Source organism: Anser anser (genome assembly GCF_964211835.1).
Source record: "Anser anser genome assembly, chromosome: 2".
NCBI lineage: Eukaryota > Metazoa > Chordata > Aves > Anseriformes > Anatidae > Anser > Anser anser.
The window spans coordinates 77171459-77243547 of record NC_139721.1 but is presented as its reverse complement, the minus strand read 5'-3'; the positions used below and the strand labels follow the sequence as shown (position 1 = coordinate 77243547).

Genomic DNA, 72089 nt, shown 5'->3' with positions numbered 1-72089 from the left:
TTTCTTTTTGTTGTTGTTGTTGTTGCTTTCCTCTTTGAAAGTGTTGCACCATGCTAAGAATAATTAACTATGTATTAAGAAATGATTTGAAAAAATGCCTGCCATAACATTAGCAATGGATAATACCATGAAATGCTAGAACTAAATGTGTGTCTAGAGAAGCCCTTGGTGTCAATAAAATAGAGAACTAAGAAATACACTGATGGAATTATTGTTCATATATCGCTTTTTGTGTGAATCCAAAAAGTTGCAAAATGTATATATAAAGAAAAGCAATATCCTGTGAGGAATTTGTTGTTCTTACATCATTCACACAGGGGCAACAGTGCTAGGTACAGAATAAAGGAAAATGAGACTTTATACCCTTTTTTAGCATAGGATTAACATTTGCATTTATTGCTTTGCACCAGAAAGTGCTGGTTCCTTTTGGTTTCCAACATGAAAGCCAGACATTAATATTCTAGCAAAGTTGACAGCAAGTTATATAATATTACATCCCTGATGATGGAAATCTGGGATGATGCAACATCACACAGATCTCTGGTCAGAACATGACAGTGCGCAAATTCATGATGAAGTTCACTGCTATTGTGGTCTTTTCTTCAAGAGAATCTATTTATAGAAATATGTTCCTTCATATCAAGACATGCCAGTGATGTTTTCAGTTATGCCAGCTGGGAACTAGCTGTAGTCTCTTCTGGATCAATTTATTCTATACCAAAACAAACATATGTATAGCACAACACAGTACACAAGGTCCTGATTTTGGCTGGGATAGAGTTATGTTTCTTCTTAGTAGTTGGGATGGTGCTGTGTTTTGAATTTAGGATGAGAATAATGCTGATAGTTCACTGATGTTTTAGTTGTTGCAGAGCTAAGGACTTTTCAACATCTCGTGCTGTCCTTCCAACGAGGAGGCTGGGAATGCATCAGAAGCTGGGAGGGGACAGAACCAGGACAGCTGACCCAGACTGGCCAAATGGTTATTCCATACCATATGGCGTCATGCTGAACAATACAACTGGGTAGAGTTGGCTGGGGTGGGGCAGGCACCCTCTGCTTGAGGATGGGATGGACATCGGTCAACAGGTGATGAGTTATTACATTGTGCATCAGTTGTTTTGTGTATTTTTTTATGATGATGATGATGGTAAATATTTTCACTTTCTTCTCTGTCCTATTAATCTGTCTTTATATAAATCCATGAGTTTTGCTTTTTCTCTGATTCTCTCCCTCACCCCACTGGAGGGGAATGAGTCTGTGTGGTACTTCGCTGCCTGAGGGGTTAAACCACAACACAAGGCCAAGTAATATGAGCACAGCACAGGTCTGCACCTACTCAGGTCAATTGTTAGGTGTACCACTAACTTTCTGATGTGCAATAGTCATCTGATTAAGACTGCCACATTCATTACAAATGCTTAGGGAACACTTGGTAGCTGTTTTGCCTTTCCCTTACCTAACCTCAGGATAGGCAGTCATCTAACAGGCTGGGGACTCCAAAAGTACCACTGAAACTGTAAATTTCCTTTTGGAACTGAAATTTCCTTTTGGAAGATTTTTAAAGAAAATGTGTGTCAAAATTAGAATAATGAAACAGTTTATTCCTAAGTGTTGCAAGAAAGAGCTCTTAAGACATTCACTTGGATTAGCACTTTTTTATGAATTGAAATTTTAAGAAGATTGGCAGTTTCCAAAGCATTTTAATTTTGGTCTTGCTGTTTCAATGGAAAATTAGTTTCTTTTGTTTTTGATATCCAAGCCCAACTTCCATCTTTGCTACATGCAACTAGCTTTTCACCTCTATAATTTCAATTCAGCCCTTAAAAACTCACTTAGGTTTAGTGACCTTTTCATTGTATTTTAGTACCTATGTCAACTATGTCAGGTCAAAGCTTTTTGTATGAATGAATTTTTTGATCCATTCACTAATATAACTGAGAAAAAAATATTCTTAAAATAAGGAAGGCAAGAGAAATGCAGAGATCGGGACTTTTTATTACTGTAAATTGTTACCAAAGTAGAAATTTCATTGCTTTAACTAATGAAAGTTAAATATTTTCATTTGATTTACTGCTAGTGGTTTTGTTTCTTTGTTTTGTTCTGTTTTGTTTTATTTATAGCTTTAGTATATTAGCTCATTAAAAACATTCATCCACAGTAGCTAGTAGTAGTACGTTCATTAAAATGGGATACAGACAACACTTTTTACCTTTTCTTCTTTGCTTAAGTAGGATTTTGAAATGTTGATGGTGTTTACCTTCCTTTGAGGACTGTGGTGACCATTGGGTCTCCAAACTCTGAGAACTTTACAAAGCAGTAGTATTTTTAATTTCATTGAACTTCTGTCACAACCTGTTGAAGATTAAATGTAATTACTGTATTTCAGGGGAATTACACAAATGAGAATCTACTTCATTCATTCTACTATTTTCTTGCATCTGAGTGCTGAAGTGAATCCAGCTGTATCAAAGCTAGAGTGAAGAAATTGGATTTCTGGAAGACAGAGCTGCGGAGACATAAATAAGTGGCAACTTTTTACTTTAAGAACATGAAACAAATGCAAAATATTTGATTGGGAACTTTAACAGTTCCAGATTACCAAACGATATTTCCAATAAACATGAATAATTCAGTGACTGAAGTCAGGGCAAGAAGAAAAATACTGAATTGCTTCTGTAGTATTTATTTTAAGATATTTTTTTACATAGCCTTGCAACAGCTTCTTCCTTGTTTCATTGTGAGAATAACCGTGAAAAATACGTTTGAATCAACTGGAGCCGTACTGTCTTTAAACTTTAGACTCGATTACTCTGGTAATGTGACTCTACAGTGGAATGGCATGATAGGGAAATTAGTGAAGTAAAACTCAGTTTATTTATTTATGTATTTATTTACGATGTCTTTAAGAAAGTGGATTTTATGTATTTATAAACATGCTCCCATTTCTATAAAACTTTGGCTAATTTTATGTCTATTGTATGTTTTTCCTCACTTTGTGAATTTATGATTGAATTATATTTCCATAGTCTGCTTTTCTGATAAGCAAACAGAAAAAAAAAAAATCCCATCTCTATTGTGTGAGTGTAGAGGTTTTCATCTGGGAAGATATCTGTGCCTAAGGAAAGTGTAGACCTTTTCATCTTGCTATAAGCAATACATTCCTCAGTGCTACCTTTAAGAACAGTTCCTGGGGAAGGCTGCCCTTTCCTTCTCAGTACACGCCACCTTTTTAAACCTTTTTCTGCTGTTCTTTCTGATTGCTTACACATGTACCTTTCATTCATTGTACATACATACAAACATCACTATTTCCGTTATAAATCTATGCAGCATGAATGTTCAAGTATTTACAGTATCTGAGAATTTGGTACTACAACATTTCAGAAGAAAATAGAAGTTTATGTCTGCAGTTTCCAACATTGTTACTGGATGGTATCTATTAGTCCATTAAGAGCTCATCAAAGTTTGAATAATGGCAAACAGGAAGAGCACTGCTATAAATCACCAATTTTGTGAACAAAAGGTTTCTTCAGCTTGAGGCTGCATGGTAGAACTTTGAGTTTTTGCTATGAATTCGGCTCCTCTGTTCCAATGAATTGGATTATTGCTACTCTACGGAAAGGTTACCATGAGATTCCTAGTACGAAAAGTATAGTATCAAGTATAATGCTTGACAAAAACTAAGACCACAACACTCTGCATGGTGCCAAAGGTCAATCTGTATATGACTTTTGTCTAGACGTTTAGCTATAATTTTTTAGTTTGAAGGAACATAATACAGGTTCTGGATACTATTATGTAATATAAGCATTCTGATTATTCATTCTGATTGTCTTATTAATGTCTTATATGTATTTCACACTGATAAAATCATAATTATAATCTTTAGGACCTGGAAAATATGATCTTTCCCTTTAATCTGTCAAAACGTTCAATTTTTTTGATCATACACATTTTATTTCTTTCAGCAGTTCACAGGAGACTGGTCATAGCAAGCCACAGGGCATCTTAAAAGGAAGGTTTATTTTTAATTTCTTCTATATATTTACATATATGAATGTATTACAAATCTTGGCAATTCAACACCATTCAGCAAAGACAGCAACAGTTACCTTACAGAAAAATAATGTGATCTCTGTAATGCAATGTATTGCAACTTCATATATATATGAATGTGTATATATATACATATACACATACATTGGATTAATTATAAGTATCACAGTAGAGATCAGTATTGCTGTACCAATCTTCTAATTGACAGCTAAAGTTAACTATTCAAATAGTACTGAAATCTAAGAGTCATAGTTATTGGCAGCCTATTGAAAAAATGTGGGGGATGGTCTATTAATGTTGTTTTTAGCTGTTTTTTACAGGGAAGATTCAACTATATAGTGGCTGCTAAGTATCTTTCTCACTGTCAATGAAACTATATAATCAGATTATCTGCATAGTCAAATAACACATCTGAAATGTGAAAAGAGGAAGAAAATTGTTACATGAAGATAAAGGCTTAGGGTTCCTTTAAGCCCATGTTTGGGCCATGGATTAAGCTCTTTCACTGAATTTAACCAATTTAACTATTATATTTGGAGAATATCTGGGAATTGATAGGTATTAAAACTCCTTCACTTTTCCCCCAAAGCAATATATCAAGCCCTCAGAAAACATCTTCGGGCAGCAACTTATGTGTGAATATCAGTATTGAAACCTGAATGTCACTTGGCTGCGGGGAAATTAAATGAAACAAAATGAAGTTTTTTACCAGGTACCACAGCAAAAAAACTTTTCTTTGTATTCTAGATTTAATAGAGTGTAGTAGAATGCATGACAAAAACAAAATTCATGGCTAACAAATTGTTCATGGTGTTCGAACTGACTCAGACAACCTAGAGTATTTACTTGAGATTTTACATAAAATGAAACAAGGCAGAGCTCCTTGTGTCTGTAAATTTTGAACAAAACCGTACTCTCTTCAATAAACCATGTTTACATAGGCCTCAAGAAGCCTTTCAAAACTCTGTGTTTGTGTGATCTAACACCTGGATGTGGCGATTCACTGCTTTATTCTATTGATGGAAATTTAGCATTTAAACTTTGCTGGCAGTATATTGCTACTATTATTGGTGTTTCTCTGCAGAGCAGGAAACTGATGTGCTGTTGGCTTCCAGACAGATTCTCAGTGATAACCAAGTCTCTGGCTTTGATATAGAAAACATTCTGTAATTTGGGTCTGATATATGTTAGAAATTGAACGTGTTTGGCTGAGATCAGAAGAAATGTTTGAGACCATAATTAAAAGCACTGCAGTATGGAGAAAGGCTCTTGTAAGTAAAGAGACGCTGTTCTGCAGCTAGCAATTAAGCACAGAACTAGAATGATTTTAGTTAGACTCAGGACAGTAGCAAAGACTTTGGGCAGACTGTCAATGGGTATAACTTAGCAGGAAGTGTCTTGGCAAGGAGTTAGGAGCTAACAACACTGAATGTCAAACCCAGTATTGCAGGACAAATTTTTCAGGGGACCTAGCTTCAAGGAGGACATGAGAAGTATTAGAGTAAGCTGCCTTCTGAAAACTGAATTACCTGACAGTAAAATCATTAAGCTATGCTGGTCCAGGGAAGAATCAGCAGTAAATCAAGAGCTTACTAGACTTGTAATTAACACATCAGAGAGAAATAAGGTGAAGAACTTGGTACACGCATGCAATTTCTTTTTGCTATTACTTACCAGAAGGTTTAAATTAGGTGCCTTCAGTGTGGGAACTTGCTGAGGGAGGGTGAGATTGACAGATTTGTGATAGTGCCTGCATGACATACGGTTTCCCATCCCATCTTCTTCCAGCATTGTCATTCTTTGTACTCACATGCAATACTGCTCTATAGGGGTGGGATCTGAGTACCTTCCCTTCAATTGGCTCTCCCTTTCAAAGAGCAGATGAATAAACAGTAGCATCATTCTATCATTCTGGTAGAGTAGATGGAACAACAGATCTGACTGGATCATTTTGGAAAAATCTGCCTACAATACTACTACTAATAAACAGAGCATTTTTTTTTTCTCTATCTTTTCATGGTGAATTTTTTGGTACTGTTATACATATGAAGTAAACATCAGTAAGTGGATTTTAACCCAACATTTTGATAAGCTAAATGGCAGCATTATCCAATTTGAAATGTGATTAAATCTGGAAATCTCTTTTTAAAATATCAACCAGGATGTTATGAGTGTGTGCTGAGCTACAAATAAATAGGATATAAATTTACCCTGAGGTGATTAATATTGTTCTCTCTAATAAAGCTACTACAGAACTACTCTAAGATTTGGAATGTGCAGCCTTTCATCAACCATCTTTCTGAAGCTTCTTTTTTTTTTTTTTTTTTCTTCACCATGGGCACAATTCATTATTGACATAATCTTAAAATAAATAAATAAATACAGGCTGTATTTGCTTAGCCAGTTAAATCTGATTTGAAATTTGTCTTATCTAACGTATTTGGGTCATAAATACAAGAAAAAAATATTGAGTATTTACACCATTCAATCATTCATTTAAAAGATTTCAAATAATTTATACCAAAGACGTACCGTTGAATTCTACTACTCAGGAGTTCCTAAACTGGATACCCTTAAAGTCAAATGAGATGTGATTTGCTTATTTTCATGGTCTAATGCTAAAAGGCTTTTATTTTTTACCTTCATTGTCGTTTACAGTAGCTCCAAATCTTCCTTAAAACTGCTAAGCAGCACTTTACAAATACAACTCTTAACATTTTAAAATATTTAAACCTTTGTTACCATTACATAGAGTAGATTTCTGTGATCTGGAACTAACCTTGTTAGATATTATTTTCTATGCTTTGTAATCATACACTCATGTAGAATGATCATTCAAAACATTATCTTTTAAATTGCTAGACTGGAATGACTTGAACATGTTGTAGCATTTCTTTATGAATAGGTCCCTGTCAACTAGGTCATCTGTGTATAACTGAAGTCTGCCTCACTGACATAAAATGCATGATCTTTTTCCACTTTCATTAAATTTCATCATGATTTCATAACTTCCTGAGAAGGGTATGCTAATATAACAGACATGGACATTTACCAAGAGTACATCATGGGTGACATCCTCTACTTTGTAGCACTACCTTTTATTGAAATGTGAATAGCTGAAATTTGTGGCTGCTCAAAGTACATTTCTTTGGCTTCATCAGAAATAAGGGTAATGTAAATTATTTCTCAGTTGAGGCCAATTCAAAAATATTGAATCATAGAACGGTTTGGGTTGGAAGGGACCTTAAAGATCATCTAGTTCCAACCCCTTTCTATGGGCAGAGACAAATTCCACTAGACCAGGTTTCTCAAAACCCCACCAAACCTGGCCTTGAACAAGGATGAGTTATGCACAGCTCCTCTGGGCAACCTGTTCCAGTGCTTCATCAGCCATATCCTAGCTTTGATTTCAAATGAGAACTTATTAAAAAAAAATATATATATATAATTTTTCAGTAATATTAATACAGTTTTTTGTTACTTTGTTTGTTTGTTTGTTTGTTTTTGTAGGAAAGATCAAATTTGATGAAACAGGAAGACCAACTGGCACATTTTGAAAGATTAACAAAGACATGAATAATCATAAGTTCCTTAATGGCTAAAAAAATGAAAAGTCCATTATTAGCAGCCTGTATCTTTATGGACTTACTGAAAATTCAAATCCAAGATGATTTTGCATTATTTAAACACCTTATTTATATAAATATATTTATACAAATTGTATATATTTAAAATTTATTTCATTTTTATATATTTTATATACAGTATATATAGTATGTATATGTTCACAAATTTGTGGTATGCTGACACTATTTCATTCCAATTTTGAGTGAGCAACTTCTAATATTTTCTCTATTTGGCAAATGACTGTTCTACTTTTGGTGGAGATAGAGTTAATTTTCTTCACAGCAGCTCATGTGGTGCTGTGTTTTGAATTTTTTGCCTAAACAATGTTGCTAACACATGGATGTTTAAACTATTATTCAACAAAGCTTACACAGAGTCAAGGACTTTTCTTCTCGTACTGCCCTGCCAGGGAGTAGGCTGAGTGCACAAGAAGCTAAGAGGGAACAGAACTAGTACAGATAACCCCAACTGACCAAAGGGATTTCCATACCATATGATGTCATGCTGAGCAATAAAAGTTGGGCTAAAGAAGGATGAAGGGGGACGTTTGGAGTTACAGTGTTTGTCATACATTCTTGTGTGTACTTCTCAAATAACCATTACACATACTGACTGAGGCACTGCTTTCTAGGAAATGGCTGAATATCTGCCTGCCCAATGAGAAAGAGTGAATGAATTCCTTATTTTGCTTTGCTTTCATGTGCAACTTTTCTTTACTTATTATACTGTCTTTTTCTCAACATACTTCTTTTTCTCATTTTTGCATTTCTGATCCTTTCCCCTAACCCATCACAGGAGAGTGAGTGAGTACCTATCTGGGGCTTAGCTGCATATTGAGGTTAAGCCACAACAGTAGCCCAGTTTTATTCCATAAAATAAAAGAAATGTATAGTACTTCAATTTGTTACAAAAGATTTTGGCAGACATAGTCACACTACAGTTCTAACTATTCCTGATTCTTGCAGAGTTGACCATCTCTCACTTTATTATCAGATATCCTTGAAATTGGAGATACATGGATTTGATGGATGGACTATTCAGTGGATGAGGAATTGGCAGCATCTAGAAAGTTGCTGTCAATGGCTCAAAGTCTAAATGGAGATCAGTGATGAGCAGTGTTCTGGGGGATCCGTATTGAGACTGTCCAACAAGTTTTCAGACCACACCAGACTCAGTGGTGCAGTTGATATGATAGATAGAAGGGATGGCATCCAGAGGGATCTGGACAGGCTTTAGAAGTGGCTGCACATGAACCTCATGAAGTTCAACAAAGACAAGTGCAAGGTGCTGCACAGGAGTAGGGACAATCACTCGTACCAGTACAGACTTTGGTAAGAATGGACAGAGAACAGCCATGAGAAGGACCTAGGTGAATGAAAATTTGGACAGCCTAGAAAGCCAATAATATCCTGGTCTGCTTAAAAAGAAGTGTGGCCAGCAGGTTAAAGGAAGTGATTTGCCACCTCTACTCTACTCTTGTGATACCCCACCTAGAACACTGCATTCAGGTCTGGGGTCCTCAACACAAGAAAGACATAAAGCTGTTGGAGCAGGTCCAGAAGAGGGCCACAAAAATGATCAGAGTCCTGGAACACCTCATCTGTAAAGAAAGGCTGAAGGACATGGGTTTGTTCAGCCTAGAGAAGGATCTGGGGAGACATTACTACAGCCTTTCAGTACTGAAACTGGACTTATAAGAAAAATGGGAAGAGACTTTTTACTAGGACCTGTAGTGATAGGACAAGGGGCAATGGATGTAAACAGTAAGAAGGTAGATTTAGACTGGATATAAGAAAAAAAATTTTCGTGATGAGGGTGATGAGACACTGGAACAGGTTACCCACAGAAGCTGTGGATGCCCCATCCCTGGAAGTGTTCAAGGATGGATGGGACTTTGAGCAACCCAATCTAGTGGAAAGTGTCCCTGCCCATGGCAGGGAGTTGGAACTGGATGCTCTATAAGGTCCCTTCAAAAGCAAACATTCTATAATTCTGTGATTCTACGATTCCTTTTTTTTTTTCATAACCTTCAGTGCTCAGAATGTAGCTAAAAAGTACTTGCTCTATGTGCATTATTTACTTCTTTCAGAAGTAATTCCAAATGGCTTTGTGATTTTTTTTGTAAATAAATAAATAAATAAATTGAAACACTGGTATAGCTATTGAAATTTCAAATAAGATTAAAAAAAAAAAAGAATAAAAGAATAGAGCATGACCTTATTAACTATCCCATGGCCATTTGCAAATCTAGAAGTTGAAAAAAAAAAATAATGCAGTGATTCAAATGTGTATATGGTTGCTCTAACTACTCAAGCTTAAACCAACCTTCATATTCTCATGAGTTGGTCTTCTCTGGGATTTATTCTAATTGCTTTTTATCAATACATTTTTCTTTCATCTCATTATTCCTGTTATAATTCACAAAGGATATCATACTCATTAATGAGAATTAGCAAGGCCTTATTAAGATCAAATGCCCTTTTCCCTTTTTGCCCTTTTGCTCAAGGGCAACTACTGTAGATCTTTCTGATATCCTGGGTAGAAGTTAAAGTAATTTATTTCATGGTAAATTATACTTCAGTGCCAGAATCCCAGTGTCACATGAGGCACTCAGTGACAATCCTATTCACAATATTACCAAGAGCATTTAACAATGCTGTTTTACTTTTTTTTTTCCTCTCCTGAAGGTTGAAACATGTCATTGCTAGAACAAGCACCACAGCTGGTGTATGAGATGCGAAAGATATCCCTACTCTCTGTCCTAAGGGCAATTAAATGCAGTCCTGAAGGACATAAGTAACTGAAAGAGGATTTTGATTTTTTATGTACAATTTCTGTCAAAACCAACAGGTATTAGTTCTGCATTACCAAGAGCAATATTTCAAAGGTAGCTTAGTGTGTTAATCTACTACTCTTTTCAAAGTACAAAAAAAAATGATTCTGCTGTTTTCACCCTTGCTAGAATTTACTGTTTTCACTTGTTCATACTATTAAAAAGTATTTACAAATAAAGTGTATAAAGAGATATTGACATAGATGTCAATTCAAATTAAAATAAATTCATTGGATTCACAAAATCAAGGATGATAGTTTATAGAACATCCAAAAAATTGTTTCAGTTGATACTAAGTATCAATACTGCTCAATCCAGTATGTTTTGTCATAGCAGCTTCCCAAAAAGCAGGAGGCTATGCAGCCTCCCTGCTTTAGGGTTTGTTTCTTTATATATATGTGTGTGTGATATATGTATAGTTAATAAAAATATATATTACAATTATGTGCAATTTTATATATTAAATATATATATTAACATACATATATATCAATATAATATCTTTTATTATATAATATCTTATATCTTATATAATAAGATATTTATTTTATTACTTATTAATTATTTATAAGCTTTTATTATATAATGTATATTATTTAATAAGCTATACTAAATTATATGCGATTAAATATTATATTCCATTATATATTGTACATCTTGTCATATTTTATTTATATATATATATGTATATACATATATATTTGGTCCTTCTATTCAAACTCTTAATAATTACATGGTACCAGTCTACAGTAGCCTTCCAAAGGTTTGAATTCTGCTTTGTGCATGAACATATGCGATATACATATAAGACCAGTAGATTTGTTTCAGACAAAATTAAATGTCACACTTTCAAGCATTTTGTCACTTTCAGTTCACTTTTTCTGTACATTGACCATGACAGTATCATACCGATTTGACACAATGAGAGACATTGTCCAAGCATCCAGGGATCATGTTAGGAAAACCAAAGTCCTTTTAGAATTGTGTTTGGCCAGGGACATCAAGGGCAATAAGAAATGGTTCTATAGGTACATCAGTAATAAAAGGATAACTAGAAAATTATGGGCCCTATCCAGAAGGAAATGGGAGGCCTGGTCACCCAGGATATGGAGAAGGCTGGCCGACTAAATGACTATTTTTCCTCAGTTTTCATCGACAAGATCTCCAGGCACATGTTTCAGGCCCCAGAAGGCAACAGCAGGGATTGGAAGAATGATGAATTTTCTAGTGTAGAAGATGAGGTTCAAGATCATCTAAGGATCCTGAAGGTGCACAAGTCCATGGGACCTGATGAGTTACATCTGCAGGTCCTGAGGGAACTGATGGAGGTAGTTGCTAAGCCACTATCCATCATATTTGAGAAGTCATAACAGACTGGTGAAGTTTGCACTGACTTGAAGAGGGGAAACATTACCCTCATTTTTAAAAACGGGAAAAATAAAGACCTGGGAACTATAGGCCAGTCAGTCTCACCTCTGTGCCTGGCAAGATAATGGAGCAGATCCTCCTGGAAACTATGCTAAGGCACATGGAAAACAGAGAGGTGATTGATGACAGCCGACATGGCTTCACTAAGGGCAGATCATACCTGACAAATCTGGTGGCCTTCTACAATGGGGTTACAGCATCGGTGGATAGGGGAAGAGAAACTAACATCTTCTACCTGGACTTGTGCAAAGTGTTTGACACCATCCCACATGATATCTTTGTCTCTAAATTGGAGAAACATGGATTTGACAGATGGACCACTCAGTTGGTAAGGAATTGGCTGCATGGTCACACTCAAAGAGTTTCAGTCAACGGCTCAATGTCCAAGTGGAGATCAGTGGTGAGTGATGTTCCTCAGGGGTCAGTATTAGGACCACTGCTGTTTAATATCTTTGTCAGTGACATGGACAATGAAACTGAGTGCATCCTCAGCAAGTTGGCCAATGACACCAAGCTGTATAATGCGATCAACATGCTGGAAGGAAGGGATGCCATCCAGAGGAACCCAGACAGGCTTGAGAGGTGGGCCTTTACAAACCTCATGAGGTTCAACAAGGATAAGTGCAAGGTCCTGCATCTGGGCCAGGGCAATCCCAAGCACGAATACAGGTTGGGCAGAAAATGGATTGAGAGCAGCCCTAGGACAAGTACCTAAAGGTGCTGGTTGATGAGAAGTTTGACATAAGCAGGCAATGTGCACTTGCAGCTCAGAAAGCCTGGGCTACATCAAAAGAAGCATGGCCAGCAGGTCGAGGGAAGTGATTCTCCCACTCTACTCTGTTCTTGTGAGACCCTACCTGGAGTACTGTGTTCAGCTCTGGGGCCACCAGCACAAGAAGAACAAAGAAGTATTAGAACAAGTCCAGGGAAGGATCACAAAGATGATCAAGGGGCTGGAGCACCTCTCCTGTAAAGACAGCCTGAGACAGTTGGGGTCTTCTCCCTGGAGAAGACTCTGGAGAGAACTTATAGCAGCCTTTCAATAAGTAAAGGGGGACCACAGAGAAGCTGGAGAGGGACTGTTTATCAGGGATCATAGTGGTAGGACAAGGAGTAATGGCTTTAAACTAAAAGAGGGTAGGTTTAGATTAGATATTAGGAAGAAACTCTTTACCATGAAGGTGGTGAGAGAGGTTGCCCAGCGAAGCTGTGGATACTCCACCCCTTGAAGTCAAGGCCAGGTTGGACTGGGCTTTGAGCAACCTGATATACTGGGAGGTGTCCCTGACAATGGCAGGGGGTCAGAATAAGATGATCTTTACGGTCCCTTCCAAACCAAACCATTCTATGATTATATGAAACATACTCTACAGATCTCTTTTATATGCTTGTATCGTCTTATGAAATTTAAAGTTGGCATCATGCTATTTATTGTTCAGTTTAACATCACCTCATGTAAAGTCATCTTTTTCTGGATTTGTAGGTACAGTGTTTTCTTCCATGGATCATTGAGCTCCATCTGCTATTAAGCTGTCAATGCCACGTATGTTACTATTTTGATTAAAAAGGATTTTCTAATATGACTGCATTTATAACATGCATTTATAATACGCATTTATAATATGCATACATTTTCCATTAATGTAGACTGTCTTTACTGATGAGGGCTCAGGTATGCAGGACTAATCTTGCCAAATTGGTCAGTCAGAAACTACAACATGGAAATTTGTGTTGAGGCTCTTGAGGTTCCCACTGAGGCTTTTTAATTATTCAAATTTGGTTTAAAAAAAAAATTAAACCTGTGGCTTGTCTTAATTTTATTCATGTTTTAGACTGTTCAGATCAAATACAAATTGAGTAAGAAACATACATTACAGCAAAGACCTTCTTATCTGAAACTTGGAATTCTCTGAAAAGAGTGAAAAAGTTTTACTGTAAAAGAGAACTAGGCTCATCATAGTATATCTGAATACAGTGGTAGGCCTGTGGTTTCCAAGATGTACTTAAAGGAGTAAAGTGGTCATTTTTTGTAGAATTTTAGCATGTAAATTGGATGTCTGTGTGAAATAAGTGCCTGAGGTGACGTGGAAATTAAACTGATATTCACATTTAAAAAAAAAAAAAAAAGGTACAGCATTGCAGAAACTTCCAGGCTGGAGTGTAGCTGCACTACATAGAGGCCTAGTTCCCTAGGTCTCCAACCTTAGATGTTAATCACACTGGGGGAGCCTGGTGTGCTGACTCTAAGAGGAAATGTATGGACTGTGGAGAAGAGTGGAGACACTGCAGCTAGGCTCTGTGATAAGATGGGAACTTGATTGTTCTTGTGCACACCAGAACTGATAAGCTGAACATTTACTACCCTGAGCCAATGGCCTGTCATGTTTTTGACAAAATGATGTACTTTGGTGAACTTTTCTCATTACAATATCATTATAATAGTAAAACACACCTCCATCCCAAAAGCTACTCACGTCCAAAGTGTGACCACCCCTCATGAGCATGAGCTGTGAATTTCTTTGAACCTATACCTCTAAACAAAAGCAAGACAAATTTGCACCAATCATAACCAGGATATGCATGACTACAGTCACTCAGGCTCCACATAAAAGATAGAAAATAATATAATTTGGCTTAAGAGAGAGAGGATGTTAGGGAAGATACCATTGCGAAGGATACTTACTGACTTCTGGGATCAGTTGACAGGCTGGACCTCTCTTCCTCCGGCTCATTGGGACACCTTTGGTTAAGATTTGAACACTTGGTTATACCAAGTGCCTCCCAGGGAAACTTAGAAATCTCTATAGAGTCACTTTATACTTTTTAATGTGTTTATAGCCAGGCTGTGTTACTCACACTTTTGGTATTTGTATGTGTTTGCAGACAGTGAATTTATGACCAGCTATCTAAAGAACCTGTGTACCTGTTGTACTACTCGTTAAATCTAGCTATGACAATTCTCACTGAACGCGACCAAAATCTTTAAGTGTGGCTGTGGTAGTTCATGGAACACATGAACAGCTAATTGGGTATCACTCCCAATTAATCTAACCTTTAACTCAACAGTCTAAATCACTGAAGTACTTTTAAAATGAAAGTATTTCAAATAATTACCATAGGCATAAGGTATTGTATTTCTTTGTAACTGTGATCTTGAAGGTGCATTTATGAAGTCCCATGATAAATTAAAACATTGTCCTGGTTCCAGTTAGGACAGAGTTAATTTTCCCTCATAGTAGCTGGTAGGGTGCTATGTTTTGGATTAGGATGAGAAGAGCGCTGATAACATGCTGATGTTTTAATTGTTGCAGAGCAGTGTTTACACCAGGCCAAGGACTTTTCGGCTTCTCACTCTGTCCTGCCAGCGAGCAGGCTGGGGGTGCAGCAGGAGCTGGGAGGGGACAGACCCAGGACAGCTGACCCAAACTGGCCAAAGGGGTATTCCATACCATCTGACGTCATGCTAAAAAATATATAGGGGTGGCTGGCCGGGGTGGGGCGCCGGCTGCTCGGGGATAGGTTGGGCATCGGTCAGCGGGTGGTGAGCAATTGCATTGTGCATCACTTGTTTTCTTACACATTATTATTATTAATACTATTATCATTATCACTATTATTATTATTATTATTGTTATTATTATATTCCTGTCTTAATAAACTGTCTTTATCTCAACTCACCGGCTTCACTTTCCCGTTTCTCTCCCCTATCCCAGAGAGGGAGGGGGGAGGGTGAGCGAACGGCTGTGTGGTGTTTAGCTGCCAGCCGGGTTAAACCACAACAAACATTTAATACAGAAGGCCCACAAGGAGTGAAAGAAAGTGTTATGGAGAAATCATCTGTAGGCTTTGAAACTGTGTTGTTTTTTTTTTTTTTTTTTTTTTCTGATTGCACCGTGTCTCCCACTGCATCATACTTAGTTAAAGCAACAAGAAAAAGATCAGAAAGGTAATACAGATGAGATAGTGCTCGCTTAGAGATTCAGGGATTTTTCAGTCCAGTTAATGTTAGGGTCTCTCAAAAAAGCAAGAAGCAAACAGTGCAGTGCTGTCATAGCAAAACAAGATGTTACTAGATTGTAATAAAGAACTGAATTTTGCTGGAAAAAAAAAAAAAAAAAGAGAGAAAAAGGTTTTGCAGTGCATTAGGCATGAGGATATAAACTTTTAAATTATACAGCTGTCCTGGTCTTCTATCCTGTTTCTAAGGGGGATGAAAATATGACTATCAGCTAAAAAATGAATGTTATTAAAGCTACATATTGTCTTTTGTATCACTTATTTACAGGATTTTTTGTTGTTGTTGTACTCAGAAACTTGCTATTCATTAACTATATTTTCAGGCAACATTGCTTTAAGAGATGACTGAGAACTCTGTGCAATCCTACTCAGTTTCTGCTATTGTCCTCTAAGCTCTCATCTAATGTCATCAAACAATCTCCTTCCTCCTGCAAAAGGAGTGTCCTCTGAGGCTGTTGGGGAACATTAGAGGGGATCAGATATTTTCTCCTATCTCAGAATGATAATTCTGTTGGACTGGACAGGAGTTCCTTCTAGCACAGACTCCTAGTATCCAGGGATCTTGCTCTAAAAGCTGTTTCTCTAAGACATTACATGTTTGGGAGGAAACTCAAGTGATGTTCATGCTGAAATTGGGTAAAACACAAATGCAAAGTTACAATATCTAACAATATTTCTCAACATATTTTAGTGTAATAAGCTGTAACACTGAGCATGTCAGCTTCTGTATATCCCACCTTGTTCTCAGTGTTAACAGTTTATGTTTCAGTTATGTCCTACATTCCTGAAAAGTGTTGAGCTAATAGATAACACACTGCCCTAAGCAATCACCAAATCTGTTGCTTTTAAGCTTACTTCTGCCCTTTAATCTTCATACCCAAATATTTAAATTAAGGTTCTGTGTTTTTGTTTGTTTGTTTGTTTATAGCAGTGGGAGGGAGGGAGGAATTACTTGGTCGAAACTTTTGTCAGTGTATCCTACATTTTATTTGTTGTTAAAATCTGCCTGCTAGAATTCACCATCATTTCATTACTAAATATTCATTTTCTGTCACTGAAATACTACTAGTGTGTTAATTTCTTGCTTTACTATAGGCGATATTAATTTATCTGATTGTTATTTATAAGAGAAAAAGTAGATTTTTTTCCATCATAGGAAAATAGATGTAGTAATATATTATGTGTTGCAATGTTCAGGGTAATGTCAACTTTTTTTGATTTTTTTTTTTTTGAACTTTTGAGGTCAAACAATATTCGTCCGTTCTGTATACTATGAGATAATAAATAAGTAAATGAATAAATAAAATCTTCAATATCCTTGAGAAAAAGTATTTCACTGGACACAGGACTTTGGAAACTGCTCTTCTTACCACACATTGATTTTAAAGGTAGTGCATGGAGTAAAATAATTTAGTAAGATTACCTAATGTCTTCTGATCCAGTACACAGAAGGTACCAAATTAAAATTGCAAACTAAAAGGTTCAAAAGAAACAAAACATTGCACCCTAAAACAGGGTATTTAAACAGGAGAGTTGTGTCAGTGGGATGTTGCAGATACTGAAGTCAGCTGGACAGAATGATGAAGAGGAATACATCAGAACTGAATATAAAAACATCACCTTTGACTGATCAGTCACGAGCATTCTTAAATTCTTACTCTGCTTTCAAATAATTACTTCCATTAATATACATGTGCATTTTTTTAAAACTATTTTTTCTGTCTCAGACTTTTGGTGTGAGAGAGTGATTTCTAATAGCTGCCTTCCTGCTAACAGGGAATGCTGTGGGAGCTATGCATTAATTCCCATCTCACTGTTTTGGAGAGTGTCTGAGAATTTCAAAGAATCTGCAGTTGCAGTGACACTGGAAGTGTTACTAAAGCTGTGAGACACGCCTTTAAGATATTTTTAATCTTAACAGGAATTGCTCTACAATAGTTCTGAGTGTCAGCTCCTTAAGCTATTTCAATCACATATCAGACACAGCTAGATCATGAAGACAGCATACCAAGGTTACTAAGTTCCTCTCTCTAAAGTCTAATTCAAGGTTTTTAGCAGAGCTGTATTAAAAAAGAGGCTACACAGAAACTTCTGACTTTGTCAGCATGGGAGGAATGAGAAATCTGCAACATTTTCAGTATTTCCAATAAGAAGACACAATTCCAGTTCTCAGGATATTCTAGCAAGCATCTGTCAGGGTTTGAGAATACCAGTTGTCACAGAACAGTGAGGCATATGGTTCATAAGACAGTGTGTTGATGTGCTGTGAAGAGCATCCTCTTGAGCACAGGAAGTAATGTCTCCCACCCTCACTCAATGCTGTTGTTAATTGCAGTCATGGCTGGGAAGGAAGTGCACTGGCAGATGACCTCTGCTTAGGTGTTTTGTCTGAAGCTCACTGCAGTACCTTGGGACAATGTGTAAATGACAAAGGGTGGAACAATCTTGTAATAAAACCAAAGAAAAAACATGTTCTAACATAACAGATTGTGTTTGTATTGGTGATAGAAACAATGCAAATTTCACTTGATAACGATTTCGTTATACTGAGAACAAAGTTACGAGCTTTAGACATCAGTATAAAACACTGAAAAGAGAAAAGGACACAAGCAAAGGAAATTTTTAGAAAAAGTCAAACTTTGCTGTTATGGTGTCACTTAGTCTGTTGCTATAGCAAAGCTTAGCCAGTAATATGGATATCTAACATCCTTCTAAATGAGTATTAAGCTAACAAATACTAAATCTCTGATCTAAGCATGCTGTCTTTTAAGAGCTGCAAGCATTCTTTATATGTGTGTTAAACACATCTTTTCCCTTCAGGCAGTCCAACATTATCAGACATTTATAGAACAGCGAAAACAAAAAAACAAACAAACAAACAAAAAAATTTCTACCTAGAGTATTTTCCAAGGTGTGTCACAAACTGATATGGTAACATCTGCTCTAAAACTGTTAGAGGTTTTCTTGGTTCTTTCATCTAGGGGTACCAGTTACTAACTTTTAAAGTTGTTCAGAGCATAACAATGTCCAGTATTGTAATTAAATATATTAACAGAAAGCTTTGATTTTATAATAAACCACAGATATGGGAAAACGCAACTTAAAAGTAGGCATAGACACATCTTTTTTCACTGTCCACCCTCCAGAGAAACTGTGCAAATTAACAATAGGATTTATTCTATTGCTGGTTTTGGAAATTACTCCAGTTAGAAGATGCTGACTAAGCGTGATAGTGATATATGTATATCTACCTTAAAACAGAAAAGGAAAAGCAAAATATCCTTTGGGTTTCTCCTTTCAAGAAACCGTTGGTTGGATTTATTTATTTATTTATTATTTTTTCTTATAACCTTAGGTCACTTGAAATAACTTGGATTATTCACCCATATCAGAATTTATAATATCTACTGTTTTATCTCTAACTAATCAGAATAAAAATAGGTCCTTTATACACCCTATTGAGTGAGCAAATTAGAAAATTGAACTGATCTTGCTTTAAACACACATAAATCAAGCTTACTTATTCTTGCATCTGCCTGAGATTATCAGATCTATAAAAGCAATATCTGACCTGTCCAGTACAATATTCCACATTAAGAGAGAAAAAGGCAACAAAGCAGTTTGTGGTACTCAACAACACAAAAATATATATATAATAATAATAATAATGAATTTAGAAAATGGTGAGCTGCCAAGAATTTGTTACTCCATAGATAGCTCTGCTGTTTACCTTGTTTGGAGAAACTCTTCCAATAAAATGTTCAACTGTCTATATTTCTGTTGCACTGCCCTCTGTATACCACCTTAGCACAGGTGGATTCCAAATATTTGGCTAATAGATAGAGAAGGATTTAACTACCTGTGACTCTACTTTCCTGGTGGGGCTCTTAATGGTTTCTGCAGCAGAAGGAAGGAATGCCTACCAGAGGCCTCTCAGCTTCCCTTAACAGATACTTGCTCTAGGGAGTCAATTCCTCATTCTTCTGCTTCTATTATTAGTTTCCAATTTCCTGCTGGTCATTCTCTTGACAGCAGATATAAATTGCTTGTTTTCTAGACATGGACTTATTTCTTTTTCCTTTTGTAGCTTGACAGAGACATATAGCTTTTCCTTAGTTTCCTTAGCTTGTCTTGTTCTGTAATCTCTTCTGTGGTCTTGCATCTCCAGTACTGGTTGCTGCCCGATGTCTTATATCAGGTACTGTCAAAGTTACATACTCGATGGTCTGAATCATTATTTCAGGTCACAAATTAGTCAAAGGATTCTGCCTGACTAGGTAGTGTCTATTAAGCATGTATTTTATAAAAAAAACTTCATATGTCTGTTGAGGGTGTTATACTCTTTAACCTTACTAGCTACAATTTCAGAACTCTCTCACACTGACAAACCTAGTAGCATTTTTAGTTTTATTTAATTTAAAGTTACTATATGCTGAGATTCTCTTTCTCAAGGAGTTCTTTCTCTCCTATATAGGTGTCAGAGACCTGTTTGAATACTTAGAAGACTCTACTGCAACGTAGTTATTCCAGCTCCTCAGGACTCCTATTTCTTACCTCTGTCTCTCTGAGTTAAGGTAAGAACATTATTGCTTTTTCTGCCACCTCTCTCACTTGGAATACTAGTGAGTAGTATTTGGGTTCTCAAATAAAGAGCTTAACTGTATTCATAGTAAAAAACAAATGCTGGACTTCTTCTAAAACCTAAACTCTCATTGCTGACACACTGCTCCTAAGGGCTCAATGGATTTGTGTCCAGCAATCTTATGTGCACTATAAGGGAATATATATAATCTCCCCATTATTTTAGTAGTATACAATTTATGGCCATTGGTGCCCTCTTAAGACCTGGCCTTCACAATCAGTGGGAAGCTGGCTGAAAAATAGTTTCTTTATGCATAAACACCAAGTCAAAAAATAATGTTTGCTGCACTGAAGCAAGGCTTTTATTTGTGCTACATGTAACCTGACTGTGCCTAAATCTTCCAGAAATCTGAAGACAGATGGATGTCTGTAGCTGTGCCCCCAACTATGACAGCACATAGCCTACCCAGTGGAAGGTGGTTAAGACAAAGTTTGATTTTTTCTTTTTCCCATGGTAAATAGATCAGTACAATATAGTGCATAAATGCTGAACTGAAAAACACATTAATAATCTCATTTTATATGTCATGGAAAACAGTGTTGCTTGCATTTTGTACAGTTATTTAGCAGCAGAAGCATTCGATAATTTCTGTCTTCTCATAGCAGTCTGAAGCTCAGTTGTTTTGGAAACTGATCTAGTATGACCCCCATTCTGTGTATTTTCTGTTTCTCTGTGTTCATATCTTGGGCTTGTCTCAAGTGAGTTTAGGGTGCCTTTACAGTGAGTCTTACATCTCCTTGACAGAGTGGATTTGCTTTATGAGCACTTAAAAATATTTTGCTGCCCCTTTTTCACAGTTTGGTTGTTTTGTAGGACTGCTTATGCAGAGATGCTGCTTCTGTCAGATGAAATATACAATCACATTACCTCATCTAACAGAAACAGTAAGCATCACGGATTTCCTGAGAAGAAACATCAATATGCAGCATGTAAAGTTTCACATTTCCCAACACTACTAATTACATTATCACCTTAACATTGGCTTCTAATAATAGCTATTACTATAATGTGTTACTGCTGTTTATCTTCTTTAGAGAGAATTCATCTGACAGACTGCACAGATCTTTTATCTCAGTCATTGCCTTGAACTGATTCAGAGCCTATTCCAGATGAACCAGTGCCAATAATCCAACCTACTTCAACTGTGGGAAGGTTAGAACCTCACTGAAAGAAAAAAATGTCTTCCTTGGTAAGGTTCCAAATGTCAGTTATTATATGTATATAGTACAATAGCAGTTGATATTCTTGTTTTTAAAGTGTTCATGGTTTTATTTATTTAATATTGAGTTCAAAATTAGATATGACATGTGACCTGACTAAAGAGATAGGTAGGGCAACTGTCAGGAAAAGTGATAGTTACTGCACCAAAAAGATTCTATGTTGTAGTTACTCTTAGTCATCTATTCGGATCCTTTTTCAAATTGTAGCTAATATATATCTTGTTTGCTTCTGAGAAGGAAAGGATACCTAAAGAGGAGGCAGCAATATATAGTAGATGAAAAACAGAAACCATTCTGTGGATGAATATGAAAGAAAGCAAATTCATTCTCCTCACAAAGGTACGTTATATATATGGATATGCAAAACATAGAAAGTATCAGAAGAAAAGACGCTGGATTTGGGAAATGACCAAGGAAGAAGCATACCCAGCAAGTGTACCACAATGTTCCTGGGAGTCTTTGAAGAGACTGAAAGTCCATGAACTATATACAAACAGTGATTCATAGCAAGTGACATGGGTGTTTAACAAACAGCCTGAACAGCCTATGTGGAAAAGTCTGTGTGAGATCCCAAAATATTATCAAGTAGGAATAAATAGAAAATGATAGGTGATGAACGCATTGAGGAAGGACATCAACTAAGACCAACCTGTGCAGTAACATTTGCAAAAATGTCAGTTTCAATGTTAAATTACCTGGAAAAGCAAAGAACTAAATCTGTAGCAAATAACTTTATCTGCGTATAGCCAGAAACAACTGCAAATTTATGAGGAGAAGACACTGGATATATCAAGGGCAGAGGTGTGGGGGGTGGGGCAGGGATTTCACTGGAATCTGACCTAAAGCATCAAAAGTATGGCAGCAATTAAAGTTCTGCATGGGTGGAATGGAGAGAAGGAAAATGTAAATTAAATTTTGGGGTCTTGCTGAAGGAATATGGCAAGCACTACTTAAGTAGAACTGAAGCAGCAGGAAAATCACTGGAGCACAAAACCGTGAAAGCCCAAAGAAGCAATGGATAAGGAGTAAATCATTTAGTGTTTGAAAACACTTCAGTGATCAAAGTGGAAGGAGAGCAGAGAGAACATCTTTGGGTATAGCTAGCCCCAGCTTTTTAATGAACTCTTATTAGTGAACAGACTACTTATTTTCCCTGACATTACAGAGAACAAGAGTGAAGAATATGAACTGAGAGCTTGGATGACAACTGTCAAGTGTACACAAACCAGGACTGTAATAAAGATGCTGAATCCAGTTAGCAGTCAATCATGTTTGGAAAGCCCTTAAACTTTGAAGTTCTGCACTAGATGCAGAACAAAATAATATAGTTTCTCATGCAGCTGTTCACTCACTGTTTCTTTCCTTGAGTACCAACAGAGCTGACACCAAACTGCTGAATGTCTCTGAATGATCACTTCATATCACAGTTTGTTCTTCTTCACTCAATACAGATCTTGTTAAATTACCAGTTGTCTCCTGGTAACCTCTTTGTGTTTAGCAAAAAATAGTTATTATGTTATAATTCATTACCGTTTGCAAAATATGTAATGCTATTATGTACAAATTTACAAAACGTAAAAGTCTGCAGTATGAATGTTTCATAAATCTTCCAAAATAGGTATCTGTCATGATAAAAAGATCATTGTCTTTCAGTGTAACAATAATTCTGAAGCTCAGCTGCCGTCAGTTTCTCCTATTTGCCATCACTGCATAATGACAGTTTCACATCCTGCGGTACATCATGTGAATTGTCTTTACAAAATTTATATAGACTGTATTGATTTAGACATGGCCATCTATAAGCATAATGCATAAAAAGATTAGAAATGTAATAACATTTCAGCTGCACTCTTGAAAAGGAGAGACGGAAGCTAACACTTTGCAATACATAAGCCTATTGCCTTAGCAATTCCAGTAGCTTCTCCATACAAAAAGAACTCATCCATTAGTTATGCCATAGATTAAGCTGTATGTCAACTTTGTCTACAGCATGTAATACTGCTCTATCTACAATACATATAGATACGTATGTATCTTATAATACTTACTACAAATATTTAGGCTACAGAAAGATTTCTGAGAGGTTATTAGAATTTGTTAGTCTTGTTGGAAAACAAACAAGCTGAAACAATATCTTGAAATCAATTAAATATGAGTGTTATCTTTTTTTCCTACAACCAGTTTGTTAATACTGTAGTTTAAATGTCCTTAACTAATAGTTAAGGGTAGCATAACTCTACAAAAAATACTATGTTTCAAATGAGTGAATCAGTAGGATGGAATATATATGCCCTCTTTTCTACCCAACTTTCAGCAAAGTTATAAATTAAATACAGATGGAGGGACTAACATTTAGGGTAAACAAGGTTCAATTTATCAAAACAGCCAATAGGATCATCATATTTAAGATTATCAACCCATTTGGGAAATAAGCAGGAGTTTCTTTGTTTAAGTGTTTTTGTTTTTAGAATCTTGTCTTTTTTTTTTCTTTCATCTTTTTTTTTTTTCTTTTTCTAGAACTAAATCTTGCAGTCAATGGTTTTTGGTTTAGAAAGAAATAAAAGATGTTAGACACACTTGGAGTTTTATAATAAGATAATTTTAGGTGCATAAACAAAATGATGAAGGTAAAACCCTTGAAATAATTTATTTTAAAAAATTGCACCATTACAATAAAAATTTCTTGTGGAGGAGGAGGGATTTAGATGATGGGTTTTCATAGGACTGGAAAGGAAGAGTTATGTCATTTGACCTGGCAGAACATGAAGCTGCTTAAATTACCAAAAGAGATAAACCGAGTATTTGAAGATTTTTATATGACCCTTAGTACTTATTTCTATGTAAATGTTCTTTGTAATGAGTATTTTCTTTTATTCAAGTTTACTCTATTCCAGCCATAGACCATAGTCTACTGTATTCCAACCATTTGCATGAAGACTACCTAAATTTTCTAAGGCTTGCAGTTAGAGCTCTAAAGATTCAGTATTGTTCCAGGTAGTATAATAAGGGTAGAAATAGATTCTGGAGATAGTAACTTCAGTTTTCTCTTACACTACATTTTTATTAATTTGTTTATTTTTAATGTATCATAAATCAGTACTGTCTGCTCTAAGGGGAGAGGATACAGGAAGGAGCAAACAGGGCAGAGTGTAAAGGAAACCCTGTTTTAGGAGAGCTCCCATATATTTCATGAAGGCATAGCCAAATGCAGGCTTACAGACTCACATTCTGTCTTGTACTCTCTGTAACTTCTCTTCTTCCTTGGTTATTAGCAAGTTTGAAACGTGGGATGGAGGAGCAGCTTCCTGCAGAATAGGTCAGGGGTATGTCAAAGACTCTTTTATTGCTAAGAAGTTGCAGGATGTGATTTCTGTGGAACAATTGCTGGAGGTGACTTACTGAGACTAAAAGTATGTCCACACCATAAAAGAAGGTATGGTGTTGAGGAAATTTCCAGGGTGAGATGCAGCAGATATGCATGGAATCTGTTCCACAATGGTCCCCTTGGCAACATAACCTGCAACCTTAGATATTGGCAACACCAGGGGAGCTTTGGTGTGCTGACTAAGAGAAATAACTGAGAGGGTGAAGCAGGATAGAGACACCATGGCCAGGCTCTGTGAAATCACTGCAGGGAATGGGAATGTGATGATACTGTGGAACTGACAAACTGCGTAGCCAGTCCTGAAGTGAACTGATAAACTGCATAGCTAACCCTGAGACAGCAGTTTTCCACTTTTTTGTCAAAATTATGTCCTCTGGGTGAACTTTTCTCCTTATAATCTCATTATAATGCCAAAACACACATCCATTCCAGACTACCTACCTTCAAGGTGCAACCACCCCTCACTGAGCATGTGCTCTGAATTTCTCTAAGCCTATACCTTTAAGTCAAAGGGAGAAAATTTTATACCAATAATAACAAAGGTATATATGACTAGAGTTACTCAATTGCCACCTAAAAGTAAGAAACTAGTATTAAAATGGCCCAAGAGAGGAAAAATGTTAGGGAATATATCATTGCAGACATGTCAGGAAGACATTGCTGACTTTTGGGATCAGTCAACGAGATGAACCTCTCTTAATTCCGCTATGGACACCTATTGGGTGAGATTTGAACCTTTGGTTATAATAAGTGCTTCCCAGGGAAACCTAACAATCTCTATAGAGTTTTTTCAATTCAAAAGTTAACTTATTTGCAGTTGGTTGTGTTAGTCATATTCTTGGTATTTGCTCTTGGTGTGTGCTTTGCAGACAGTGTATTTATCACCAGCAATCCAAAAGAATCTGTACTCCTGTTGCTTCAATAAACTGCACCAGTTATTAATATACGAGACTGAGGTGCATTGCACTATTCATGCATCCGTGATTGTGGTAATTCAAGATATTGAGTGCAACCAGACTTACACTGATGAATTGGGCATCACTCATTATCTGAGCCCAGCCACACCAGCTTATCTGATATCTGAGGACAAACTGGAACTCATGGAGGTTTAGCACCTGCCAAACTTCTTTACCCTTTAATACAACAATTGCCTGTGTTGAAAAGCCTGATCAGCTTCAGCCCATTTCATCTCTGAAGTGGTGAAGTGCTTGAAAGTACCCTTATGTTTCTTACCCTAAATGTACAGTTTACAATCTGTGTGACCAAATGGCATATCACTGAGTAGTAATGATATACTTGTTGAGCCATAGTCAATGCAACTACCACTAAACTGCACAACAGCAACTGAAATCTGTATATAGGATATACTCTGTTCACAAGTCGTACTACATCATTGCAACAGAACTCTCTTGGCTAATGGTCACCTCAGTGAAATGACTGGGAAGATCTCACAATAACTCCCATTTGACAAATGTCTTAACCACAAAATGCAATAAAAATTGTCACTTACTTCTGAGCTGCCTATTTTTGGAGACTAGTGGCCTTGTCACATCAAGGTTAAATTACATAGATAAGAAGCAATATAATTAATGGTGACTAACAGGCATCCACTATAATTATCATACCACTTGTGGTCCCACAGTTTCTGATTATAGCAGTGCAGTGTTTTTTTCATAGCATTAAAATTAAATTGTATTGTGTATAAACTTATGTCAAATGCATCAGTGTTGTCTGATATATGGGGATACTTCTCAGAGTATTCTCTCCCATTTACTCTAGATATTAATTTTAAATTTGTTAAATGTCTGAGAAACCACTTGAAAAACTGGTGTAAAAAAAAGAGGAAAAAATGAAAGTAAAGTAAAACATTCACCATAAATTCCAGTGAAAGATAGTTTTGCAAGCTGTCTTGAAATTAGTGTAGGACTTAACAGTTGTGAATAATCTGGATTTTCATTTATATGATATAATTTCATAGGATTTTAAGTTTCTTGTTGATGAACCTGAATGATTTCAATCTTTGTATTTGTTTATGTAAATACACTTAGAAACACTGAAGTCATAAAGTTGCTGCTTCTCTAGTAGCCATATATTATTGCTAGCTATCAATCTCTGGAGATTGATAATGTATGTCGCCTTATGCCTAAGATTGTTACATGTTCATGATAGGAACAAATACACATCTAACATATGGTATGCATATCAATGCAATTTTTTAGTTGTAAAGACAAGGCAAACTGTGGCAGTTTTAAAAGCAAAAGTGAGCATATTTTTCAATAGCTCGGTATTGCATACTTTGAATCTACCTTGTACATCATCAATATGACTAACAAACCAAAATCACTAGAAATTATTCTGTTTCTGATAAAACCGTTAAATAATTCTCGGCCTAACAAAAGGCCCTACACAGTTTCAGGTGATGTGACTCCACCAACATAATACACATGTATCTAACAGAAATAGATATTCCAGTTAAGGTTAAGGTAGATTACATTTTAAGTAACTGCAGATGCTCTTTGCTCTTTCTTTTAAGATGCTGTTTGATCTTTCTTTTTAACAGATAGCTATTAAAAAAACAAACAAACAAACACACTTCTTTTCACTTAAACAGTCTTTTATACATGGACTCACAATTTGAAAAATAAGTATTTAGGCCTGCAAGTACTCCTGTAATTTGTATACATTTGGAAAAAGAGGGCTTTATTTATGGTTACTCACAATTCAGTAAATTTCTATCACAGTTTCAGTAAATTTAAAGAGATTTTGGAGAAATTTTTGAATATGAACTATGAACTGAGACAAATGAGAAAAAAAAGTCAACAACAACAAAAAAAGAGAAAAAAACAGAAAACACCACCACCAAGAAGGAAACAGCTCTATGTGGAGCAGAGCTCCTTCACAAAGGGAAGGAAATCACAGAACATCTCTATTAACAATGGGAATACATTGATTGTGATATAAAATTCAAACGTACAATTAGGAAAACAGTCAGCTTTTTAGACGCAGGTGCAAATGTTGCCTTATTCCTTCCTTCCTTCCTTCTTATTTTTGCTATCCCTTTCTGAAAGAAATTCCAGAGGACAGATTTATGAGAGCAGGAATATGGCAATAAAAATCATTTCTAATATGACTTACTTTTTTTTTTTCCTTTTCCTTTTTCTTTCTCCTTTTTTCTTTCTCCACTTTTTTCTTTTTTTCTTTTTTCTTTCTTTTTTTCTTTTTTCTTTTTTTCTTTTTTCTTTTTTTTTCTTTTTTCTTTTTTTTTTATTCTTTCTTTTTTCTTTTTTCTTTTTTTTTTATTCTTTCTTTTTTCTTTTTTACTTTTTCCTTTTTTTTTTTTTCCCTTAAAAAAAGATCATCCTTCCATTGAGCAATAGTAAACTGCTGGATCTTAACAGGACAGCTTCCTCATGAGAAAAATTTCTCTTTTAAAGTATCAGATTATTTTCTTTCACTTGCAATTGTTCTGAGAGTGTTAGTCAAGCAAATAAAAATTAATTCCCTCCTTCTTTTTTTTCCTTACTTAAACATTGGTGCAGATGTCCCCAAATGAAGAAACAAAGTTAAATATGCAGTTAAATATAGTTAATGGTCAGTCACAAGTCATGTTCCTCAGGGATCAGTACTGGGGCCAGTTTTATTTAACGTTTTTATCAGTTATCTTGATGAGGGAACTGAGTGCACCCTAAGATTTCAGAAAACACTAGGTTGGGCTGGAATATTGATCTGCTTGAGGGTAGGAAAGCTCTACAGAAGGATCTGGATAGGTTAGATTGTTGGCCATGTCCAATTGTATGGCATTCAACAAGGCTAAATGCCAGGTGCTATACATGGGTAACAACAACCCAATGCAGTGATATGGACTTGGGGAAGAGTGGCTGGAAATTTGCCCAGCAGAAAAGGACTTGGGGGTGCTGGTTGACAGCTAGTTGAACATGAACCAGCAGTGTGCCCAGGTGGCCAATATTGTGGTTTAACCTGGCAGGCAATTAAACACAAAACAGCCATTTTTTCATTCTCCCTCTCCCACAGTGATTTGGGAGAGAGAATAAGAAAAAAAAAAGATAAAAATTGTGGGTTGAGATAAAGACAGTTTAATAGGACACAAAAGGAAGGGATAATAATTAATAATAATAATAATAATAATAATAATAATAATAATAATAATAAAAGATTATACAGAGTGAGTGACGAACAATGTAATTGCTCACAGACTGATGCCTAGCCAGACCATGAGCAGCAGCTGCCTGCCCCATCCCAGCCAACTCCCCCTATTTTTATTGTTCAGCATGACACCATATGTTGTGGAACAACCCTTTGGCCAGTCTCGGTCAGCTGTTCTGGTTTTGTCCCCTCCCAGCTCCTTTTGCACCCCAAGCACCTCAATGGCAGGGTAGCACAAGAAGTTGAAAAGTCCTTGGTGCTGAGTAAGCACTGCTCTGCAACAGCTAAAATACCAGTGTGTTATCAGCCTTGTTCTCATCCTAAATCCAAAACACAGCACCATACCAGCTACTAGGAAGGCAATTAACTCTATCCCAGCTGAAACAAGTACAGCCAGGAAGATCAATGTCATCCTGGCCTGCATCAGAAATTGTGTGGCCAGCAGGACTAGGGAAGTGATTGTCCCCTTGTACACAATACTGGTGAGACTCCATCTTGAATATTGTGTACAGTTTTGGGCCCCTCATTACAAGAAAGATATTGGGTTGCTGGAACATGTTCAGAGAAGAGCAATGAGGCTGGTGAGGGATCTAGAAAACAGCATTTATCGGGAACAGCTGAGGGAACTGGGGTGCTTAATCTGGAGAAAAAGAGGTTGTGGGAAACCTCATTGTTCTCTACTACAACTGGAAAGGAGGAGAGCAGGTTTATTTTAGTTGTCAGGAAGAATAACTTCACAGGAATAGTGGTTAGGCATTGGAACAGGCTGCACAGGGAAGTGGTAGAGTCACCATCCCTAGAGGTATTTAAGAGATTTGTGGATTCACTTAGGGACAAGGTTTAGTGGTGAACTTGGTAGTGTTAGTTGACATTCTTGAAGGTGTTTTCCAGCTTATCAAATTATTCGATTCTATGATGCTATGAAAAGTCGTCTCAGAAAAGGAACCTAGTTAAAGGAGAAAAACAAATGCTTCTGAACATTTTTCTTTTCCTTTTTAAAAACTTTCTTTCTCTCTAGGGAATTCTCAGTCCTTCTGCACTTAAGTTATATATTTCCTAATTATATGAGTCTCCGTGTATAATAAAAATTACCCTAACAAAAGTGATCCACAGTTACATAACTTTTGGTGCTATGTGGAGAAATAAAGTCTTTGGGAAACTGACTATACAGGTTTTAAATAATGCAGTTCAGGAATTTTGTGGGTGGGGGGTTGTTTGTTTTGCTTGTTTGTTAATTTGTTTTGATCCTAAATACTGGAGACATTAAACCACATCTGCATAAGATTCTAAAATGCTTGTAGGCCAAGTCCAGAATAACTGTTGAAACAGACTACTCACAGAGAAAGATGAGCACATGGTCACATGGTATTACAATCTGAAAAAAAATTAAAATCTTCTGCTTCTATTTGAAATTTACTTCAGCAAGTTTATGCATTCTCTTTCATTCAAAAACAATCTTGTAGCTATCTTCACTGTGCAACAAAAGGCTGTTTAACAGAGCAACACAAAAAAATGCAACATGCAACACTGATAAATTCTTATTTATTTTAAGTGATTCGAGTGAATGTGGTAAACCAAATATTCCAAATATATGACAACAAAGAATGAATGCTCTGAAAACCTATACACTTCCAGAACAGTCTTGATATCTTGTAAGAACCAGATAATTAATAATAGATCTTCTTGACACTATTTTGTCTGTTACATTTATGTAGATTCAAGATACAGCTACATTCATTTTTGGAGTTTTCCTAATATTGATTTTCCTTCCAAAGGGCCTGGATATTTATTATTTTTTTAGGTAAAACATACTTTCAAATTTATTCTCTTTTCTATCAAATTGGTTTTTTTTCTTTTTTTTTTTCTGCTCTAGATTTGATGTGTGTTGTTTGCTTTTTTGTTTGTTTGTTTTTAATATATGTATATTTTACTTAAAACATATCTTCATTTTTATTACTAAATGCAATCTGCTAAGTAGTGGAAGAGGATGTTCTTTTTCTGAATCAGAGACTGGATGCAGTCTGTATGCAGTAACTGATTGTATACAAACTTGCAAAATTACTTCTACATACTTAATAGAAGTTCCCATGAGAATAATTAGATGTGATTTGGTCATTTGTATTATCACAGACTTAAAGAATTAGAATGCAAATGTTTTCCTTTGTACAGTTGGAATTTGTATTCTGGAAGTGTGAATTTAGGAATTTGACCAACCATTGCATTTTCTGATCCTTCAGAATGATACACTAACAGACTTCATTTGGTCCATGAAGGATCATGGTCAATCCCTAAAAAGGCAGGCAAAGCCTGAGGATATTCTTGTTTGAAGACTGAGCAGTATATAAGGAGATAAAAGACAAAATGTTGTAACCTTCTCTTTTCCAGACCTGTAGACACTCTTGCCATGAATCTCCAGCCATACAATTCTCTTCCTACCAATAGTCAGACTGACCTTTGGTTGCTCAAAGGCTGTGTTTGTGATGGCACTGTTGGGAATGTAGTGCTTTAGCTAAATAAATGTGTAGACTTTTGAGTTGACTTTTTTTTTTTTTCCTACTTGGTACTTCTACTTCTTTCTACTAAAATACGGTGTGTAGATTAGGGTAAGTCTGAAGAAACTTGAAGAATGACTGGACCTTAATAGAATCTTGACTGAAACACTCCTGATCTCATGAACTTTTTCTTTAAAGTTATTGTTCAGAGGAGTTGTGTGAATCTTGAATTTTGAACTCGGTGGTAGAAAGGGCTGTTTTAGGTTTTCTGTGAATGTCTGATGCTCTAAACAGACAACATAAATCCTGTTAGTTCTTGATAGTGTTTCTGTTACAGAACATTTTGTAATATTCAGTTTAACAATGGTTCTTTGCCCTAGACCTTTAATAGGAGTTTTTGGCATGAGTGACTTTTCTGTATTCCACCTGTGTTACACTGGTGTGAGATGTCGGAGGAGCTAGACCACAATGCTCAGAAAAATGATATGTACTTAAGAAGTCACAGCTCATGACTTTTTTGTTTGTTGTCTACATGCAGAAGAAGAGACTTTAAAACATCCAGATTTTATGTTCAATTTTAATTTCAAGACCTCTTTTTACTTTTTTAGTGACTTCAAGTAATGGTAGAAATAACATTAATGTAAAGAACAATAGGGTGGACTTGTTTTGCTGCATAATAATGAAGAAGGAATGTTTATTACAGAAATCCTATGAATACCTGACTGGTTGTTATGTTGGTCTATAGTCTGTGACCATACCTATCAAATGCAAGATTTTGTTTACTGTATGTATTATTAAAAGCCTAAATTAGCAAGGAGTTTAATAACTATTTCTTTATGAAGTATGCACATATAAAAATTAGTTATGTGCCACACTCAAAGATTGGCTTCACATGAAAGCACAAGGAAATAAGTTTCTGATTCTGATATTGTTTTTATTTTTTAAAGTTCTTAGTGGAAGTCAGACTTTTAAAAGACTTTTGCCTGTTTAAATGATTGTGTTTGACTTGCTAGCCACCAGAATTTTTGAAAGAAAAATATTTACTCTGTTTCAGGTGTAGTGCTCTGTTAACAACAATTTCTCATAATACCTTGAATTTGCTTTGAAGACTCCTATGCTTTTATTCATTCCCTAACTTCCAGAAATTTATGTTTCCTATGTTAGTGAGTGTCCACTGTATATCTATAAAAGGTATTTTTTCATTTAAAAAGAATTTCTAAATTATTTTCACTTATTTTGTAATTTATTTAATATTTTCAAGAGTCAAAATGATGATGCATAGTGTTTTTATTCCACTTAAATTATTATTATTATTATTATTATTATGCTTCACTCACATGACGTTTTGGTGCTAGTTAGTGTCCTAGAGAAGGGTCCTCAAGCCTTGTCATTTCATCTCAGTACTTACAGCTTCATCTGAGTTTCTGTTATGTTTTTCCAATCCCAGATTAAAGTCTTTGAGACACCTTTGCTTTGCTATACAGTTTAACAGGAGTCAACTCAGTACAATGTTGAAAGATTTTTAAATAACTTTCTGTAGTCAGCAGTTGTTCTTGTTTTGTAGAGGGTGTGATTTGGTCCAACAGACGGACATTTGTGGTATCTTGCACTTGTGTCTTTTGAGGTCCTGATTTATCACAATAACTCACTGGAAACCCTACAGTTAAACAGGCGTAACACCATAGTGACATAGTGATTAATTAGGTTTTTATTGTAGTTGTGCAGTGCAGTCCAGACAACTCCAGAGATTATAGGGTATATTGTTCTCAGAACTTAGAAATCAATTTAAAGTCTTGTCCTGTGTGCTTTGTAGTTCTTAATTTGACCAATTGGTTAGGAGTATTGATGTTTTGCTGAGGTCACAAAATAATTCAGTCACAATTAACAGTTTAATCAACTTTTGTTGTTGTTGTTGTTTAATTGGTTTGGGTAACTAAATACAGATTTCTCTAGGATGCTGCCACAACAGTGGTGATAAGCAGCTGTGTGAAGCCAGTACATCCAGAATGCTCACGCAGAATAAAGAGGGGGGAAGAGAGAGAGAGAGAATGAGCTATGTTACTGCTGCTTACTTGTCAGTTTTTAATTCTAACAAAGACAGAGGAGTACAGACTTCCTATAAGCACTGAAAGACAAATATGTTAATCCTGCACAAAGTATTTAGTGCCAGCTTGAATCTACACTTAGTGGCTTGCATTTACATCTATACAGCAGGCTGTAATTACAAAGTCTCTCAGTGCTATGCTGCTGCTGTAATTCATCTGTTTTCTTGGCAAAGGATAAACAGTACAGATTGCTTTAGAATGCCAGGCAGCATCACTGATGATCTGATAACAGTATTAAGAAACTATGGTTAGCGTAATTCATGTCAGTAATTGTGAAATTAATATTAAAAATGGAAATATTTATGATGGACTTATTATGGATTTACAATAAATATGCCTTGTTTTATCAAGAAGGAAGTGCATATGAAAACTTAGTTTACAAATTTAAAGAGAACACAAGCTTTCTTTTAGCACCAGACATTTGATTTTAAAAATTACATTTTCTTCTTCTCCTCCTTTGTCCATCATTTTCTACATGAATGGGTGGGAAGAGATTAATAACAACATTTTATCAAGATGTTGGAAAATGCAGAGCTACGTTCATAAGACTTTTTTTCCCCCAAAATCAATAAGAAAAATATAATATATACGTATATGGAATGTGTCTGCCAAGAAAATAATGGTGTTGTAGAAGAATTTGACATACCTGTGCTGTCTAATAGAGATGGCATAGATAATAGCACTGCTTAGTGTGTATCATACTCCAGCAGTGCAGATTTACTAAGACTGAAAGAGTGTTATCCATAAGTCTAAGCCTCTTTCTTCTTTGCCCTGTCACATGATCTGATACCAGAAAAGAACTCAAGTCATATGCCAATATTCCCATCAGAACTGCACCCATCCTTGTATTACAAGATTACTTTTCCAAAACTCTGCGTGAACTAGGAGTCTGGATACAAGAAAAGGTCTTAGGAACATTTCTGAAGTGAGTGGGAGGAAAGAGCCCATTCTGATAGTCCACTAGCATACCTACTTTTCAGTTTCCATAACCTGGGGTATAGTACCTTGTTATGCCTCTTGGGCTATCAGAGAAATTGCTGTATTTACAGACTTGAAGAAAGCTAATCTTTCAAGTTTTGTTGTGTTGCAAATGAAGAGAGAAAAAGGCACCAGTCTTTCTTCAACCACAGGAAAGCTGAAGGCTTTCAACTTTGTCTCATCATAGGGATATCTCTCATCATAGTGCTAACCACAGGACAAAATGAATTGAGTCAACAGTCATTGGGCTTCAAAGAGTGCTTCATACAGCTGGAAAAAGGATGTGGAGGTATAGGTCTGTGGTTCTGCTGCATCTGTCAGCTGAGATCGTCTTTAAAGTAGCCAATGATACACACAAGAAGTGCAGACTATCCTTTATGCTTGTGAGAACATATACAAGGTGCAAAGAGATATACATACTGGAGATTTTTCTGTATCTGGAATCTGTATCTGTATCTTGAACAATTATTGTTCTATATGAACAAGATGAAAAATGAATAAGCTGCTATTTATGATTCACCTAAAAACAAAACAAAACAAAAGAAAAAAAAAATAGCAGGAAGTTAATCTGCTTTGCGTTGTCAACCTGTAAACCAACTCAGAAGTGACAGTCATAAAGGGAAAATACTCTATTTCCTTAGGATGCTGAACTTCTATTGATTTCTGTTTGGGGTTGTGTCCTGGTTCCAGTTAGGACAGAGTTCATTTTCCTCCTAGTAGCTGGTAGGGTGCTATGTTTTGGATTAGGATGAGAAGAGCGCTGATAACATGCTGATGTTTTACTTGTAGCAGAGCAGTGCTTACACCAAGCCAAGGACTTTTCAGCTTCTCGCTCTGTCCTGCCAGCGAGCAGGCTGGGGGTGCAGCAGGAGCTGGGAGGGGACAGACCCAGGACAGCTGACCCAAACTGGCCAAAGGGGTATTCCATACCATCTGACGTCATGCTAAACAATATATAGGGGTGGCTGGCCGGGGTGGGGGGGGCGGCTGCTCGGGGATAGGCTGGGCATCGGTCAGCGGGTGGTGAGCAATTGCATTGTGCATCACTTGTTTCATACACATTATTATTATTAATACTATTATTATTATTATTATTATTGTTATTTTTATTTTCCTGTCTTAATAAACTGTCTTTATCTCAACTCACAGGCTTCACTTTCCCGTTTCTCTCCCCCATCCCAGAGAGGGAGGGGGGAGGGTGAGCGAACGGCTGTGTGGTGTTTAGCTGCCAGCTGGGTTAAACCACAACAGGTTGTGAGGATTCAACACTTCAGACAGGTAGTTAATGTCACCAGCTCCAAAAAGCATTTGCAGCAAGTTGTGCAAGTATGTGATTTGTTCTTAGTTCTGACTTCTAACCTAACATAAATTTACTGTCTGGGGATATGGCCACTCAGTATGAGGGAGGCATAAGACATATAAGACATATGAAGATCAAAGGAGGATGTTTCTAGCAGTCCAAAGCTGAATTAAAGAGTTGTTCTGAGCTGCTCTAAGAAGACAAGGATCTTCTTCTTCAGTCATGTTTGTATTTCCTCAAAGTACCAGGATAGTTTTTTGTTTGTTTGTTTGTTTGTTTATAAAAAAAGGCTACCGTGTTTATGCTCTGCTCTCCTACTCCTTCTTTATTCTTTACATATCAGGAGTCTTGATTCCATCTGGACATGGAATAGGATAGATGTTTGCAGAGTTTGGTACATGGCTCTTGTCTGGATCTTTTTACAGATCTCTTCTATAGTAAAAACCTCATAAAAGATACTGTTGATCTGGAGCTCTGTTTCCACCCACAATTTTCCAAGTCTTATCTTTCCACCCATTTTGCTGCCATTCCTGGTTTTATTTTGAATTTTGCCTAGTTTTCTTCTGAAAACAAAAGCTTATAAATCATGTGTCTGCTTGCATGTGTTGTAATAAAAGACTGCTGACTCGTGCCTAGTGGTTTTCTCTTTTTAGAGCACACAAAATAATCAGCTCACAAATCTCCAGATCTGTGACTGCAATTTCCCTGGCAGTGCCAACCTCTTTCATGTCACATATTTTTTGGGATAATGCAGGAGTTTGTACATGTACACAGTTGCTGATATAAATAAGAGTGATTAATACTCTTGATACTTTAAATAGAAAACCAAACAAACTTTTTCCTCCATGAGAAAAATATTGTTACTGTACTATTATTTTAACTCTACCATAAATAACAGGAATTATAAACCACAGTGTTGACTAATTGTACAATTACATTAAATATCAATGTGAAAGTTCAGCTCATAATAAAACATATTGCTGCCTATATAATGTTAGTATCATTTTTCCCCTCTATTTACAGAAAAAAAAATGCAAATAAGAAGCCATACTTCAGTGATGAACGATTTTCAGTTTGGTTGCTGGATGATTTTACTGATTCACAATTCAGTAAAAATCCTGAGTCCTACATGATTTTTATTGTTTCAGTCCCCTGCATATCCCATTTCCCACTAGTCCCTTTGGGATGATATGAATGATATATAAGCATACAGTTTGAAAATATTTTCCTTTGATATTGAAGAAGGGACTCAGTTCAGGACCTGTAAATGCTTTTTTTTTTTTCCTTTTTTTTTTTTTTTTCCTACCCTCTGAACTCACAGTTCAAGCAACTCCCCTTTGTCTTCAGCATGAGGTCAGACTTCTATTTCTGCTTTGGAACTTGCAATACAGAACTCCTAAAACATCAGTGAAATTCATTTTCTAAACTGAAGTAGTATTGCCAAGCAGCCTGATTTTAGCCAAACAGGTTATCCAGGGCACAGCTGGACGTTCAAATTGGTGATTCTCTAATGAGACAATGGAAATAAATGACTGGCATGCCATTTTACTTGTGGAAGTAAAAGGTGAGAAGTAACTAAGTCTAGGTGTAATCGTGGACTTGTAAGATATTGCTAGACTTCCTCTTCTTGGAGAAAACAAACAAACAAAAAAACCATTATTTTCTGTTATTTTCGTATTTTATTGAGAAGCTAACTCATCTGGATGTAACCAAAATAGAACTGATTCAGCATTTTTTTAAATGAAACCTGATTTTCATATGCCAAAAAAATACACAAACTACTATAAGTGCGTACATGTCCCCAATATCTGCTATTAGCTATATCCCTGAAAAGAATGCTGTATTCTCCCTGTTTCATAATTCATTGTTCTCACATTTTCTGAGCCTGTGCATTTAGTTATCTTGAAATAAATGTAGTATTCTTGAGCAGGACATAGGAAATTTGTGTGAAAAATTAGTACAACATTACTCTTGCTCAGATACCTCTATCTTTACTCTATTTGTTACATGGTGTTAGCTTTCTGTGGAGCATGTATTTGCTTTGAAACTTGCAGAAAGATCCACTCACATAGGACATTTCTTTACCAAATGCTATTCAGTCTAGTCATTTCTTATGTCATTTTTCATAGATAGTGATATTGACTTGTCCATAATTTCTTTTTTTTTCTTTTTTTTTCTTTTTCCCCCCCTTCTCTATTTATTTATTTATTTCATCAGCAGTCTTAAATGCAATGACTGGAAGGAACAATTGAACTGATGCATATGGGAAAACACAAGGATAACTATATATGTATAGTTATAAGGATAAGTATATATATATATTTATTTATATATAACATATATATATAAATATTTTCCCCAGAAATGTGCTGTTTTGCATTTTGTTTTCATGAGGTAAAATTCAGATGTATGAGATTAACATAATAGTCTTAGTAAAAGTTTTTTTTATCAACCAAAAATTATTGAAAAGTATGCATTACAACAACTACGTGGAAAAAAAAAAAAAGTAGGTCAAATATTGAGGAGAAAAGAAAAAGTAAAAATTCATATCATTTTCACTAGTTTTAGATTTTTTTAGATTCTTATCTACACAATATATTAAATATAATATATAAATGTACACATAGTTTTTTGCCACTAGATGAGAATTCTTTTAAAGTGTAAATTGTTATTAAATTCATGTAATCAGTGAAAAAACAAATAGTTAATAGCAATCTAAAATAGCAAACATTCTTTAGCTGAAAAATGAGCCATGATACTAAACTTGCTGCAAAATGCACTGAAAATTGCAAAGATGAGAAAGAAAGTCTATTTGTAAATAATTTATAAGCAGATGAAAAATTCAACTTTGGAAATATTCGCATCTGAGTATTTGAATAGGTATTCTTGTGTTTGATTCCTGAATGTCTCTAAGTTATAAGAATTCCAAATTTACTATGGTAATGTGCATACCACACTGGGACTTCCACAGATGGCAGATAACATCCCCTGGCTTAAACTCTTCTTAACAATCTTTATTTTATTTTCTTCAAATAAATGAATGTCTAGTGCCATAAATGTACCTTACTTGTTTCAGAATAATGGTATAACCTGTGTTAATGATAAAAAAAAAAATAAATCCCTATTTTATATTGAAGTTGATAGAAAGGCATAATTATTTAGAAATTTGTAAAAAGTAAAAGAGCCTTCAGATTACTTTTAATGCTTTAAATCAGTTTACATTTTTATATATATATTTTCTATTTAAAGAATATAGGAACATAAAATATTTATTGTTATGTGATTTTATGCAAAAATGTTGCTCTGTAAGAAACAGTCTTAATAGACTTGGTAATCTTGACATGTGGTATCTACATCTCTATATAAAATTCATTCAAAATTCAGTAAACACACTGAAGGCACAAGATAAGAGTTCAAACTTTCAGAAGAAATGGGAATTATACAGGCTACTGAACAAAATAAATCAACAACATGGAAATTCTAAAGTATAAAAATAAACTATTTATTCAAGAATCCTGAATACAGGTAAGCTGTATAATATATAACATAAAGATAATTGGATTGCATTGCAATCCAGATTGAAAAATAAATCTTGTAAATTCTTAAGAGTGATGTTATCCATTTCTCATTGGTCTTGGAAACGACACACCTAAATTTCAAAGCATCAGCTGAAAGAAACAGCAGCAGATTCAACAACATGGTGCAAAAAGAAAACTCCCTTTTATTCTTTTTTTAACTGTTTTTATTCCTGAATGAAAAGTAAGGAGAAATTCATAGCCCACAGAGGAGGTAGAAAGGACAGACATATCGTACGAAAGCTGAAAATATGCCTAATCCATTTTTATGTGGCCAAAACCAGAAGCCTAAAGATGATGAAACATTTTAAACATATATAGATATATTCTCAGGATTTTCCAGCCTGCGAAGATTAAAGTCTTGAAGATTCCATGCATCAAAAATGATATCTTTGTCTTTACTCATATAAATATTACTGCTTTTTTTACAGAACACTCTCGTTCCATGAACGATGAACTCAAAACATCTTGCAGCAGAATATTCCTCAGCTTAATTACAATGTGCCAGGGAACTCACCTCAGTCTGGTTGTTTTGAACCTGTCACCTCCTGTCTTTAACTGATGTTGCCATTACCTGTACTTAAGGTGAGTGAACGCTTTTCCTAATTACCTTTTCATCCTGCTCATGATTTTAAAAATCTCTTTCCTCTCCTTCTTTCTGCTCTTAAAACAAAACATAAAAAAAAAAAAAAAAAAAAACACAATAAAAACCCTCGATACAGAAGACTTATTTGATATGGAACTTATCCCACACACTTGATCATCCTTTGACTTCATCTGTGTGATTTCTGAGGAAGGAAGACAAGGATTTCATGTAGTCTTCAAGATGGGACAGCCATGGATATGCACAATGCCAAAATAATGATCTGATTTTCTCCTAATAAAGTGGTTGGATTTATGTAAAAAACAAGCAGGAAGCATAAATTGTTCTGAAGCTCATTATATCTTCCAAGTAACTTCGTGTGCCTGTTGCTAAATTAGCCTATCATATTGAGTTGGTAATTATAAATTTATTGTCAAAGTGGAATCTTGTTCACTTTCTCCGTATCACATTAGCCTTATTGAAAACTTGGCTCCTATTCATATCAAGTCCAAATTGGCTTGCTTAAACTGTACCTCTGCAAATTTCTCAGTCTATGAGTTTATTCTCAGGTCACTTTTTTCTATGATCTCAAGTGATACACATATTTCACAGTCTCAAAATGCAGCTTGTGGTAATAGGGCCAGTCACACATGGATGTAGTTGGTACAAAATGATTTCAACAATGACATGCTAAACACCAGATGAATGTTCATGGGTGCAGGAATACTTGAATATGCCACAGTAATTTCTTTGTTAATTCCCCTTGATCACACTCAGAATGGCAGTCCATCACCCCTGAGAGTTAGGAAAGGACAAGTTTTGCATTAACAGCTGTGCTTTCAGAAAGCAGCAAACTTTGAGACTGAACTGCTGTTTGCTCAGTTGCACTACAAATGCACTATACATCCTTACCCATGGAGAAGGTGCACAGTCATCCTGAAGTTGTGCAGCAGGGTAAAGTAACCTGACTGCTATCTGTGATTATAGCAATATTTCATAAGGAGGGCTAAATCTCTTTGAAAAATACTTTATACAGTATTAGATAAAAAGGAGTTGGTCATGTAATTTAAGTATATAACACATTCACAAGGGGCATAGCACTTATGGCAAACTTTTCCCTGTGTTACCGAAGTGGCACAGTTCTTAGCTTTACCATATTTGGCATATTTTTGCCATCCATTCAAATGTACACAAACAAGTAGCACACCACAGTAATGATGTTTCCTGTTACTAGACACACTCAGGATAGGAAAACATTTTGTCTAGAAACACAGGATTGCTACCGCTCTACTATTATTATTATTTTTATTATTACTATTATTATTTATTTTATCCTGGGGACATAAAATATACTGCCTTTTCATTTATCAGGTATCAAATTATGTATTCTTTTAGTTGGTACGTGATTTATTTTAACTTTTATATTGCCAGATTTATTCACATTTAATCATGTTTTAATCCTGTAAACCTGTTTCATCAATTAATATTAATCTCCTTGCTCTGTTGTATAAAATCACATCCAAAGATGAACTGTTCTTAGGAGAATCTGTGACAGAGTGGTTCAAGGGACAATTATTTACTATATCCATCATTTGGATGCAGTCTGACTCACTGTAGGTATCTCAAGGGGCACTGACTGATGCACTGAAGAGTGAAGTCACCTGCTTCATGGTTTTACTGTCTGTACATGTCTTTAAATCATAACTAAATATTTCATTACTTTTTTTGCTCATGACTTACAGGTCTATAGCACACTCCTGTCTATAGCACAGTCCTGTCTTGTTCTTGTTCACATCTCGATAAGGTTATTTTCTGATTGTATTTTAAGTTTTAAAAATGATTTTTCTTCTATTTACAGAGTCTTTCTATAGGCCTCATAACCTAATAAACTGAATGCAGCCATACTTTCTGTGCCAATGCATTATTTATAATCTAATAATGCTGTTTGTACATAGCAACAGATGGTGTGGCCTTTCTTGCCTAAAATTTAACATTTGTTTAGGTCTGTTTTCAACACAGTTTTATCACATAGTTTCTGCAAGGGAGAGGATATTTTTGAATTTTTCTTCTAGAGCTGAAAGGGGAAAACTTTTAAGCAAGAACACTTTCTATAGCACTCTTTTCACATCAACCATCATGCCTCCTCCAAATTCTTTCTTTCCTTTCTCTCCTTCATTGCTTCAGAAGTGGGGTCCTCTCCCAAAGTCCCAGTTCTCAGTCCCACACATGTCCCATACTGTTCAACAGATCAGACAATTAGAAGGCAGCAGAAAACCCTAAACCTTTGCAGTTGGTTCTACTGCAACTGATGCTGATTCCTTGCTGCTACATCAAGCCCATGGAAATCTACCTATCAGATTAGCCTATCTTTGAGTTTTGCTTTTGTTGCTGCTGGATGTGTTTTTTACTGGCCTAGAAAGTCATGGATTTTTTTTTATTTATTCCCCCCCCCCCCCCCCCCCGCCCGGAGCCTCCTATTGACTACTGCTTTAGGTCATAATGAACCAACTTGTTCCATTTGACACAGATTAAGGGAACATTTCAAGTTCTTGTGGCACTGCACCTTTGGTAGCTTATTGACTGTTGCTTAGGGAAAATGATCTGCTATATAATTGCTGGAGGATATTTCAGTTCTGTTACATTGCAATATCTTCAGTTTCAACAATGCAGTGGTACTTGACATTTACAAAAATGTATTGTTTTTATCCTTTTTGAGTACCTTTGGTATTTTTGCTCATCATATAAAGATATCAGTTAAGAATTCACTTGATTAAGAATGTGGCAGCTTTTTGTTTGTTAGTTTGTTACTCTTCTAGTCTGTACCTTTACACCAGTTCTGATTACTATATTACAATGTGTTAGAGAAACTATTGATTTGATGGTGTTTGGTAACTGCTATGCTCCTGCTTCAGGCATATATGAAGGTATCTATATTTATAATGATTAATCATTGTATACCAATGATTAATGTAGGTTAAGTTGTGCTTGTGAATTTATAGCATATGCAACATAAATAGCTGTAGTCTTCGGTTATTAACTACTCAGAAGACAGGGTTTTGAAAAATAGTTTTGTAGTTACTGCATATTAAGTGTACAGTCATTATGTTAATTAATTCCTGTAGCAAATAAAAGTTTAGGGATTTATGTAATTGAGATATATCTGCAGTTATGGATCAGCAACTGCATAGTACCCTCTCAGCGTGACTAGATGAGACTAATATATTTAAGTATAACCTGGAAGAAATTTGGGTCTATTCACCTCATCACTGTCCTTTTCAATTTTATAGTCAAAATTATTAATAAAAAATTTTGAGGAGGAGACAGAGAAAAAAAGGAAAATTCTTTTTGCTGTTGATCCAAGATATATCTTAGCTGTACTGTTCGATGTAACTAGCCTTTTTGATGGGCTTTGGGCAGTCAGTTGACCTTTATCTCCTAATACCTCCCAGCATTTATGTACTTTAGAAATGATGGCTCTGTGCTTGCTTTAGCTATACTTATTCTTATGAACACACTGTTTATTATCCTTCTCACAGTAATGTCAAATTGAAAGGCAAACATTCAGACTGTTATTGCCTTCTCCTTTCAATATTTCAAAGGCTTAAACTATGAACTCTGTATAAGCTTAAGGCTCCTAAGCACATGAAGTGAAGTTGGGTATCCCTGTCCTTTGTCAAGGTATACCAGAAGGCAGACAATAAGGTCACTTCAGGTAAGATCAGTATAATCAGTCTTTCTTTATTGCTTTGGGTGACCTCGGTGAGGTCACTGAGGGAAAGAAACTGGGCTGGCCAGTGGCTGCTGTAACCTATGAGACAGGAAAAGTATTGTGGATCATGAGTGAAGTGATAACTGTTTTGTCTAGAAATGGAAATTCAATTCTCAACTTACAGTTAATGAGACCATTAACGTGTTCTCCATAGTTCTGAGCATTTAGAGGCTGTTGTGCTGAATTCTAACTGATTTGTATCATTATGTTCTGTAAATGATGGAAATTAGCATAAATCGCCTGAAATGTGCCATTTGAAATGCAGTGCACAATGATGCTGAGGATATTGTCTTTCCACTTTGCAAAACATTAGTATATAATTACTTTGTATCCCTTGTGCTAATATTCCATGTATGTAAATGTTAAATGCTGCCAACAAAAATTATAAAGTAGAAAATTTTGTTTGCTTTATGTTATATTCATCCTGGTAATGAGGGATAAATTATGGTGGGCAACAAAAACAATGTTGGTTAAAAAGGCTCAAAATGTATCAATAGAAAGTACTATTAATATAATTCTATATGATGGCTAAAGTGGCTCTAGTGAATTTAACAGTAAGACATTTTTCTAAGTGACGTACATGATGAAAAGGAATATAACCAAAATTTTTCACTTGGACTTTTAGTATAAGGCAGAGAATAAACTAACATACAGCTTATGAACAACTGCTTGATACCAAAGTTTCTCTTTGAGGTAATTTGAAAAAATCCTCGGGGGAAAAAAATAAGTGTCATCCATACACAGTGTGACAAGTGGTCCACCTGCTTATTTGCTTTAACCAGATCAAACACAAAAAAAAAGTTTAGACTATTTTCACATATGTTTAGGCAATTGTAATGCTTAAAAAAACAGCTGAAGTGGATTGCATGCCCTGAAGAACAGTGATACTGAAGTTACTGTTGCTTCATAGGGTTGATTTAGTTTTGGTGCTGGATTAAGCACAGAATGGTCAGTTAATCTTTTCATGTAAAAGTAAAGAGATTTGAATGCTCCTTTGAAATTTTAGATTTTCATTCATCAGCCTGCTAAGATCCCTTTCAAAATATTTTGTTCATCATAAAGACTCCTTTATTTTAAACTCCTTTACCTTACCCTCCCAACCATCTCTTGTTTTCTCAAAATATTATCTAACAAAAATTCTTGCCTTCAAACTGCACATATAAGCTGACTGTTTATAGCTGAAACCTCAAGAAGAAAAATGATATCACTTTCTGGATCAAAACATGGATAAAAAATATTTTCCCTTTCCCCTGGTGTTAACTTCCCTACTAACATTAAACCAATGCACCCAATACCATATAAGACACTGAATTTACTAACATTGTGGAAAAAAAAATATATATATATGATTAGCACTAATGAAGAATCCCATATTTTCATAGATTTCCATATTTCCTCTTTCCTTTCTTTATATTTGTTGTAGTATAAAATACTTCAATACAAATCTGATTTACTTGATATGTGTTACTTTGACTGTCTAAAACTACAGTTTTCTTTTACTAAAAAGTTAGTATAATTTTTAATGCACCACTACATATTCAAAAGAAACAGGAATGAATTTATCTACGGAACATCTACTGAAATTTTAGTGTCCTCATATCCATTTGCAAGGCACAATATACCTAAAACTCTGTTTATGAAATCATTTAATTTGTTACTCTCAATGATAGGATGTGTTCTTGCTCTTTGTATTCTTTATTACATAGATAGTACCTGTTCTTTGTACTCTTTACTACATGGATAGCACATCTGAAGTTTTGAGGTGATTGTTCAGGATGTAAAATCAAAAATATGCAGAAGTATTGCATATAAGACTACATATTCCAGCCTCACAAAAATGTTGGGTAAATGTCTTGGGTACGTGGTTCATTTCAGAGATTCCTCTTTGGATTTTAATTTTTTATTCAATAGCTCTTCAGTTTCTTGCTATCTATTTAATCATAGTCTGGTAGACTCAAGAAGTTCTGAAACCTTTAGAAACAGACAAACAAACAACAACAAACTTCAGCCACTTAAAAATCAAAAAATCAAGTGAAACAAAGTTTCTTTACCTTTTATCAGGCCATAACTTACCTTTCAGCAGCTACAGGAAAAATATAGTTTTGAAAATACTTTATAACTCAGTATAAATCATAGCTTAATATAAAAGTGATACTCTGCATAGCCTCCCTAAACATTATATCTTTTTTCAAACTTAATTTATAAGAAATTACTTTGGAGAAATAAACAGGCATGTGAATAAGAACAATCTCTTTAGTATAGCCTACCTGAATTTACCAAATGTTTTTTTAACAGTGATTCTCACCAAAGGTTTTCAAGGACCTTTGATAGCTGTGGCATGGGAGGGAATGATTGAAAAATAGAATAGAAAAAAAAATAAATGGTTAAGTGATTAAGTCTAAGAATTAAAAGGAAGCAAATGTCAGTTCCTATAATGAAGGAAGTCCCCAGGACACAGGTGTAGACACCTGTGCTATTAAACAAGAAAGCTCATTAAAAAAAAAAAAAAAAAAGAGAGAGAGAGAGAGAGAAAGAAAAAAAAGATGGAATAGTGAGATTATAAGTGTGGTTTTGTTTGTTTGTTTTGTTTGTTTGTTTGCTTGCTTTTTGGAAATACCAAGTTCTTCAAGATGGTAAAGAAAGACAGACTGTCAAGAACTACAGTAAGACTTTACAAGAATGAGCATTAAAATGAGAGGTGAATTTTACTGCATATAAATACAAAACGAGTCCTAATTTCACATATAAAACAATGGGTTCTAACTTAATGGTTATTACTGTAGTGGTCAGGCTGTGACAGATGGTTTCTTGAAAAGCCAGCTAAGTACTGGAACTTGTGGTCTGTTGATCAAAATTAGATTATGGTCATAAAAGAAAATCAAATTCTAAAAGTTAATAGGAAAGAAATAGAGAAGAATACTACAAGTAATATTATGTTATTGTATAAATCCATGGTCTACCTGCATTTCTGGGTGCCATGTGCAATTTTCTCAACTGATTCCTTCATCTCAAAAAGTAATATAACAATATAAGAACTGGAGAAGGCTCAGAGCAAATAAACAGGTAGGACTAAAAGGATGCATGTAAAGAAGAATTAAATAAGATTATTCTGCTTAATTGAGGGCAGTCTACACATTCACTGATAAAGGGGACTAGAAAGTCACGGGTGAAGTAGAGAGCATGGATTGAGTGTTTGGTGTTACAGGGAAAGCTCTGAACAGATATCAAATACTTTAAAGTAGGAAAGTATAAAATGATTGCACTCCTACTCCATTCATTATTAGAATTAATAAGAAGATACGTTATATAATCAACATTAAGTCTTGTCATTTCTAAGAGTCCTAGTACAGTGTATGTATAAGTGTATGAACACAGGATAATAACTTCCTCATTTTGTAAGATTGTAATTTTCTCTCTGTATTTCAAGATGGCTCCATGTCACCACTATGCTAAAGGTTACAAGTAAATAGTAACCTTTATACTGTTTTTAACTTTTTATTTTATTTTATTCAATATTTAAAAATAGTTTCCACAGCTTTGATTTCCTTTAATGTCTCAACTGATTCAAATGATATGTTTTAAAATCGTGAAATGAATGAAAATCATTGCTGAAATAGCAAGAATGATTGATTTCAATTGAAACTGTAGACATACTAATCCAGTAACTCTATGATAAGTTTTCAGTATTATACTGAATTCAGAACAATTATTAATTTGAAGGTAGACAATTTATTCATTTGAAAGCTAGCTGTCTACACGGTAGTTACACTGATACAATACCTGTTAGTGAGACAGTGATAATATTTTATTTTTTTTTTGCTATATTACAGTGATAATACCTAGTGTTCTGGAATCTCCTTTGTCTTCATCCATGCTGTTGTAGGTTAGCAAGTTTCAAGATACGCTTTAACACACATGCATGTGTGTCCTGTTTGGCCTTTGAGGAGTAATGTATGATAATAGACAAGCTACTGGCATCTGGTAGTGGTTTACAAGGTCTGAGCTAGTTGCACTATAGTCTCCTTTTATAATATCACTAGAGCATACTAGAATCTGTTTTCTTCTTCAGCATTCTATATTAAGCAGAAATTAAACCAAAAGTGCAGTTTAAGTGCTTTTCAAAATCAAAACTCATGGCATTTAAGTCAGCTCAGCCTTAGATATCCATTTATATACATCTAAGTGAATAATAAGCATGCAGACATCTTTTCAGTCTCTTGCATGAAAAGACGCTTTTCCTGCTTCAGATTAAAAAGTACTTTTCAAAGTCAGGAAATGTAATTAATACTTCCAAAATCATAAATCTGAAAGGTCAGTTGTCAGAACATCTGTTTTCACACATTTTACTATCATACAGAACAAATCTACTAAAAGCATTTGTTGTGGATCCCTTTAGATAACTGGAATATCAGCTTTAATTATTCCTTGCATTTCTGTTTTCTTCAATAAGTGATACAGAGGGTTAAAAAGAGCATGGAAAATATTTTTTTTGTTGTTTCAGAAAGAGAGAAAAAAACAAGAAAAAGAAAAAAAAATGCCTAATCATAGCATTTGGCTTGTTTACATCAAATATATCTGAAATGTATCACCCCTAGAATACTGGGATGATTTTGGAAGTTCAACTTGAAGGGTTGCATCAGAGCATTTGGGATGTGAGATAGAACAAAGTACCAGCATTTCCACTATGCATTTGTGTGTATATGTTTTTATGCTTCTATTTAAATCTGCTGACATGAAAGCTAACTGTATTAAAAAATAAGATAAAATAAAATAAAATAAAATAATTTCAGTTAGAAAGAAACAGTCAAATGTAGTCACTTTGGATAATACAATGATGCTCAAGTGCATTTTTGTAAGAGACTGAGGTCTTACCAATAACAACAGTGTATCCTATGAGTGGTACAAAATGCCAGCCTGGTGACCGTAGTCAGGCTCATTAGAAGTTAGCCTGTGTCACCATTCCTGTCTATAATCAGTCTCATTTTCCTTAATACAAAAAGTCTTGAACTTATTTACTTACAGGGAAGAAAAAAATAAATAAATTAAAAAGACAGCTATGAAAAATTATCATATGTCTTTTTAAGAAACAAAGTGATGACATAATCAGGAAAAGTGTAGTTTGTCATAGAACATGAAGCTTCTGTTCAGCCTTCTGCCATTGAAAAAGACTGGTTTATAGTGGCACCTCTCCAACAGAGTTGTTATGGGAATGGGACTCTCCTGTGCACAAAATGTATGAGTCCACTTCCCTTCTGTAAGGGATTTGGCACAAGAAGAAGAAAGTGTTTCAGAGACAGAATGGCTAAGCCATTGCCTACATGTTTGGGAATGCAGGTACACCTTCAACAAGGTACAGTGTTCTGCAACTGGAGACCAATATGCAATCCCTTGATCCGCTGTCACCATCTTTGCTTTTTGTGACCTGAATACTTTGGAGACAGTGAAGAATTTGTCCCTGTTTCTTTTGTGATCAAAGGTAAACATATGCTTAAAAGAGAGATTGCACATTTGGACAATCAAATCTATATTTTTACTACAACTGAGTTTTATAAGTTTCCATCAGCCTGTGTCCAAATTCATAGAATCATAGAATGGTTTGGTTTGGAAGGGACCTTAAATATAATCTAGTTCCAATGCTCCTGCCATGGGCAGGGACACCTCCCACTACACCAGGTTGCACAAAGTCCCATCCAGCCTGGCCTTGAACACCTTCAGGGATGGGGCATTCACAGCTTCTGTGGGTAACCCATCCTCATCATGAAAATTTTCTTCCTTATATCCAGTCTAAATCTACCCTCTTACATCCATTGGCTCTTCTCTTATCACTACAGGTCCTTCTAAAAAGGCTCTTCCCATCTTCGTTTTACGCTCTCCTTAAGTACGGAAAGGCTGCAATAAGGTCTCCCCGGAGCCTTCTCTTCTCCAGGCTGAACAACCCCAACTCTCTCAGCTTCTCTTCATGGATGAGGTGTTCCAGCCCTCCGATCAGTTTGTGGCCCTCCTCTGGACCCATTCTAACAGCTCCATGTTTTTATTGTGCTGGGAACACCAGAGCTGAATGCAGTACTGCAGTCTCATGAGAGCTGAGTAGAGGACAAGAATCACCTCCATCAACCTGCTAGTCATGCTAAATTTAGATAGAGTGTGTTTTTTTATTTTAAATATTATTCAGAAATTCTGTTATGTAATAAGCCAGTTCTGTAGTTTCTTATTTCTCACATAGCTGTGTACTTTTACAGGCACATGTTTAGAAAGCAAAGTCAAAATAACAACAGCAATGCCTAAAGAAAAAGTCCACTGAACCATAGATCAACTTGTTGTCAAGAGTATTTATTAATTTACTTTCTGTAAGCAAAAGTTGTTTTATTATGGAGACTGAGAAATAAATTATATTCTTGCTCTGTATTCCCCTTCTAGTATTTTCATTTCAAAAACAATGTTATAAACAAAGACATTGTCGCTTAGCAACTGTAAATATTTCCTTTTTAAACAGAATGCCTGTAGGTTGAAATGTAATGTAAATTCAGTACATACTGTGTGTTAAGTTATTGGAAAATAATTGGTTTCCCCTTTCTTGTACTTTTTCTCAGATATATATTTTATGGGTTATTGTATATACCATTTGTATAGGGAACAGGAATTTGTCTAAACTGTATTCACATGTAAAGATCTTGTTAAATAGACTGTTCGTTATCCTACATACTAAACAATTAATTTTTCACTAATTAACATTTTAGTAAAATTTATTTTCCTCGAGGTATATAGAACAATCTTAAATCAATAGATATCTGCAGTTTAAATGTACTCCTTGTGGAGTGATTCTAGCTTTTATCTTATCTAATGATAAGATCTATACTTATCTATACTCAATGATATAACCTGTCTGTACAGTGTAGTTACATTTTGAACTTTTTTATATTTGTGTGTCTAAAATAATAGGCTAGACTATTAGTCATTTATCAGTACATTGATAATGAAGTCAGGGAAGACATTCACTTCTAGCAGGAGAAGTTGTATCAACAGTTTTTGCCAGCTAATGAAATTATTCTGTTACTAGAGGCTAGTAGGAATATATAAGGATTAAAACAAGTAGAGATATATGATTATTAATTTGAATATCTTTCTTAATTACAAGTTTCCTAAGCATATTCTGAAGTTTCTTGCAAAAGAAAAACAACTGTTAAATGAGTATATATGTCAATTTTCAGCAATTAGAGGCTTGTTTGATTAATATCTTGTACATGGGGTAAAACTTGCTTACAACTTATTTTTAAATCCTCTTTGGAAATATATTTAGGTAGCAAGATTCTAAGAGACAAACTAGCTGAAATGGACTCTTCCTCCCCACTAATAAGTCATACTTATAGCAGTGCTTTTTTGAAAGTTCTTTGGAATTTTTTCTTAAGGGAGAAGGGTGACTGTGCATTGTGATGGGTTTGTAAGAAATTATTGTAATTTTTTTTTTTTTTTTTTTAAAGTAGACCTTCATTTAACTACCTGGTAGCAAGGCAGAATTTAGTATATTATTCTTACTCAACACATGGTTAAGCCATGCACCATGAGACACTGATAACCACAGAATTCTGTATTCCCCAGTTTAGAATCACTGATCATGTTTTCCTGAAATGATTTAATTTATTTATTTATTTTAAGTGAAGAGAGAGATAACTTTATTAATTTTTAATTGGATTTGGTAATTTTAACCAATATGGTTTTGCTTTCATTTCCTTCTGATTTTAAAGGCTAAAAGAATCTGTAAATAAAATAAGATAGAAGCACAAAGGTTGTTAGTCCTTTCTTTGATCAGGCATAAAATAAATATGGATTGGATGAAGGAGGAAACACTTTCTGTTTTAGTCATAATTTTCCTCTAAAAATTTGGTAACACTTGCTGCCTGACAGATGCACAATTCTGTGTGCATCCATCCATTTCTTACTGATGTTAGAATCTATAAAAGGGAATCAAATTTTGGAACCTAGCATTCTTGATTTAGAATGTAGACTATCAGTCTGCAGAAAACTGAGCTGTGATATCCTCCATACCTAGTTAACATCAAAATGTTTTATTGGGCATGAGCCAATAAAATAGAATTTATTTATTTTAATTTCAGTATGTACAATGAAAAGTATCAAGTACATGCCTATTTCAAATCACAGTGTTTTCTGAGTTGATTAACATCTAGACTCAATCAAATTAAAATAATTTAACAAAATATTATTGTCAGTGGTAAAAACTTGAATCATTGCTAATGAGAAATTGTACAAATATTTTGAAACTTAGGATATTTTAACTTGTCATGTCTTTCAGAAACTTTCATAGAAACAGTAGTTTCTCTCTCTTCCATTTTTCCTGAGAAGGCAGTAGAAAATGAATAGTTATTGTGCAATACATTTGATTAATACCAAACTCTCCAATGTCTGATCCCTGTGTGCAATATAATTTAGATATTTTTATATAATTTCAGATATTTTACATAGGTCAAGAAGAGATGCTTGCCTTGGAAATAAAGATGGCATGTGTTTTAGAAAATTTCAACAAGCTTTAATGAGAATTAATCTTGCATTCCCAATCTATCACACATATCATAGCCCAGAATTCCTAGCTGCCTCTGTCATCCTTGTGGTTCTGCTTCAGAATTTCACACAAACCTGAACTGGACACTGGTTGCATCCATGCATCTTGCCGAGTCCATGCATTCTTCCTAGAGAATATTTGCCAACAAAACAGACAAACAAAAAGGTACATTCATTCCTATTCTTTAGCTTGCTGCATTTTTTTTTCCCCTTCACTCTAGAAAGAAAAACAGAGGACACAAAGATATATCACTGGAAAGGTTATTCTCACAATGCAAGCAAACCTAAACTAGTATGCAGGTCACTTCACGTAATTTTTAATTTTTTTTTTTTTCCCTCCAAGATGTTTTAAAGAAATGGCACTTTTAAAGTTCTTATTTTTCTCTTTTTGTTGTTTTAAATGTAAAACTGGTTAGAGCACTTTCCAGAGAAATATGTTGAAATCCAAAGCTCATGTATGACAAAAACAGGTTTTAGGAAAGAGTTTAAAAGATGTGCTTTTTCCTGGTTGCTTTGGGTCTTTCTCCCCTCTCCACCCCTAACCTGTTTAAATTCTCCTTTAAAAATGTTAACATGTATTTCGAAGGCTAAAATTACATTTTTCTTTATGTTAAACATTTATTTTCAAATTATCTGTTCACAAAATCTTTGTGATATTTTTAAATCACAATTTAGTTCAGGAATGTTTTCAAAATCTGAAGTCTGTGATGTGACCAAAAAACACTGCCTAAATAATAATACGATGACTATTTCATAACAATTAAGATAAAATGCTAGGGCAGAAAGCAGAAAAGCAGAAAGAAGGGAGCATTTAATACACTATGAAAATAAGATGTGATTGAAAATAATAGTGAGTTTGAGGAAAAAATTGTTCACTACAAATCATAGAAATTAAAAATTTGGAATCTTATGTATCTCTTTCCTTCAGTGTATTTATATGTATGTATATTGTGTGTATTTATATATATGTGTATATATATGTATGTATGTAGTCACTGGAAACAAAAAATATAAACTAAATGAATATATATATATAAAACTATATATATATATATAGTTTTTGTTTCCAGTGACAATATCTTAATATTGCAAAAACAGAGCAATTGTCACAGAAGAAAAGGTTTAGAGGACATGTGAAACAAATAATATATGCTGCAGATGAGTGATCATTTGTGCTTACTCAGGTTGATCAAATGTTCAATAGATATTTACAGCCATATTAGAAGGGATTGCATACTTAACATGAGGTTCAGATTTCAAAATATTCGCAGATAAAGAAGATGTAAATACATTTAACGACTTCTGATGAGCATGACAATCAAAAGAAAAAATGAACTTTTGCACATTAGCAATTTGTGAAAAAGAAAAAAAAGGAATTTCTGAGAAAATGATTTCTACTGTTTTAAAACCAAACTTTATTTTTTCTTTGAATGATTAAGTATTTTCTTAAAATATAGTTCTTTTCCCACAGCCATATTTTCTGCTCAAACAAAAGGAAAAACCTATCCTGAAGTAAATTTTTTGTTCTATCTATTGTAGTTTATTCTTATTTTTATGTATGCTTTTAGATCTCTAGCTATTGAAAATCCTGGAAAATTGTTTTATGACTTCTGTAGTCTTGTGACTTTCCACTAATTCTGTGGTCTTCTGACTTTCTGACTTATTATTAATATTGGATATAAAGTTGCTTGTCTTTAAAAAGGTGATCATTAAATACAGAATGGTTTATCCAGTTCTATTCTGGTTTTCTTTTATTGAAGTCAACAGTTGTTGTATTAAATTATCTATATCATTAAAAATATATATATATTTACTGTGCTTATTTTATATGGTAAATTTCACATTCTTCATTCTTTGTCCCCCTCATCTCCAGACACCTTTTTTTTTTTTTTTCCCATTTTTGGCTCTCATTCACTTACAGTACCAAAAATTAGTTTCAGTCATGTGATGATTAAGAAGGTTTTAATAAAATATGTTGTAGAAAGAAACACTTTTCTCAATCAGGTCCATAGCATGAGACTTGTCATTTGAACTGTGCTTCATCATTTATTATTGAGCTTTAAAAGCAGGAGTTACAGAGAAAAATTATGCCTTTAAATAAGTAGATCTTTGGTCTTTCTACTGTAACTTCTTACCTGCCCTTAATAGTTACATTACCTGCTCTACATAGTTAAAAAAGTACTTTCTTTTCTGTTATCATTCTGTCTTTCTTTCTAAGTAGTTCTTAACCTTTACTTTGTGGTCCTTAACTGACCAACTTTAGGGATTTTCCTTGTTCTGCACTCACAAAATCTCTGTCTTGTAATCCCCAAACTATCACCCATACAATATCTACATTGGTGGGGCTACCTCTCTCAAGATTTTAGTAAGTAAACAAAAGAAGGAAACAGTTATATGAATATCCATAGAAAGATTTGGTGTAGATTGTCTGCCATGACATGGTCCATATGTATGTGGGATTTCTGTCTGGGATGGAGTCTTTAATGGATTGCAAAATGAGATTTTTAAAATTCAAAACCAAAAACAAACAAAACAAAACAAAACAAAAAAAAGTAACAATCAAAGCATACCAATAACTTTTTTCCTTTTAACCAAAACATCAACGACAATTTCTCCTATATGTCTTTCCTTGAGTTGACTAAGTGTAAAACTCAACCAGAAACAGTATAGCATGCAAAGTGTTTCTCACCACATGGATAGCCTGGTCTTGAAAAACTGCAGAGCTCTGAAGACAGAAGAGCTTTTGAAATTTATGTGTACTTACAAAATCTTCTGGTTATTGAAATTTTCTCTTGAAAATTATCTGATGAAAGCCATTATTACTTATTCTTTGGCCCATACTTATGTTTGCTGGTTGCTTCTTTGGCAAAGTGATGGAAAATATTCCTTGGAGAAATCTTCTGTAGGTCCCATAGAGTTCCAGGAACATTCTACAAGATTCTCATTTTTCACTTCAATTATTAGATGAAATAGAGTCCATCTGTATTTAACAATTCTGAGAAATAAAATTCCTAAAGATATATAGTCTTTTCCATGTTTGTCACCTTCCCTAAAAGTTTCAAATGAATTTTTTTTTTTGGATAGGAAAAGCTTTAGAAATGGAGAAAGAGATAATTGGTAATGCTGCAGACATTCTGTAGTCTCTGTTCTCATCTTTGTTTAATGTCATGCTCTAAATAAAAAAAAAAAAAAGAAAAAAAGAAAAAAATGGAAATTTTGAATGCAAAATAAAATAATCTTTCACTTAAAAATGAAACATTTTCTTATCAAAATTGCTAACAATATTCTGCAGAAATTTGATATTTTTTTCAAAACTAAAGACTGGTCTTGCAAGCTGTTTCATTTTATGACTAAAAATATCATTTAGAATAACAAAAAATATATATTTCTTAACATATCAATCTTCATTTTGTCCATTTTATCTTCCTTCACTGTCTCCACTTGTGAGATACGTTCTGCCCTTCCTCCTGCAAGCTTCTTCCTGCATATATATGTTAGAGTTCATAGGTGTTTTTTTTTCCTTCCCTCTCCTACTTCTTTCATAATTTCATCAATATGTCTATGAAACACTTTATATTCTTTTGAATTCTCAAAGGATAAATCCATAACTATTCTGCTTTCACTTTAGATTTCATTTTGTCAGGTGGTACTATAATCTATGGAGTGTTAAGTGTCACAGCAGATAAGCTAAGATGTAAATTAAATTTTTTTTTTGTCTTATCCATATATTTATCTTTGAGCCTTTTTTTCTTTCTTTTTCTTTCTTTTTTTTTTTTTTTCATGAAAAAACATACAGTTATTTCTTCCTGTTCATTCGTCAATGTTAGCTCATCATTCAGAGTAATCACAGTTCCTAGAGAGGAAAAATACGTCATATGTTTTATGTAAAAGTAACCTTTTTGAGTTTAGATCCTTTTTGTTACAGCTGAAGGGAAAGATGTTTACTGTGAACAAAAAGGAAGAAAAATGATGAAGTCTTTATGAGAAAATGAAACACCTACTGGGAATGAAATGACAGTCAGTAAAAAGGCTTCTTCTGTGAAGCTCTTATATCTGCTCCCAAGAGTCTGAAATTGTCTTATTTGGCTTCTAAGAGGTACCAGACAAAATTATTTCTACCATAAGAGAAAAATTCCCATTAATCTAAAATTATTTAATGTTGGATTTTACATATCCTCAATGGCAAAAGCCAGAGCAATTCTCCCTGCAGGCAAACATAGTGTGCAATTATCATTTCTACATTGTTTTAAAAATGTGTATGTGTGTGTCTGTGTGTTTGTGTGTCTTTGTGGGACTGTGTGCGGTATATAAAGAAAAGAAGCTACAATAAGCTATAGGCTCAGATTTTTAAGTTCTGTTACCTGTCATCATTCTATTGGTTTTATTTACTGGAAGATCTGATATTTTAGTATAATGTCGTCTCTTCAAAGACAGAACAGGAAACTCTCTAGTTAAAAAAATAATAATGAAAGTGGAAGCAATTTCAGTAGCTGAATTACATGTTTTTCTAAGGCAATACAGTGAAAAAAAATAATAATGATAAATCTGAATGCGAGAATGCTTTCTTAATATGTAACCTAGCAATTATGTGTTTCTGTCCTTCCATCAGGTTTAAAGAAACCAGTTTGCTTTAAAACATAAAACATAAGGATTTGATATTCTACAATCCCTTCCTTTGACTGTATCCTTGATGATGCTTTAAATAGTAGGGTCCTGGCTACAGACCAGTCATCTGATGCTACTTGTCCTTCCATATCATCTGTCCAGTGAAAGACTGGACATGAGAGAGTGAAGTGGGGATCAAACTCTTCTCTCAAGCACCAAGTGACAAAATGAGGGGAACTGGTCTCAAGTTGTGGCAGGGGATGTTTATGTTGGATATTAGGAGAAATTTCTTTACTGAAATTTCTTTACTCTCATGTTCTTAACATGAGTTAGAAACAAACACCCACAAGACAATACCTAATGTTTCTAAAGATATGAGGAGATAACGTTATGTAAAGGTATGAGGAGACAAGATATTCCCTTTTTCTTTCTATTAGTAGAACTTCTTCAAGAAAGGGTACAAGCCAGCTGGCTCTCTTAGTAAGCTTGCAAACTCTTTGGCTAGTTTGATGTTTCCCCCAAATTTGTCACCACTGCTCTTTGTACTGTTCACTCCAATATCAATGAGGCTTACTGAAAACATAATTTTTCAGCAATTGTCAATTCACTTTCCTTAAACTGAAAATTCATACATTTTCCTAATAATCAAAAAACAAGTGAATGGTGGTTGCAATAAACTGCATCTTGTCCCATCTAGGATTCATCAAAATCAGGGAAGGTTAAAAGCACTTTTCTTTTTTTTTTCCCATCTCAGATATATTTGCCATTTCAGACAGTTTCCATAATACATGGTATTATCATGTGCAGGTCTGCACAGCATTCAAAAGCACTTAAATAAACTTGTACACAGGAGAATTTGACTCCTACAGTGCCACCATAAATCACATGGTATTTCTTCTGTTGCCTGATTGCATGAAAATAACTTCTGTCTTCATATATACAATCACTTCCTTTTAAAATCTGCTACTTTTTGAACATTTTTCTTAGTGAGAAGTAATGAACACAACAAAGCTATTTGTAATTTACATCTAAATTAACATGAAAGTAAAATATTATAGACAAAATCTCCCAAGGTTACTGGTGAAATACATAGTGCATATTAAAGAATTAGGAAAAAATGAAAAAAAAAATAAAAATCAGTCATCCAAAATATGTGTGTGGGTATCTTGGAAATATTTGGAAAATGGATTGCCAAGAAATAAGTAATAACTACCCTGTTTGTATCATTACAATAGTCTGTGTGATAAATTATTTTATTTCTGGTGTTTTTCTTGATGGAGAGCAAATATATCCATAAAACATAAGGCAACGTCAGATTTAGGAATGATTTCTTAAATTTGAATTGTCAAAAAAAAAAAAAGAGAAAAGAAAAAGCATTTTTTTTTTTTTATTTCATATTACAGTCAGATTTCTGATTTATTCTGGATTTCTTTCCTGTTTTTGGTAGTTTGATCATAACAGCATAAAACGTCAATTCACTGTCACTAAAGATTTGAAAGATTTTGACTCCTTAGTCATAATAATAAAATTATTTAAGTTGTAAGGGACCTTGAGTGGTCATCCACTCCATCCTCCTGTTGACAGGCAATTTTAAAATGGAAATTTTATAGAACATTCAACTGAAAGAACAAAATATTATCTTAAATTTGTATTTAAATTGTCAAAATCTTAAGAAGAGATGCAAAATATGAAGAAGTAAAGCAAAAGGTGCTGCATTTAGCCTAAAATATTAATGTTTTGTAAGTATGAGAATCCTACTCATGAATCAGTACTTTAGTGAGATACATACTTTATAATTACACTCCACAAAATTATCTCTGTCCTAAAGACTTTTTAAGCTGTACGCTTTACATACAAAAAAGTCACACAATATTACATAAAACTCTAATAACCAACATGACTGATCCTTTCACACATCATCAAACTAATGATTATAATGGGTTTTCTAAAAATAATATAAATAAAAAATCCACAGCAAAACAACATATGAACTGATGTTTTTTAAAGAAGATGGATACTGGTAAAGTTTATATTTATGTGGAAATTATTTGTATGTTGACCTAGAGCTGCTGCCAGGCCCCCACAAAGCTGCTTTCTCACTCCCCCTTCTTAACATGACAAAGGGAGAAAAAAAGATGGAAAAGCCTGTGGGTTGGGATAAACACAAGGAGATCACCTACTGATTACTATCACAGGCAAAACAGATTTGAGGTGGAGACATTTAATTTATTACAAACTAAAATAGATTTGAATAGTGAGAAATAAAGATAAAAACTAAAACACACCTCCTTCCACCCACTTCCCCTTCCCTTTAATAAAGAGGACCTGTTTTGATAGGGGCGACTTGAGAAAGACTATGTTGTTTTAGCAGTCCAGACACGATAGACAAAATCTGTTAATTTTGAATAAAGGGCTTGAGGAAAGTATGACATTTTTTCTCTTCCAGAAGGTGACATCTTCATTGTCCTTCATATTCTTCAGGAAAATTTCCTTAAAGACAGAGAAACAGAATCTCTGTAATTTAGTAATAGATATAAATCAAAATATAATTAAAATATAATAATTCAAAATTCAGTAATAAGTATAGATCACTGTATAGATACTTTAATCTAGATATGAAAATAGATGGCCAAACATGGAAGCTCTTCACAATTCTGTAGCACCAACATTTTGTAAAGAACAGACCACTCTCTAAAATGCACACTCTTTGTCTAAAATATTCTTAATCTCTTGACTTTCACTAACAGTATCTTTGTTTACTTGAATTTTACATAATCATAAGATTGTTGAGGCTGGAAATGTCCAGTGGACTTGTGAAAACTCCATACTTTGACATACTAAAAACTAAACAAGACAAAGTCCTGAGCAACCTGATAAGCTTCAAAGTTAGCCTTGCTTAGAACAAGAGTTTCGACTAGATGATCTTCAGAGGACCTTTCCAACCTAATTCAAGATATGGTTCTGTAAACTTGTGTCTAGGTCATTTATACTGAAAAACTAAAGTATGTTAATAACTTGCCCTTGTGTAATGCTGTTGATGAAAACTTTCAGTTAACTTTGACTAGACTGCTTTGAGTATATTTTACTTTTATAAACAATGCCTTTTTCTTTTGAAAAATAAACCACATTATTGCTGCAAGTGAGAAATCAGTTTGATTCCAGGAAAACTGCTACACAGGGCAGATTATTTTTGCATTTTCACTGCCATAAATGTCTTGTGAATAGAAATTTTAGACTTTATTACATTAAGGTTAAGAAATATATATACGTTAGTAATTTAGTGTTTGACAGAATTCCAGACCTCAGGTTACTTTTAAACGAAAAGAGAGCAAATATCTGCAATAATATCGGCAGTCTCGGAATTAAGAAAAAACTAAGTCTGTTTCTTAAGCAAGTATTGTTTCAAATTTTCGTGGGTACAGAACATTCTCCAAACAAATTAAGGGATCTTAGTTAACTCATTTGCATGAGAAAATGTCTAGAAAAGTTTAAAAGCCTATTGCACTGTGGGAGTGTAGGACCCTTAATATTTTTTATGTCTTGTTTCTAAGTCTCCAGTGTGTCTCCAAAGTGTTCATATTCATACTGTGAATTCAATGCACATGGAAGAGTATTGACCCTGCAGTTTTTTCTGTTCACATGTTCTGTTCACAATCCAGATGCAGATGCTACAATGGTTCTTGAGATTAATGTGTACAATTTATGAATACAAATGTTTTATAATAAAGTTTTCTTACACACTTTCACTTCAACAGTTTTATGACTGCTGCTGAAAAATCGTATATTTCAACTATAGCACATTTTTTAAAAACAGTTTTTGTGAAACTGAGCTTCTTTTTAAAATATGTATTCATTAAAAATTATTCATAATTGACATAAGAAAAGAAAGAAGCCTACAGCTGTGAACAGTACACCTAGAAGGGCCAAGAAATTTCTGGAGATGACATCATAGTTTTCCTGAGTGATGAAAAAGAACTCAAGTATCATTGGAAACTTCTTCCTTTGTCTCTGCTCAAAGTAAATACAGTAAAGTATATTAAATGTATTAAATTATCTATTAACACATGCCTAATCTAGAGGAAAAACACATGCAGAAATGTATTTTTTACTTGTAGGTATGAAACAGTGCTATTTAGAAGGTCATAAGTTTTTGTGATAAGTTCATTTCTTGTCATACTGTAATAACCGGGAACATCTTTGCCAGAAGTAACCTATGGTAAAAGAGATTTCTAGAAGGTTTCAGTTTACTTATTTGTAGGGAAATTAAAGATTTTCTTTTATGGGGGTGATTAGAGAAGTCCTCATAGACCTGCATCAGAGTAGAAAATTAATAGAATTTACCTTTTGCCTCAGAAATCTTATTCACCAGAAGGGTGTACCAGAACAGGTTATGCAGAGATGTTGTGGAATCTCTATCCTTTATTTTTGAGACACAGTAAGACAAAGTCATGTGTGACCTGATGCAATGTAGATGTAGTCCCTTTTTGAATTGGAGAATGGATTAGATGACCTCCAACATTCCCTTCAAGCCACCACTATTATTTCTGTGACTTTATGAAAAAAAGAAAAAAAAAAAAAGAGAGAGAGAGAGAATGTGGATTGTTTGAAAAGAGGATATAAAATAGGACTTGGAGTCATGTACACTGAGTGTATGCTAGGGTGTATACTACAGAAATTATACACCAGAAATTTAAGATTTGTCTTCTCAATTCCTAAACCTTTAGCAAAATGAAATTGCCATGATTCTAAGAGTGGTTAGAATCCTTTACCTCTTTACAGAACAGATAAAAGCAGCTTGTACACTCATATGACAATAACCAAACTTTTAAGCTTGTCCGAAAAATCATTCAAAACATGGGCTAAAAACAGCAAAAACATATTCAGGAAAAAAATGTTGAAGAAAATAAAATATTTTTGGGTAGCTGAACATATGTCATTTCAATGCCACCAGATAAAGCATGCATTATTACAATAAGATTATGCCTAGCCAGAAGTTTCTGTCTGCTACAGGGCTGGGGTTTATAGCAAAGATTTCTGTCTGGAAAGAATTTAATTGTTATTTAATGTCCCCTTGATATCAATATTGGATACTATGCCTCTTCTTGCAAAGAAAAATAAATGCAGTAGGGTTCACTACTGAAGGAGGAATTGGAAGGTGGTGGGCTGATTATTACACCATCACCCAACTAGACAGAAATGATTTGCAAGAACAGCACTGTGAAATACACTGTTTCTGTCCATTATAAAGTACATATTAGAACATCATACAGTTTGTTGTTCAGCAAAAGCTCAAACTAAATGACGATGAGTACTGACCTATTATTTACAGCTTTAAAATAAAAATTATTTATATGGTATTCTGGAAGCACTAGTGTATGAATATCTAAAGTTAACCCACATTACATTTTTGTTATTATTGGAAGTAATAACACTGGAATTGCCTCATAAAATTTTACTTTGGAGAAATAAATAAAATTAACCAAGACTAGTTTGGAATACTCATTCAACTCTAAATATAAATAGAGAGATGACAATACTTTAAGAAAATATTTGGGAAACCTTATTAAAGGGAATATGTTGATATCTCAAAGGCTCTATTTAATTATTCTTAAGTGTATATGTTAATTAAATATTTGTAAATGAACTTCAGAAATGTAGAATGATTATGTCTTCATCCTCTTTTACAGGTATTTGAAACAAAACTTTCAAATTTAGGCTTGGAAAATAGCAAATTCTTCATAGTAGCCATTGTATATTTTTCCTCATATACAGCATAATGTATCCTTAACTATTGCAGAATGGGGGGTTGTTTGCTTGTGTTCTGTTGTTGTTGTTTTGTTTTGTTTTGTTTTAATGGGATATCTATAATCTGTCATCTGTTAGTTAAATGTAACTTCAAACCATGAACATTGTGAACAATTGTTTTTTGGGGGCATGAAGCATATCATAAAAAGAAATAGAAATACAGAATACAGCATTCTATATTAGAGTATAACAAAGTATAGAGAGAATTAAATAGATCGTAATACAATGAAATATGTCAGGAAAAAAAGCCACCAAAAGAAAGGAGGGAGATATTATTATCTATTATGACATTATGAAATGTTGTTAACTTGTCAGATAACTTTTTCTTGTGTGTAACAGAAAGGACAAAATTTACCAGCCTTTTATCTTCTTTTAAACTGCATTCCTTAAAGATAAATGACTAAGAAAGAGTCTAAAGAACAGGGATTAGAGATTTAGCAAATATTATCTACAACTGATTAAGGGTGTCTGTCAATATGTGAAAAATTGTTTAAAAGAACATGGTAGTAGTTTATTACAATTTGTGCATATCCCTGCATATGCACACATACTAAAACATTTCAGAAAACTACGAGGAACAAAAAACACCACATTGAACAGTATTCAGAGGATTTTTCAGAACAGATGAGACAAAATTCTATGTAATGAATCCCAGCTTATCACAGGGCTTTGGTTTAGATAACCTTGAAGACTAAATAAGAAGTAGAATTTATTTTTTATGAACTATGTGTTATTTCTAAGCATTATCAGTACTATTTAGTACTGATTTCTTGTAGAAATGTAGTACTATTTCTTGTAGAAATTATTTATTTTTTTGAATTTAGTTAACAAATGCAGTCTTCAGTGCAGAGAATCCCCATACTACCTTGAAGATGCTTGCGGTCTATCATAGTAGCATTTATGTTTATGAACAAAGGTAATAAAACAATAATTAAAAATATAAAATGCAAAATAACTGGTAAATTTATTGAAGGTGTTCAACACTCTCTCTGAAAAACTTAGCAGTGTTGTTTGTGTATTTGTGTGTATGACCCAAATTTAATCTCTGTGTGTTTTTACTCACTTTCAGACTGAAAAAATTGTGATCAAAAAAATATTATGCAGATCATCTTTGTACTCAGCCCTTTTTGTGCTGTGGACTCTTTTCTTAAATGTTCTAAAAAGGGTGCTTGTCAGTTTGATTGTTTACATTTTTCTTCTCATTTTATGCAACTAAAGAATACTAGTCATTAAGCTTAGTTCTCAAGTGGCATGTTTCAGATTGTGGTTTTCACAGATTGGATGGGGATGTTGGACACAAAATGAATAGAGTTTGAGAGTTATTCATTTTAATGAAGAATTTTTAAAGTCCCATGGTTGACTTCCCTTATTAACATCCTGCTCAGAATTTAACTTTTACTAAAATATGTTTTGTTTGTTCGTTTGTTTGGTATTGGTAGTATCAGGCAACATCAAAATGGGAAACACTTTTTCCTCACTGTACCATTAATTTAACAAGCAGGTGAGCTTTGCTCTACTAATTGCTCTTCTATATATTAAATAGCAATGTGACTTCAAAAAAAAAAAAGTTTAAACAGTTTAAGAACAATACTCTTCAGACTGTATTTGTCTCTTCTGCCATTAAGTTTATATGGAAGAAAAAAGTTTCAGTATGTAACTGATAAATTATAATCCTTAAAAAAAAAGTAAGACCAAAATCTGGGCATAAAAATGTATTTACATATTCAGTCATCAAGACAGTATGCCCAAACACATTTTTTAATGCATATGATTTTATGAATAGTCACACTAAAACAAGTCCCCATTTCTTAAGAACAGAATTAAAGCCTGAAAGAATTGCCAGTGTCAGAATGTGGCAAAAAGAATTCTAATTGCCAAATATGTATGAAGTCTATAAAATGTGTATATATCACACATACAACCAGGATTTGCACTTCTCTTTGATGTATGTATGGAACATCAGTGAGGTAATGAATGCTGTCTTGAGTAGATTTTCAAACTGTTCTTTGAGAACATCAGTTCTGGTTTGAGAATGGAGTTGTTTCACAATACCTGTAGTAGAATGTGAAGAAATCAAACCATTCCTGACATATCTTTATGGAGTGATGTTTTAAATTCAAATTTAAAAAATACGTCAGGATTAATAGTCATGACAGTGATCCATGGCACAAAGAAAAGAAAGCAGCAAGTATAAAAAGAGATCTTGCTGTATTTTTTTGTAGTGTGTAAATAGAAGCACTCACCTTTTACAGAAAGTGACCCAAATAGATTTCAAAATATACCAGATTTCCTGATAAGTTTAGAAAAAAAAAAAAAAATTTTGTAAAATTAATCCGTTATGTTAATAAAGTGATTTATAATTTCTTACAGTATGACCTGACTTCTTTAATAGTAACTACTTAATCCAAAGTGAATTACATGTATCTAATATACAAGTAGGCAGAATTTTTGTTTTCTTGTTTCAGTACAAACTAGTTAGGTAAAACTGCATAACCTAAAGTAAAGTCATGAACAGATTTTAACATAAATTAGATACTTGAATTTTGGATGTATTTATTAATATGTTGCTTACTTAACAACATAGAAACCATGTCATTCTGGAAAATGAATTGCTAGTAGCAGAAAGCAAAGCTTTCTTGAATCTTACAAAGTTTAATATTATGTCAGACTATGGTGACTTTGTAAATAAGTTCAGACATTTTCAAGCCAACACTTCTTCAGCTATAGTAAAACCACAAGACAAACTCAGCATGACAAAAAAAAAAAAAAAGGCCTAAATATGTTGCTCACGCAGTATTGCAGGAACACAGGAAAACAAGCTTCCAAGATATGCATTTTGTACAGTCCTTAAAATAAAAAATTGCATGAGTAGAAACTACTTGTAGTTACAAGTAGAAGCAGGTACATATAAATCCCATTTTAAAACTGAAAAGAGTAAAAAGGCATCTACTGAAAGGAAGTTTATATAAAGTTGAGGTGCTAGCCAGTAATAATCTTATCAGTGTCTGGTCTGCCTGGTGTATTTTTTTCTAAAACAAAAGAGAATTTAAACTTCTGACATTGTCTGTTTTGTTGGATACAGGAGGAAGTATAGTATTGTAAGAAAATTCACATGATCTTTTTCACGTAATTTTATCTGCACTGAGCATAGAATCTCATCAGTTAATCATAAATCTCTAACTTGCCAGTATATCTATAACTACATAGATACATTCCTTTCTATTTCTGATGTACATATTTCACACAGAAACAAAACAAACAAACAAATAAACAAAAAAGATGAGTGGAACAGAATTTCAAATTAGTATGAAACTAGTTGCATTTCTCAAAAATACTCAAATTCACTGTCTTACCCAAAAGAGCATTTTAAATGGTTAAAAACAACAACAACAACAACAAAAACTTATCATTAGTTAGTTCAGGTAACTGGTTGTAATTATGAAACCCCTTTGTTTGTTTGTTTGTTTCTTATGAATTTTAATTTCACATGATCTGTATAGTACTTGGTGACTATACAGCAATTTAAATTAAGTTGGAAGCTATATTCCTGTTACTCATTTGAGCTAATGCTCCATTAATTGCCTGACCACAGTTATGGATTCCTGTGATCAGAAATATTTGAATGATTATAAACTACAATTTTATTCCAAATCAAAAAAAAAAAAGTGTAAAAAAAGTGTATATCATATGCTATCATAAAGGTGTATTCACAGTTTGACAAGATGAATGCCTTGAACAGCATAGAACAAGACAATATCAATCTACTAGAGAACAGAATGATTGGTTGGAAGTACATGCAGCCTGGTTGGTTTGAGTGCAACTCTCATTCTGATACTACAAGACCAGTTGAAGAACAATATTAGTCCTAGGTTTATGGAGTAAACACTGCTGCTGTGGAGTCCACCTATTCTTGAACTCATTCCACTTACTCAGTTAGAGGCATGCAAGGATTGCTTGATCTGTTTTCTGAAAAACTCAGGATTCCAAGAAATTTCCTTTCAGGACTCCACTGATGACCTCTGTCCACAGAGTATATTTATAATCTTTATAATTACTTAACATCTTGCCATGTAGTTACTTTTTTATCCATGTGTCCTGGTTTCAGTTAGGATAGAGTTAATTTTCCTCCCAGTAGCTGGTAGGGTGCTATGTTTTGGATTAGGATGAGAAGAGCGCTGATAACATGCTGATGTTTTAACTGTTGCAGAGCAGTGCTTACACCAGGCCGAGGACTTTTCAGCTTCTCGCTCTATCCTGCCAGCAGGCAGGCTAGGGGTGCAGCAGGAGCTGGGAGGGGACAGACCCAGGACAGCTGACCCAAACTGGCCAAAGGGGTATTCCATACCATCTGACGTCATGCTAAACAATATATAGGGGTGGCTAGCCAGGGTAGGGAGACTGTCTGCTCGGGGATAGGCTGGGCATCAGTCAGTGGGTGGTGAGCAATTGCATCGTACATCACTTTTTTTGTAAATATTAGTAGTAGTAGTACTATTATCATTATTATTATTATTATTTTTCTGTCCTAATAAACTGTCTCTATCTCAACTCACAGGCTTCATTTTCCTGATACTCTCCCCATCCCAGAGAGGAAGGGGGAAGGTGAGTGAATGGCTGTGGTGTTTAGCTGCCAGCCGGGTTAAACCACAACACCATGCAAGATCTTCCCACTTAATTTGTAGTTACCAAATTCTCTTAAGAGCCTTTGGCTCTAAAGAGCCTTAGAGAAAAGACTCTTTGGCTTAGAAATCCAAGACTATATTAACCAGATCACCCTTTCTCATGAACTTTCTGTCTCCATCAGAGAAGTCCAGTAGCTTTGTGGAGCAGGACTCCTTTTTTGCCAAAGACATGCTTACCCTCCCTTTCGCCCAGTAGGTTCTATTTATCTAGGTGTCCACTATTTTTTATTTTATAATTTCTGATTATATGGCCAGTGCTGGCCTGTAAGTATGTAGTTGCCAATATCTTCCTTGAAATAGTTTCCATCACTTTTGCCATATTTCAAGACAGTGGTATGGAAGAAGCTACATTCTTCATTAGTAATTCGACTATTTCGCCCAATGTGTTCCTTCAAACTCTTGGGTGAATACCACTCAATATTGACAATATTTTCATCTTTTTACTCCATTTCTTCTTCTAATCACTCATTTCAAGTTCAAATTGATCCTCTGAATAGATTTTGGCATTATAATCTCCACAACTTTTTCCGCACTGAGCATCATTACTATGGATGAATTTAGCTTCTCTGCAATGCTTTTATTGTATATTGATTATCCATTTATTCTGTAGACTGTCTGATAACCTTTTTGATCTTTGTTGTGGTTGGACGGGAATCTGAAATTTTTTATTCTTTTTGTTTAGATGTTTCTCAAACTTTAAAACTTCATTTGCTTGTTTATTATGCCCCTTCTGCAAGACTTGAGCCCTGCTATGTTCTTCATTTGGAAGCAATTTCAAGTTTTTGGAGAATGCTTTCTTGTTTTCAGTAACTTCACTTAACCCTATTACTTAACTTTTTCGTGTTCATTTCATCCTTTCTTATGCCTCTCCACCTGCAGACATCGGAGTGTCTTAATGGGTCCTTGTAGATCTTTGACAATTTCATCATATTTTATGCAGTGAGCCTTTCTTTCAGATAGAATACATTTACATATATTACAATTACTGATACAGTTGAGGAGCCACTCTAATATATTAAAATACACCTTGCCAGTCAACACGGAGTCGAGTCTCCCATGACTTGCATTTCCTGCCTCTGATCTCTGTAAGCAGATCATAATCAGTGTCTCTGATCTGCTTGCACCCCATGTCATCAGGAACATAGATCCAAAAACATATTCATCCTATCTGAAACCTGAAATTTCAGTCCATTCAGATTCTGTTACCCGCTGAAGTAAGTAGTTTCAGTTTTTCGTATAAACTGAACTTCAGTACTAGTTCTGCATATCTACATGCTCGATTTCATTCTGCCACTGATGAGAAAAGTATTCAGTCTGTGTTTATATCCGTGTCCTTATTTAGTGCTAGACTAAATAGATCATCCATATAGTTTCTAAAACTTCCAGCTTTCATGCAGAAGATGCTTGAAACACATAATGTATTGCTGTTTTGATTCTTGTCTTGACATCCTGTATAAAAAGTACTCTGTTCCTGTTTTCTTTGCTTATGAATTGAGTGTGCATGTCTTTTTCCATAACAGAAGCATCATTCCAAACTGCAATATTCAGCTTTCACAAGATTTCCCCATTCGCCAGCTTAGAAAAATAATTATAATTTCGTTATTTATTTCAGGCACAAGAATCCTGGTTCCCTTATCAGTGAGATAAAATCCATGGCTTCTGTGCAGATGCTTTTTAATCCAGTGTCCTTGGTTTCTGATGAATCCAAGTTCTTGCTCCTTGCACCTTCTTAGCCAGAAACTGAGATTCTTCATCTCCTTTGGTCCTATGGGTTTAGGAGCATTTCACTAGCATAAGAGTACTGACTGCCATATTTATTATGAATTGCCTGAGTTAGCCCCCAGATGTCATTGTCAGCCATATCCATGTAAATGCAATTGCTGGCTTCTCTCCAGAAATTTGTAGTGTGGAACCAGGTTCTTTTTGAGGTCAGACACTTTGGCACTTGAGACACAAATCACCGTACAATATTCCTTGGATGAGAAGCTGTCAATTTTGTTGAAATAGCATCTTCTGCCACTAAAGTCTGACTCTTTCTCCTAGCTTGGGTTTCTGCCCAAAGAGATGACCTCAGTGCAAAAAATAAATGACCATCTTCCAATGAAGACAGGAATTATTGACCTTCAGTGTCCTCTTCCCAGAAGATGGGACTGAAATCTTGAACCTGATTCTGCTGTGTGGTGTTCCTGAAAACATCTATGGAGCAATGCTGCTGTTCTCAGCAAGGGGGGGTTATTTGCGTTGAGAAGAATCTGCTTAAAGATGTTCTTAAACTTATTGTGAGTGAACCTCACCAGTTCAACTTCTCTGCTCTCAAGGGCTAAAATATTCTGTGAGGACTACAGGTGGTCTGTATTATAAATATATGTATGCTACCTTTTCAGGAGATGCTCACAGTAAAATGGATAATCCCTGGTTTTTTTTTGTTTGTTTTGTTTTGTTTGTTTGTTTGTTTGTTTGTTTGTTTTCCTGGAGTTCTTTCTCAATTTCTTAGAGAAGACAGAGGGGTTTTTAAGTTGATTTGGGGTCTTGATGAGTTAGCTACTTGCATAGAGCAATTCATAAGCTATAATTTGGTTATTGTTTAGCTGCAGCATGCTAAGCATTCTCAAATTGATTACATAGATTGCTAGTGCATTAACACATTCATTCATACTAATCAGTGTATGCAAGATACATTGGGCACATGGTCTATTATTTGTTTATATCAACCGTGACTTGCAATTTATGCTTTCAATTAAGCTATTCCTTTTGACTGTCTACAAATCCAACTAGGTTTGTGTAAATTGCAAATATTACTTTTCAATTTTACATCAATGACACCATTATTAACGTAATTCAAAATTATTGTTTGCTTTTATGCCAGTAAATTGGACTTAATGATTGCAAAAATGCATCTCTTCAGCTTTAACTATGACATCTGCAATTATTAGATTTTTTTTTTGTGTGTGTGTGTGTGTGTGTGTGTGTTTCTTTGGGGACCCATGAATTGGAGTTGTTGGACTAGATGATCCTTGTGGGTCCCTTCCAACTCATGATTCTATAATTTTATAATAACCCATAGTTTGGTGAGTTTGAATTTGGTCAAATTTGCATTCATGAATTACTGATAGAAATAAATGAGTTACTGGATGTGGTTGCTGGTGGACCAAATGTAGTCCCTAGAAGTGCAAGAATTTTGTTTGTTTATGTTTTGTTTGTTTGTTTTCCCTTGCTGTCCTATCACTCCAATCTTTAGCTTTTATTCCTTTGGTCCCAAATACTACCTATAATTATCCATTGGGTATATTTAGTTCTAGCCTGTTCACAGCAGTCAGGGAGCACTCATGATATTTCAGCATCTCACTCATCCTGGACAGGGAGGATGAGTTGCCTGGCAGTAGTTCTCATTCAAGTTAACAGGCCTATCCAAGCCTCCTTGCCAAGGTCAGTTCTCAATAAATAATGAAGGACAGAATCAGTCTGCAGAATACTTTCCTTCACTGGATGCAAGCCACCACTAACTTAGTTCTGCAGTAAATCATATAAATGCTAACTTAAACAAGTAATTAAAATGTATTGAAGAGAATTTTCAGAAGGTGACAACTGTCAAACCAAGCCTATTATGATCAGTTCCTGATTTATTAGCTTTCAAGGAAGGCTGTTTTATAACCAAAGAATGTAGTTACTTCAGAGAATTTAGTTTCAACAACAGAAAGCCTCTAACAAGGTGAAACACTATTCCAGCTGTAGCTTCCCAGAAAATTTTATTAGGAGTAAAATAAAGGCATCTGTAGATTCTAAACTCCCATAGAATGATTTAGTGAAGCCTTATAAAAAGAAGTACTAAAAAGACAAAGAAATCTGATGTCGTACTCTACTGTGAAATTTTCAGTGAAAGGAAAAATAAAAGAGACTTAGGAAATGTGTATTTTCTTGTTTCACATGAAAAGCATCTAAGATAATAACAGTTGAATATTTTCTTTTTCTAACAAAGTATGTTCTATCAGAACTAAGTTCAACAGTGTGCATAAATGCAAAAATTGGTAATTTTTTCTGTGTGCAATTTTCTCTTAGAAAAAGCAAAATGTGTAAATAACTGTGTTGCTTGGAACTGCACAAACACAAATCTCTAAATAGTAAAACAATTATCAATCCTTTATACTACAAAGCTGAAAATGTCTTCATGTGACTGCTTTTCTTTTCAGACTTCCATAACTCTGTTCACAGAACTAGCTTTTCTTTCTTTCACTGCACCCTAATTCAA

General features: G+C 34.6%; 1 long non-coding RNA gene across 4 annotated transcripts; it reads left to right on the top strand.

The window, feature by feature from the left end:
* Positions 1-15454: 15454 nt before the first annotated feature.
* Positions 15455-54048, top strand: LOC310893733. Of its 4 annotated transcripts, none has more exons than XR_014579251.1 (7): positions 15455-15488; positions 20439-20538; positions 20951-21021; positions 21420-21490; positions 21641-21795; positions 40257-40410; positions 50009-54048. It is a non-coding gene; the product is annotated as an uncharacterized lncRNA (long non-coding RNA). The 4 variants fall into 4 exon arrangements; XR_014579252.1 differs by having other exon boundaries at positions 21420-21535; XR_014579250.1 differs by lacking the exon at positions 21420-21490.
* Positions 54049-72089: the final 18041 nt, after the last annotated feature.